We start from the raw sequence: 56,834 nt of genomic DNA, 5'->3' as shown, positions 1-56,834 counted from the left end.
GGACTTACGGTACCTCGGCTTCCTGCATGACACCCCAGCAGGATTTACGTCATCACTTAAGCTAATGGTGGTTGTGTATAATACTAGACAATATTAAAAAATACTCATCAATGAGTTGGCTTAAAAACACTGGTTGATGATAGTTACATCGATGATGATAGTATAACGTGTCACACAGGGGGACTAGATTTTTACGCTACGTTAACCTCCAGGACAGAGTCTTCAATAATGTAAGTTGCTAATAGCATCGCACGAAACTTATAAACAAGTATTTATTTATTTATTTTCATATTTAAAATTTATTATACAGACCAATTTCTTTCAAATAGATGATGATAAGATGCCCGCTGACACGGGAAAAGAGATCTTTCAGATTTACGCTTTGATAATGTGAATCCCTTGCGATTGCAAAGTCCACACAGTCAAGCAACATATGCTTGACGGTGAACCTTTCATCACAAGTGATACACTTAGGAGGTTCGTTCTCATCTGTCTTAAGCAGATATTCGTGTGTAAACCGACTGTGGCCAATACGACATCGTCGTAAAACGACCTCGTCATGTCTTGACTGACAACCCAAGTAGGTATGACCGATTGTTGGTTTTAATTCGTGAAGTTCATTGCTTCCTACTTGGGTGTCCCACCCCTTTTGCATGAGATCCCGAGTATAACTTTTAATTGTTTATTGATGTAATATGCAACTATCCTTATTGTAATAGAGGCAACTAATGGGATTGGATGGTCAGAATGACTCGGTTAATGCATTCCACTGAATCCAAATTGAGTGGATCAATGTTCATGATGTCAATCACTGATCCAGACTCGATTATTTACAGACCACCGTCATATAGCTGGGCTATTGCTGAGTGAAGTATTAAACAATCAATCAAGACAACATAATAGCAGTCACTGTTTTTCGTGTCTGGGGTGAATTATTTGCATGATGCGATCGCATAAGCATTTCCTTGATTTAAAAAAAAGACCCGTGAAGATCCGGGGTAGAATAAGTCTTCAGCAACCAATGCTTGCCGTAAAAGGCGACTATGCTTGTCATAAAAGGCGATTAACGGGATCGGGTGGTCAGGCTCGCTGACTTGGTAGTTTATAAGCGACCCGTGAAGATCCGGGGTAGAATAAGTCTTCAGCAACTCATGCTTGCCGTAAAAGGCAACTGTGCTTGTCGTGAGAGGCGACTGACGGGATCGGGTGGCCAGGCTCGCTGACTTGGTTGATGAATGTCATCGATCCCGATTGCGTGGATCGATGCTCATGATATCAATCACCTGATTGTCTGGTCCAGACTCGAATATTTACAGACCGCTGTCATAAAGCTGGAATATGGCTGGGTGCGGCGTAAAACAGCAACCAACCAATATCATATCTGGTGCCCTTTGCACTTGCTTGAAATATTGCTGACAGAATTTACGATCTTTTTTTGTCTTTCTCTAGTCATATTAAACAGAAAATGAAGATGTTCATAATTAACCATTGCGCTGTTATTTTCCAATAAAAAACCTTCGAATTTATACTGAGTTAAAATTAAGATATCACAGATATGATTATTGAAATCAATTTGCTCAAATTTAACGATTTTCAAAGGTTCCTAATATGAAACGTAAACCACCTTCAATAACGTAATTCAGGCATGTTCACAAATATTTACAAATTTTGTGTTCGCTTTGGTCCTAACCTTCATATGATTGAAAACATCAGACAGTTTTTACATAGAAATGTGTGGTTTTCTATCAGTAATACATGTGCAAAACATATTTCTTCAATTGGCCATTGTTTAATGAAGCACTGACTGTTTGGAATCGTCCACCCTCTTTACAGTGCCTTATGCTAAAACAATTCAGCTGGGTAAAGGTAAATGTTGCATTCGCGATTTTGCCAACCTGTCATTAGACACCAGATTTTAAAGCTGCAGGCCCTGACTTAGAAAACTGCTGCTCACTGTGACAAATAAATCAACACATATATTTATCTACTACAGGCATTAAGGACGCATACAAATTTGTTTCCTAAACATTATTTACTAAAACGTTTTGTAATGTCCAATGCACACAACGTTATCACAACGTTAATGTGCAAAGTTGTTGCTACGTTTGGAATAACGTTACAATGTAACGTATTACTAACATTGTCAAAGAGAGACGCAATTACGAGATTTTAGTATTAAGAGTATATATGTATATATCAAAGTAATGCATTACTGACTTGGTATTCTGATGAAGCAGTTCTATTCCTATATGACTATCAAGAAGCAAACTGTATAACGTTTCATCGACGTTTCAGAAACGTAGTTACAAAACGTGTTGTGATGCCTAATCGGGATAAACTGTGGCAATTTAACCTTTTTCCGGTACTATCACGGTAACATTTATCGTAAGTATTAAACATTATTCTTATTCTTATTATTGACAAAATAGTCTACGGTTATCTGGTCTCCTTACTGATATAAATTTAGCAAGTGAGTCTGACCGTTCTGTTGTGATTTCAATTTCAAATAGTCATGACCACCTGGTAACTCCCAGTGCAGTTTATGGTAGCTGATCAGACTTCATGCAAATCCTACTGGCAGGGATAATTCTAGGATGGGGCCTTGTGCTTTTAGCCCCTAAATTTGAAAAAAGGCCTACATTTTCAAATTCAATGGTCATTTTAACATTGTGATGTATGGGCGTACCTCTGGAATACTTGAAATGTTCACATAAAATCCTTGAGTGAACCCTACTACTTGGATCGTGTAAAGAATAATTCATTGTTTACACACTATCAACCCAAACTATTTATTTGTGTGTTTAGTCAAGGTGTGAGTTTGAATAACTTTGCAAGTGGTATTAGAAGTCGAGTAGAAAACATTGACCTTTAACCATATCTAGATAGATGTCCGAAACTAACTAAATTGATGTGTTGATTTTATTTATCTTATTGTAACCTATTGAGAAGTTATAATCATAAACAAATCAGAATTATGCATCAGTTGTGTATTTGATGTAAATTGTAATTGACTCCACTACATTCCAATAAAATATTAGACCTCAAGATCTACCAGTGCTGCTGTGATTGTGAACAGTAGTTATTTTAATTGACAATGTCGACAGATTAGATAGCATGAGGTGTAATATTTCAACTGAATTATTACATAAACGGTGTGTAAATATTTAAATGAGTGAGTTATAATTTTACATCGCATCGGCAATATTGCAGCCATATCCCGATGAGAACAAGTTGATTATAATAAAATTCCTGTCAACAAAGGTCAGTGAGTGAGTGAGTGAGGTAATGCTTTACGTCACATCGGCAATATTGCAGCCATATCCCGATGAGAACAAGTTGATTATAATAAAATTCCTGTCAACAAAGGTCAGTAAAACAGTAAGGTAAATATAACAGTTTAGATATAACACAAACCTGATCTATATTAAAACAAAGAATAATATTGTTCAGTCAATTATTTAATATAAATTAAAAACTGGCAATGAAAGCTCGACCACCCAACTGGGGATCATGGGGACTTACAGTGCTTTTGCTTCCTGCATGATTCCCAGCAGGATTTATGCCGTCACCAGTGATTGTATTTAAAGCTAACCAATATCAAAAGTCAAATCACAACCAAGGAATTAAAACACTAGTTGATATTTAATACTTCAATATAGATGGACTCACGTGCCACTGTCAGGGGGGCAATATTTTTACACTACTTTAACCCCCACTCAGTGGCACCGCCTTCATACATCTCAGTTGACAATATACCGTAAAAGCCGAGTAGCTTATCGTAAAAGGCGACTAACGGGATCGGGTGGTCAGGCTCGCTGACTTGATTGATACATGTCATCGATATCCCAATTGCGTGGATCGATGCTCATGATGTCAATCACTGGACTGTCTGGTCCAGACTCGATTATTTTACAGACCGCCGTCATATAGCCGGGATATTGCTGAGTGCGACGTTAAACAACAAACCAACCAACCAACCAGCAAGCAAATGCCATGTAATGGATCATTTATTATTAATCATAAAATTTCTGTATTTCTGAAGAATGTTGATTTCTGAATAAGCAATATTTTTAGAGAAGGTGAATATGCATTGTTTATAAAAAATCATGGAAGTAGAAATATTATTACATCATTATTGAATTATTTATTTCAGGTTTTGAGTCCAGAGAGTCAAACACAATGAAGTATCAGGTGATGGATGTCTGGAGGAGCTTTCCGCTGACAGTAACACACCGGTTACAACGTGCTTCCTGTCACATTTCACTTAAATAGGACGAGGAACTCAACAACATGGCCAATATTTATGACTCATGATTTTTTAATATAACTATTCTGAATAAAAACCACATTGTGCCATTTGTTTACAAGCAAGAAAATCATTTTCTCCTGGAATTTGATTAGGAGCTTTTCACTGACAAAGACACCTGGGTTATGTTAAGTTTTTTAATGTCTAAATAACTGAAGTGGACGATAAACAAGCTTATATTGTGAGAACTAAAGACATGCAAATCTTGGTTTGTTTTTCTTTGTTAAATATGAGAAATCCAGATTGTTAATATGAGGAATCCAGATGATTTTAGATAGCTATATTTCAGGCACTCACAAATATCCGACTAAAATATAAATAAGAATTATTTAATTGAACCAACACACATTTTATTTGCCTGTTCTAGATATAAGAATTGATTTTAATTATTTGGTTTCCAGGTTGTCCAAATTAGATTAATATAGATTCCTTAAACGTATTGTCGGGTTTTGGAATCATAGAAAAAATAACAATGTTAAGGGATGATATGTTTTTTCCCGACCCACTTTGACATTATATTGCTGACTGAATAGACTTTGGGAATATTAGTAATTCTCTAAGATGAAATTTATTCCATTTTGGGGTAAAATTTGAGGTTGGTATGTTCGTAGGTACCAAAAAAGACGATTTACGATAATATCATCAGATTTTGGTTATATGCATGCTGAACTTTGTGTGAGATATCTCAATGATTTAATAATTGACATCATATAACAATGACATAATTTCAATACTTCCTTCGAAATTCAGATTTTCTCATAAAAAAACTTGATAATGTACATATATGATATGGTATATATAATCAATTTGGGATAATTCATTAACAATGTTATATTTACATATATCCAGCTTTCAAGATAGAGTGTAAATAGACTATAAATATATATGTGTATATTTATTTTTGAAACTTTGATTACTTTGATATTTGTGTTTGGTCATAAGTATTATCAAATCATACATTTATCTGCATGAACTTCATTATTTAGACCAGACACACTTACTGGTACATTTGAAAACCTGTTCCACTAACTATTATCCTGGAGGTTGCCAAATTTATACCAGTGTAATTTTGTTTAGTAGATTTGGTGTATAAATAGTTTGGTAGCCAGTGGTCAGTATCAAAGAAGGAACATATACACAAGTTTGAAAGAAGACAACTTAAATCTAATCTTGTCACTCTGAACTGAATGTATTTACAGACACAGATTGCAACCTTAATTATTTCATTATTCTGACATGGTTTCTATTGTCATTCTGAAATCAAACAAAAAATTAATTATTGTCCTGCTGAAGGAACAGCAAACTTATATTTGGCTTTCAATTTGATGTAAAAAATGACACATCACATACCTTAACCTCTTTACAGTGAATGACATATGCTGCTTAGTTTATTTTTTATTTTGTCTCATTCCATCAACAAAATGTGTACAGGTACGTTTATCTTATCATATAGGATTAGGTCAGTGAGTTCAAGAAGTTGATGTTTGTATAAATTCTTCGAATTCTATTTCATGCAAAAATTAAATTTATTGATTTTAAGTTTCATTTTAAATTAAACATTTCACACATTATTACTTTTGTCGTGCACGGTGCAATGTTAATCGCCAATAATCGGTTATGGTTATCCTCGTGTGCATGTCACCTAGCTACAGCATCATATATGTAACACCCAGCTACAGCCTCGTGTGTATGACACCTACATGTACATGTAGCTGCAACCTCGTGTGTATGACACCTAGCTACAGCATCATATATGTAACACCCAACTACAGCCTCGTGTGTATGCCACCTAGCTACAGCATCATATATGTAACACCAAGCTACAGCCTCGTGTGTATGGCATCTACATGTACATGTAGCTGCAACCTCGTGTGTATGCCACCTAGCTACAGCATCATATATGTAACACCCAGCTACAGCCTCGTGTGTATGCCACCTAGCTACAACATCATATATGTAACCCCCAGCTACAGCCTCGTGTGTATGCCACCTAGCTACAACATCATATATGTAACACCCAGCTACAGCCTCGTGTGTATGCCTCCTAGCTACAGCCTCGTGTATGACACCTAGCTACAGCATCATATATGTAAAATCCAGCTACTGCCTCGTGTGTATGCCACCTAGCCACAGCATCATATATGTAACACCCAGCTACAACCTCGTGTGTATGCCACCTAGCTACAGCATCATATATGTAACACCCAGCTACAGCCTCGTGTGTATGACAGCTACATGTAGCTGCAACCTCGTGTGTATGCCACCTAGCTACAGCCTCGTGTGTATGCCACCTAGCTACAACATCAAAAATGTAACACCTAGCTACAGCCTCCTGTGTATGCCACCTAGCTGCAGCATCATATATGTAACACCTAGCTACAGCCTTGTGTGTATAACACCCAGTTACAGCCTCGTGTGTATGCATCCTAGCTGCAGCCTCGTGTGTTTGCCACCTAGCCACAGCCTCGCGTATATGCAACCCACCTACAGCCTTGTGTGTATGTCACCTAGCTACAGCATAAAAAAATGTAACACCTATGTAGCTACAGCCTCCTGTGTATGACACTAAGATACAGCCTCGTGTGTATGACACCTAGATACAGCATTGTGTGTATGCCACCTAGCTGCAGCATAAAAAATGTAACACCTAGCTACAGCCTCCTGTGTATGACACCTAGATACAGCCTCCTGTGTTTGACACCTAGCTGCAGCATCATATATGTAACACCTATCTTCAGCCTCGCGTGTATGCCACCTAGCTACAGTCTCGTGTGTATGAAACCCAGCTACAGCCTCCTGTGTATGCCACCTATCTGCACCATAAAAAATGTTACACCTAGCTACATCTTCGTGTGTATGCCTCCTAGCTGCAGCCTCTTGTGTATGCCACCTAGCTATAGCCTCGTGTGTATGCCACCTAGCTACAGCATAACAAATGTAACACCTAGCTACAGCCTCGTGTGTATGATACCTAGCTACAGCCTCGTGTGTATGACACCTAGCTACAGCCTTGTGTGTATGACACCTACATGTAGCTGCAACCTCGTGTGTATGACACCTAGCTACAGCCTCGTGTATTACACCTAGCTACAACATGATATATGTAACACCTAGCTACAGCCTCGTGTGTATGCCACCTAGCTACAACATCAAAAATGTAACACCTAGCTACAGCCTCGTGTGTACGCCACCTAGCCGCAGCATCATATATGTAACACCTAGCTACAGCCTCGTGTGTATGACACCCAGCTACAGCCTCGTGTGTTTGCCACCTAGCCACAGCCTCGCGTGTATGCCACCCACCTACAGCCTTGTGTGTATGACACCTAGCTACAGCCTCCTGTGTATGACACTTAGATACAGCCTCGTGTGTATGACACCAAGATACAGCCTTGTGTGTATGCCACCTAGCTACAGCATAACAAATGTAACACCTAGCTACAGCCTCGTGTGTATGACACCTAGCTACAGCCTCGTGTGTATGACACCTAACTAAAGCCTTGTGTGTATGACACCTAGCTACAGCCTCGTGTGTACGACACCTAGATACAGCCTTGTGTGTATGACACCTAGCTGCAGCATAAAAAATGTAACACCTAGCTACAGCCTCCTGTGTATGACACCTAGATACAGCCTCCTGTGTTTGACACCTAGCTGCAGCATCATATATGTAACACCTAGCTACAGCCTCGTGTGTATGCCACCTACCTACAGTCTCGTGTGTATGACACCCAGCTACAGCCTCCTGTGTATGCCACCTATCTGCACCATAAAAAATGTTACACCTAGCTACACCTTCGTGTGTATGCCTCGTAGCTGCAGCCTCGTGTGTATGCAACCTAGCTATAGCCTCGTGTGTATGCCACCTAGCTACAGCATAACAAATGTAACACCTAGCTACAGCCTCGTGTGTATGATACCTAGCTACAGCCTTGTGTGTATGACACCTACATGTAGCTGCAACCTCGTGTGTATGACACCCAGCTACAGCCTCGTGTATGACACCTAGCTACAACATCATATATGTAACACCCAGCTACAGCCTCGTATGTATGACAGCTACATGTAGATGCAACCTCGTGTGTATGCCACCTAGCTACAGCCTCGTGTGTATGCCACCTAGCTACAACATCAAAAATGTAACACCTAGCTACATCCTCGTGTGTATGCCTCCTAGCTGCAGCCTCGTGTGTATGCCACCTAGCTATAGCCTCGTGTGTATGCCACCTAGCTACAGCATAACAAATGTAACACCTAGCTACAGCCTCGTGTGTATGATACCTAGCTACAGCCTCGTGTGCATGACACCTAGCTACAGCCTTGTGTGTATGACACCTACATGTAGCTGCAACCTCGTGTGTATGACACCTAGCTACAGCCTCGTGTATGACACCTAGCTACAACATCATATATGTAACACCTAGCTACAGCCTCGTGTGTATGCCACCTAGCTACAGCCTCGTGTGTATGCCACCTAGCTACAACATCAAAAATGTAACACCTAGCTACATCCTCGTGTGTATGCCTCCTAGCTGCAGCCTCGTGTGTATGCCACCTAGCTATAGCCTCGTGTGTATGCCACCTAGCTACAGCATAACAAATGTAACACCTAGCTACAGCCTCGTGTGTATGATACCTAGCTACAGCCTCGTGTGCATGACACCTAGCTACAGCCTTGTGTGTATGACACCTACATGTAGCTGCAACCTCGTGTGTATGACACCTAGCTACAGCCTCGTGTATGACACCTAGCTACAACATCATATATGTAACACCTAGCTACAGCCTCGTGTGTATGCCACCTAGCTACAGCATAACAAATGTAACACCTAGCTACAGCCTCGTGTGTATGATACCTAGCTACAGCCTCGTGTGTATGACACCTAGCTACAGCATTGTGTGTATGACACCTACTTGTAGCTGCAACCTCGTGTGTATGACACCTAGATACAGCCTCCTGTGTTTGACACCTAGCTGCAGCATCATATATGTAACACCTAGCTACAGCCTCGTGTGTATGCCACCTAGCTACAGCCTCGTGTGTGTGACACCCAGCTACATACCCGTGTGTATGCCTCCTAGCTGCAGCCTCGTGTGTATGCCACCTAGCTATAGCCTCGTGTGTATGGCACCTAGCTATAGCATAACAAATGTAAAACCTAGCTACAGCCTCGTGTGTATGATACCTAGCTACAGCCTCGTGTGTATGACACCTAGCTACAGCCTTGTGTGTATGGCACCTACATGTAGCTGCAACCTCGTGTGTGTGACACCCAGCTACAGCCTCGTGTATGACACCTAGCTACAACATCATATATGTAACACCCAGCTACAGCCTTGTGTATATGACAGCTACATGTAGCTGCAACCTCGTGTGTATGCCACCTAGCTACAGCCTCGTGTGTATGCCACCTAGCTACAACATAAAAAATGTAACACCTAGCTACAGCCTCCTGTGTATGCCACCTAGCTGCAGCATCATATATGTAACACCTAGCTACAGCCTCGTGTGTATGACACCCAGCTACAGCCTCGTGTGTATGCCTCCTAGCTGCAGCCTCGTGTGTTTGCCACCTAGCCACAGCCTCGCGTGTATGCCACCCACCTACAGCATTGTGTGTATGCCATAAAGCTGCAGCATTAAAAATGTACCACCTAGCTACAGCCTCCTGTGTATGACACCTAGATACAGCCTCCTGTGTTTGACACCTAGTTGCAGCATCATATATGTAACACCTAGCTACAGCCTCGTGTGTATGCCACCTAGCTACAATCTCGTGTGTATGACACCAAGCTACAGCATAACAAATGTAACACCTAGCTACAGCCTCCTGTGTATGCCACCGAACTGCAGACTCATATATGTAAAACCTAGCTACAGCCTCGTGTGTATGACACCCAGCTACAGCCTCCTGTGTATGCCACCTACATGTACATGTAGCTGCAACCTCGTGTGTATGACACCCAGCTACAGCCTCGTGTGTATGACACCCAGCTACAACATCATATATGTAATACCTATTTACAGCCTCGTGTGTATGCCACCTAGCTACAGCATAGCAAATGTAACACCTAGCTACAGCTACATGCCACCTATCTGTACCATCAAAAAAATGTTACACATAGCTACAGCCTCGTGTGTATGCCTCCTAGCTGCAGCCTCGTGTGTATTCCTCCTAGCTACAGCCTCGCGTGTATGCCACCCACCTACAGCCTTGTGTGTATGCCACCTAGCTACAGGATAAAAAAATGTCACACCTAGCTACAGCCTTCTGTGTATGACACCTAGATAAAGCCTCGTGTGTATGACATATAGCTGCAGCATAACAAATGTAAGACCTAGCTGCAGCCTCGTGTGTATGACACACAGCTACAGCCTCATGTGTATGACACCTAGTTGCAGCATCATATATGTAACACCTAGCTACAGCCTCCTGTGTATGCCACCTAACTGCATCATCATACATGCAACACCTAGCTACAGTCTCGTGTGTATGACACCCATCTACAACCTCCTGTGTATGCCATCAAGCTACAGCCTCGTGTGTATGGTAATAGTTACAGCCTCGTGTGTATGATATCCTAGTTGGAGTTTCATGCATGTTTGATATCATAATAATATGTTCCCCCAAATGAAGGAATTTTACAATTTCTCTCTCCGCTTTTACAAAAAGAGATTAATCGTAAATATAATATTTGACCCTCTTTGCATTGAAATGCCCCGAGAGCGCTTGTAGTGGATTCGGAACCAATCTGAACTGATTAAGAACCGGGGGTGTCACTTCTGTCTGCTGTGAGCACAATTTACTCTTGTACATTATTTTATATCAGTAACGAAGTTTCTTTGAAATTTCAAAGATCAAAGCTGTCTTCATACCAGACTATTCTGCTACAGATGTATATATACTTAACGTTATTTTGTCCATAGAAAAGTAAAAGATTTAAGTGCATTAATTAATTATTCTATAAACTGTTCTTAATAATGGCAATGTTAAATGTATTCTGGATTAAGTGGAATTATGTTGAGAGGTATTTATGGCTACGTTATCTTTTCTTTAAAATAATTGACAGACAAACAACACATGCTTCTAGACGGTTCGGGGATAATGATACATTTTATGATAAATTCAGGAAAAAAATATGTAAAAAATAATTGAAACAATGCACAAAGGTATCATTCCCAGAAATATGTACGATGTATCTGTACCATGAAAATACGTCATAACCATCGTTTTTCTCGGCATATATTGTTCGGGGTGGCGTCCCCCAGGCTTGCTAGAAACCTGTGTTCGGGGGGTTCGGATTGCGGTTAGCAATGATTATGTTTTCAGGTTTGTCAGTACTCTTCTCGTCTTTGCTGAATTCGGCGGTCTGTTGATAATCGAGTCTGTTACTTGTTTGTTTGTTGTTTAACGCCGCACTCAGAAATATTCCAGCTTTATGACGGCGGTCTGTAAATAATCTATATCGAGTCTGGACCAGACAATCCAGTGATAGATATCATGAGCATCGATCCTCGCAATTGGGATACGCTTACATGCATCAAGCAAGTCAGCGAGCATGAACACCCGATCCCGTTAGTCGACTCTTACGGCAAGCATAGGCGCCTTAATCGAGTCCGAACCAGACAATCCAGTGATTGACATCATGAGCATCGATCTCCGCAATTGGGATACGATGACATGCAACAACCAAGTCAGCTAGCCTGACCACCCGATCCCGTCGGTCGCATCTTACAACTAGTATGGGTTGCTGAAGAACTATTCTAACCCGGATCCTCACGGGACTTTGCGGGATTCACCTTGTGGTAAACGTATATGAGACCTGCATTCCCTCGGGCTTTCCTTAAGCTGACACGCCTGGAATATAACTGAAATGCTGTTCAAAGCCAAACTCATTCGCTCACTCATATGTTGGTCAAGCACAGGTTTGTATTTGTGTGGATCACCAAAACGGTAAGAGAAAAACTGCCTTATTGAAGCATATGCTCAATTCTGGAAAAAAACCCTGAATGATGAGGATATTCATAACTGTTTCTATGATTCTGATGCATTTGATACAAGCACCATGACAGCTATTGCTAGGAATAATTACATGTTAATAGTGTTCAGGTGAAGAAGTAGAAGTTTATTTCTGTTTTGAAGGCCATCGGCCAATGTACACAATTGAGACAAGCTATCAAACATGTATGGCAATTAGGTGGTAGATGACACAATATACTTACTATCAAGTGCATATGTACATTTCAGAGCTTCTGTAACGAACTTAGCACATTTGTTAAGGATTGACACATCATTAGAGGTCAGAAATTTACAAATGTTTGATGAAATATGCCACTTCGGTATGTACTTATTCCTCAACAATACATATGCCTCACAATCAAATATGAAACGGAGTTCATCTTCAATACTGTTAGTATTACACATCCTATAAATTCGGTTAACAGTTATAGCTTCTTTACATCTGATATGACAAAGCAACGGCAGTTCATGCAAACTCAACAAACACATATCTTCTTAATTCCCGTACATTGATGTTTGTAACATAATATTCAACAGTCAGCAATGACTTAATATTCTTATTAATGTGCCAGTCGTTTTGAATCATTGATAATACTAAAATGTTTTGTTTTCCACAATCTTCTAATCTCTGTCTGAACATCGACAGAAGATATGGAATATCTCCAATATCTTGACTAACCCATGCATATACAAAACCATACGTGTATAACAACAATCTTACACAGGATGCCCATGTCTTCCTTCCTGCTGAATCTAACTTCTTAATAAGTATCTAACATTGTTTGGGGTAACGAACATCTGACATTCTTATCAATTTACACCAGTACTTTACACATGTTTGGTAGTAATCTATATAAAGTCCATGTCTACTGCAGTCGGCTAAAGCTGCACCACTCGGTACATGTTTACCAACACCCAATACATATTTACAAAAATTATTATGAAATCTTTCAATAACAGCTCTTTCATGGAAGCCCACACCTCCGCCCCATATAACAAAATAGGTTATATTTTACAATCAAACAACTTAACATATTTACAGGAATATTTGGGTATTTATGCTGTAATTGCTTAATAACAAATATAGCTTTAATGGCTTTTGAAACAAGAGTATTTGTACACACTGTCCATGACAACCTGGTAGAAAACATAATGCCTAAATAATTATAATAAGTTGCTGTCTTTAGTAGCTCGCCATCAAAATACCACTTCTCATAATGTCGTAAATAACCACCACTTCGAAAAACTAATATTTCTGTCTTATCCATATTTATCTGTAAGCCACATGATTTACAACATTTACATAATATGTCAATCTTTCTTTGCAAAACAATAACACTGTCATCAGAAATACATAAATCTTCAGCATACAATAATAACAGTAGTTCCAAATATTCTACACCTATGAATAAACCTCTTACTTATGCATCTTCCATCATGGATTGAAATTCTGAAATAAACATTGCAAATAAAAACGGACTGATAACACAACCTTGTCTGACCTTGTCAGTTAAACTATCAAAATAATCAGTAATAATAGTGTTGCATACTCTTACAGCTTCTTTTATATTCGAATACATATTTCTCAGTACAGAGAATAATTTACCATGAACGCCTTTTTTTCATTTTTGAATACGACAGTAATTTCCTATCAACAGAATCAAATGAATAGAGTCTACATGAATACAGTAAAAACCTCGGCCACCTTTAGATAAATACTTTTGTACAAGACATTGCAGAGTGAAAATATTATCTTTTGTGCAATAACCTTTTCTAAATCCTGCCTGGGCCTCAGGTATATATACTGTCAAAGTGATCAGAAAAACGTTTAACACGCGCATTTAGAATAGAGGAGAATAAATTCCCAAAAATATCCCTCAAAGATATGCCTCTATAATTATTAGCACAGTCAAAGCTTCCTTTTATATGGAGTGGTACAATAACACTCTTAGCCCATTCGGATGGAAAATTACCCGTTGACAAAATATTATTCTATGTAACTAACAAATATGGAATTAAAACAGTACTGCAGCATTTGATCATCTCAGCCTTAATACCATCTGGTCCTGCAGCTTTACCCTGCTTCAGATCTCTTATGGACGATCCGATCTCTTCCTGTGTAATATCACCATTAAGAATATTATTTACATCATCATCAGTACAGAAATCACACAATTGTTCATTATGATTATTTATAACATCATCTACTTGCTCAATAATATCCGAGTCCACAAGTATATCAGTATGGTTTAAAATATTCTTAAAATAATCAAACTAATCTTCTTGGCAAATCTTGTTGGAAACAGGACTACAACTTGTATTTTTTGTCAATGCACTTATCTTTTTCCAGAATGTTTAACTATCTCCACTAGTGTATATATACTAGTTCACGAACACAAGTCTCTTCGTATTCTAATCTTTTCTTCCTGCATAAAAGCCTGTAACTATTTCTTAATGTAGAATATTTAGAAAGAATCTCTTTATCACCAGTAGCTCTAAACTTATATAATACATTAAACTTTTTAACCTTCATATCCTCACAGTCTTTATCGTACCATTTTTCGCCAGATTTACGTTTCGATTTTCTAGCTCTAGAAAGTAGTCCGCAAGAAATAGAACCATTATGTACAGCATTGGTCAAAGCTTAAACAGCTAAATCAACATTCAAAGACAATAAATGCATAAACTCATCCATGTGAAAACAGACAATGACTCAGAAACATCATGTTTAAAGGCATCACATATTTCATTTCTCCATGTATATCTAGGAATATTATTTACACGCATCTCACATCCATGTAGGGTAAGTATGATAGAAAAGTGATCTGATTTACAGCGAGTATGGATGCTAAAGTCGGAAATGTTGTCAAATAAACAAGTTGAGCATAGTACATAATCAACCAAACTAGCGCCACCCTCCTTAAAACAAATAAATGATCCTTCCTTATCCTCAGCAAATCGTCCATGTACAATATGGACAGAAAACGTACAACAAAAGTCTGCCAGATCACTCCCTTATTCATTACACACATCTTCTTTGGTACTGCGGGGCACGTCAAATACGTCCGATACATACTCCATGTCTTCTAAACATGTAATAAATATGTTGTTGTCGTCGATAATAAAATCTTTCAAATTACCGTACCGTGCATTATAGTCACCAGGAAGGACAATTTCGCAACCTGGATGTTCATATATAACACATGTACAGCAGACAAGTTTTATTTAAGTACTCTATACCCTTATGGATGCTATTGTCTGTCATTACAGAAGTATTTACAGGATGGATATATACAAAACCAATAAGTAAATTACGTGTCAGATTAGATATACTCTTATCAAATAACAGAAGTATCATGTCTGTGTAGTCACATAACCCGGGAGTGAGTGAGTGAGTGAGTGAGTATGGTTTTACGCCGCTTTTAGCAATATTCCAACAATATCACGGCGGGGGACACCAGAAAAGAGCTTCACACATTGTACCCTTGTCGGGAATCGAAAACCCGGGTCTTCGGCGTGACGAGCGAACGCTTTAACCACTAGGCTACCCGACCGCCCCCGCATAACCCGGGAAGATTCCGGGGTAGAATAGGTCTTCAGCAACCCATGCTTGCCGTAAAAAGGTGACTATGCTTGTCGTAAAAGGCGACTAACCGGATCGGGTGGTGAGGCTTGCTAACTTGGTTGATTCATGTCATCGATCCAAATTGCGTGGATCGATGCTCATGATATTAATCACTGGATTGTCAGGTCCAGACTCAATTATTTACAGACCTCCGTCATATAGCTGGAATATTGCTGAGTGCGGCGTTAAACAACAAACCAACCAATAATCAGTAATAACACGGCACAGTCCATGTAATAGTGTTGGTTGGTTTATTGTTTAACGCCGCACTCAGCAATAATCCAGCTATATGACGGCGGTCTGTAAATATGGACCAGATAATCCAGTGATTGATCTTCACGGGTCCCATGTTATAGTGAAGTGTGGAGTGTTCACTACAATAAGTATTTAAGACAGCAAGAATGCGTACAGAAAGGGCGCCGATGCGAATTATCTAAAGATCGCTATTTGCAAGCTTTTAAGGAGTGCTTTGATAGTTCGAGAAACAGGTACCTGTGCGTGTAAAAAAATAAATGATAAATAATCCATTTCGGTCACTAAAGAAATTAAATCAATCTACAGTTAATTGTATTTATTAGCCAAGAAGGGACACGAATATATTCACATGAATATATCATTCTATTTCATGTCAGTTTGTACTCTAGGACACAAGTATTTGTCAAGTAGCCTAAAAATCTACGAATCCCACTGAGGATCTGAGATTGCATTTGGATGAGTGAGAGAATGAGTGAGTGAGTGAGTTTAACGCCGCTTTTAACAGTATTCCAGTTTTATCACGGCGTGTAAGCTTGATGTGGGAGGAAAGCCCGAAGTGCTGCAGGTCTCAGACGTTTTTCCACTTCGGTGAAACCCTCGAGCACGGGTATGGTGCTGACAAACCTGGAAACATAATCGGGGCGAACCGGTATTCGAACCCACAATCATAGGTTTCTGGCGTGCCCAAGGGACGCAACACTGCACAGCGAATCGCGGCGCCTTAGACGACTAGGTCACCCGTGCTCCCCATTTGGATGAAGTGCAATCAGTTTTCATGTTGCTACTTCATTTTCCATACAGTTCGACCTGAACTGTTGCATCACCGGTTAGTTTTCACTTTTACGTCGTGGGGGCGGTCGCGGTGGTAGAGGTGGTGGACTGTCGAGCGAAGGCGGTCCATTGACCCGTTGTGGCACAGTGCTTGGCTTCAGACCAGTTTGGTTTGTTGGTTGCTGTGATTCGGGTCTGTTTCTGGGAGGCAATTCGAGACTTGTATCTACAGGATGCCTACAGTTATCATATATATGATCATCACTTGAAGATGCATAACCACATGGTTGATCACTTGTGGGTACATCTGGTGTATGGCGAGACAGATGTTTTGGCTTTGGAGGGGGACGTGGTTTCTCATTCGTTTTCGTCTTCTGAACATTGTTCACATTAAACATGTCATACTGGTAATTCTCGCTACTAACGGATTTCAAGTCTTCGTGGAAAGATTCCAGGTTAGATTTGAAAAAATGAGCTGGCTTGCCAATATGGGGTAGTTGACCACACACTGTATTCTGATCTCTGCAGTAAATATTTTTTCTTGATCCGGAGCTTTCAGACGAACTCCCAGATTCCGCAAAGTACTTTTGTAATTGTAAGACTTTTCCATTTGTCTCATTTCTTGGCAAAGGTTTTGGTTTAAGGCTTGGTTTACTGGGACTCGGGTGAACTTTGAATGTTTCCTTGTCAACCGAAAAACCGGTGCCGCCACCGACAAGTGTAGATAACGTACAGGACGAGCGCGGCCCATCACATTGTAAGGAAGACCCTTCCACACTATCATAGTCATCTGGCAGTATGATGTCTGCATTATCAGGATAAGCATACGAGTCATATTCACTTGATTGCCCCTCAGTATCTACAGTATAATACATATCCGGATTTCTGTAGGGACGGACTTCATTGCTGAAAGAAGCATTATGTTTAATGGTAAAGGTTATGTTGACGTGATAGTAAACGGGCAAAACAATTTGTAATATTTTCAGCCTCTCAAGTAGGGCAATAAAAAACTCTTGCCGGGCATGGGATGAACAGTGGTTTAATATCAAGGTAATATATCTGATTTAGTTCGTCCTTTACGGTTGATCCCTATCCCAAAATTGCAGATAGGATCTGATCTTGACACTTGGTATCCATGGCTCATGGGTTTACTTAATTGGTAAGCGTCCATGACCTCCGCCGCAGAGCGGAGTAACTCACTCACACACTCCAAATTGGATATGAATTTACACAATCAAATTTCATAAAGAAAGTATGTATGGATGACAGCATACTAAATGTCTTAATCTACATGTATTTATAGACAGCACATGCTACTGTTAGACCAGACGGAATTACTAGTATATTGAAATATGTATTTTTCAGAATGATGATTGCACAGTCGTGATTTGGAAAATACCTTATATGTTCCAGTAATTTCTGTTGAACAACTGTCATCCGTGGCCTTTCATGTCGTTCTGGGCTCCAGCAGAGCAGCATGAGAGAATAGATTGTATCCGGGCACTTTTCCGGTTTGGGAAGAATCTGTTGTCCAGATGTTGTGGTCAGGTACTCATATAACTGTAAAAATAGGAACACTTTACCACATATCTGAAGGCTGGCAAAATACAGAATGGATGGTTGAGTGTTTTTTTTAACTCTGGGTATTTGATGCATGTTTAAGGAAAACAGTCCGTAAACGTTTACCACTTGAAACCCAATATGACAAAGGGTACAGAACAAGAGCCATCCTCCGTTACCAACCCAGGAACTAAGAAAGTTGCAGAGAATAAAATAGAAAATAACGATAAATACACTCAGCAATGACGTTACCTTATCCTTCGGAATACTCTCGAGTATGTTTTGATGGCTTTGATTGTGGTAAGTGCTATAGTTGGAGAACCCATTCCACAAGATCAGGCCAAAACTGAAGACGTCACTCGCCCATGAGTAGGTACCGTCTCGTATGGCCTCAGGGGGCGATCTGACAATAATAATAATAATAAATCATCAGGGACGAAGCTGCAGCAAACAATAATTTGTTGTGAGTGAATGGGGTTGCAAAAACTTTATGCTGCCTTGAACAATATTTCAGTGAAATCACGGTGTGTCAATTGAAACTGAGAGGAAAGGGATGCCATTTACCTCTTTGATGAAACCAACGACCATGGGTTTGAAGTTGACAAACCAAGGATAACAATCTGTATGAATCTTGTATTAGAAGCCGCCACCTGGCATAAGTGAGGGACACTACTCTGCATAGCAAATACCTGCGTTTCGTTGATTCCTTAGTGGATACACATCTGTTAGCAAACGGTTATGTATTGTACCACTTTGCTAATTTTTATCTTTGCTGTCAAGTACTTTTCAGATAGGCCACTGTGAAATAACAAACAGTACAAAGTATTAAGTTCCAGAACCTACCTTCTGTACACATGGTCATCCTGTGGCACAACAAAACTGTCATCGGCAATCATTCCATCCTCAGTGTCACTTGACATACGGATATATCCAAGGTCTGTGAAGTATACCTGTGGCAGGGAGAGAGGTAGGTTTGATGAGTACACACTTTGTGTCAAATAACATGTTTATCTCGTGGATTGACTTGGCATCTGTTATTGACAATTGGGCAAAGGAACGACACGTCATCCCGAGGATATCATTTTAGCATGCTTGAGGATACGTAGTGTTGTTATTTCTCTTAGGTTTCTGCAGAGACAGGTTTATCTGTCAATTAACATTGATTGTGGAATCAACTTACAATTGTTACTGAAAAACAGATTTACTAACGTGTCAGCTTCAGAAAAGTCCTACCCCTGCCACTTATGGTTCTGACAAACCTGGAAACATAATCCGGGAGAATCGGGATTCGAACCCAAGAAAATAGGTTTATGATCTTACCGTGTAATTGCCTTCATCTTCAGTATAAGCTATCCAAATATTATCTGCACATAGACAACCATGGACCCAGTTTTGCTGATGTAGAAGAGACAACGTCTTTGCCACTGCACTCAAACAGCGAATGTACTCCACAGACCATAGGCCGAGGCTCCTAACATCCATCACATTGCTCAGTGAGACACAATCTTCAGTTGGGAAGTCATACACCTGCGCATTAAACATTACCTTGGCTACCAACATAATTGTTATGATTCATTTGTTACGTTCATCTAATGCAAACGAGAGGTGGCTGAACAGTTCTAAGCCAAACTACGAAGGACGTATGGAAGTGTTAAGTACACTACTTTTCATACTTACAGGCTGCAATCGAACCAAATACTCAACCAAGCAGCATTTCTCTGGCATGAAAGTGATTAGGTAATCCCCCTTGATGACAAAGGACAAACTGGCTACTGCACTGTCATCAATTTTCTCCGACTGAGGCGGTTAACTCCAACATTTCTCAACATGGACTTGGTGTCTACTTAAGGGGATGATGCTCCTTCCTTTGCCACTGTACAAAGGAGAGCAGCGGAGTTGAAGAGGGGAAGAGAGAGACTCGAAAATGAACCAAGATCAGGAAGACCTTTAACTGCCGCCACGAAAGCAAATGTTAAAATACATATGATTATGGATTATTGATAGCTCACCACACGCCACATAGCCAGTTCACTAGGCATCTGAGGAATGAGGTGAGGTGAAATGGGGTTTAACGTCGCGTCCAAGATTATTGTACTTATATCACAACGTGCATTTCGAGTGCTTGCACACTGCGATACCATGCCACAGTTTAACATGAATACCCCACCCAGACACAGTACACTGACTCCGAGCTAACCAGTCCTTGGTCTAGCCCCTGAAAGCCGTGCGACAGACAGGGTAACAACAAGTACCATCTTTTATCGTCTTTTGGTATGACGCGGCCGGAGATCTCCGGGCGGACGCTCTACCTCTAGACCACAGAGGCGGTTTCAGAGGAATAAACAGAGCAGAACAAAGACGTCAGCATGCTGGGTCCCAAGGCTGTCGATCCTTGATCTGAAAGCTCAAGCTTTATCATCCGTCTTGAGACTTTACATCGTTTTGAAGCAGACTCAGCTGATTTTGTTGAGCGATTTGTAATCACGGATGAGTGCAGAGACTAAACAACAGTCACAGTTGTGGAGACACCGCATGTTCCCTCCGAAGAAGGAGGCAAAGTCTGTCCCATCCAGATGGCAAGGTGATGGCTTCGTTTTTCTGTGATTCGAAAGAAATCCTACAACCCGAAAACTTACTAAAGGTGTGTTGTTTACCAGGTCAGTACACTTGTTGTCGCCATGGCTGCACTGCATGACTGTGGCTTTGAAATCATTGAACACGCTCCATATTCGCCACATGTGGCACCGTCAGATTTCCACCTCTCCCAAACGTGATGAAAGTACTGTCTGGCAAGCATTATGCAAATTCTGCTGCGAAAGACATGTTACTGCACTAGGATAATAGCATTTTACACCAGTTTGACCCAGACACTCCAGCAGAAGTGTTTGCTTCGGGAGATGGATTATGTTGAAAAACAACAAGGAAGTAACTCCATCAACACAGTCCATCATGATTAGACTCAGCCACCGGTCGCACCTTGGAATATCACACACACATTGTCTGGTTAAACAACACTAAAAGCAACAAGAAAATTTCAGTTTGAAACATTGTTCCCAAACATTATAACAGACCTGTTTAACACGTTGATGAAACCCACGTGTATGGTGCAGACAAACCGACCCATGAAGATCCGGGGTAGAATAGATCTTGAGCAACTCACTTTGCTGTAAAAAGCAACACTGCTTGTCGTTTGGCGACTAACGGGTGGTCAGGTTCGCTGACTTGGCTGATGCATGTCATTGATCCCAACTGCGTGGATAGATTATGATTATGATGTCTGGATTGTCTGGTCCAGACTAGATCATTTACATATAGCTGGAATATTGCTGAGTGCGGCGTTAAACAAGAAACAAACAAACAGACAAACAGACAAAGCAGAGAAACGTTGAAACATAATAGCAGCGAAAAATTGGTGGAGGTCAAATTGAGTATGAGAATAGGTATTGTAGGCTGTCTTCATAATATTGTGCGCACTAAACATAGGTGGATGCTAATTGACTGCTAATGTGAAGTCGTGATAGTAAATAACAGACTCTGGTTTATATATCAATGTGTGCGAATGTAAATTTATAATCTTGGATTTTATCGTTGTGCAAGTAATCAGCGAATGTTTTAGTTATATTCCTGGCGCACCAAACATGGGAACTGATTCCCCACCTGAACTAGAAATAAAAGAGACCAGCGAAGAGTGACAAGAAACTCTCCACAAGACCGTATGACAAGAGAGATGTCTTCAGCTTTCCAATAGTCAACTTTCCCTTCATGTCGAGCAATATTCCTGCAGCTCCAGCCTTTGATGTCTACATTCCACAACTTTTGAGGTACAATCGAATATGCTCTTTGTACGGAGATTTCAAAGAGCATCATAACACTCTTGCTTGCCCAAAAGCTGTTACAACATTCATGACCTCAATAAAGCTTTCCAAACATTTAATGGTAGACATATTGAGGATATTTCTAAATTTGACCCATCAATGACAAAAATGATGTCCGATGCAATTCCCTACCTTTACGTGTACCGTATGTTCCCGTGTTTTTTCGGGTGAACTTGTCTTTGCATATGTTATATGGCAGGATACGCTCAGCCTTTCAGAAACATCTGGTATCATCACTTGATGGTGATTCATAAACACATAATTATGATTTAGTTGGAAATGTATATTGGACGCTTTCGGAAGATATTTCTTATGATTTCGGAAATGGTTTTGTCACTCCAATAAACACTTTGTGACAATATGGGGTATCAAACCCGAACTGAGGAGTGAACGATTTAACCACAGGGCTAACCACAGCATCTATGCTATACGTAGTAGCCACCATGTCGGTATGAAAAGCTTTTGTTACTAAAAATCTTACCATGTATTCTGTTTCATTCCTTTTCTCAACAGCCACATGGCCGTAAATTCCTGGGATGCTCTCTGTGTTCAATTGTGATTCTTCTGTCTGCGTCAGGCGACGATACAGTATGTCCATTCTCTGATTTGGTTTAAGCTAAGAAACGAACAAGGGATTAGATAGTAATCTTTAAATGTCTTTATTAAGTAAACGGCTCACCATAGATAAAATCATGGGAAGATAAGTATGTATTAAAGGGGTCTATAGTTAAAGTACATATTTTGAAATTACAAAATGGATTAGGTCCAAGTAATGGAAATCTACTATGAAAAAATTCTAAAAAATAGCAAACAGATGGAAAGCAATAAGGAATAGAAAGATGAGAAGACAAATACAAACAGGATATCTGTATATATTTGCATTCCTCTCTTTGTTAAAATTAAACTGTCTAATAAATGAATAATTGCATTGAAATGAGATCTGATTGGCATATAAAATTCGGATTATGTGAATCAGAAAATTTCAGCCATCTTGTGCTAGTCACTAGAATGACATGCATTTGACGTACAATGAATGAAGTTTCATCTTACTATTTATATATATACAATAGGGTTACTGCATTGAAACTAAGATCGTTATATGAAGGGAATCAGAACCGGTCGTTGTTTAATATACTAAGATCGAAGTCTTGTGTGTACATGTTATGGTTGAGTTTGATCTGTGGGATCCTTGGTGTGAAGACAAGGAACAATGTTACTCTGCTTGGAGGGCAATCACTTCAACGCGTTATGCATGGAAGGAAAAACGATGTGAAAGTACCTTACCAGAAAATCTACATCGTAGCTTGGGCCAAAATCCTCGTACAACGGTTCATCTTTTGTGGAGGTAGTTTGACTTTTTTCAAAGTTTTGGTACGCATACTCGTCTGCAAGATATGTTATAAAGATATATAAAATACGAGTAAGTTACAGATGACAGTTATGTGTAGACAATGAGTGTGACTCGCAAGGGGGAAATATTAAAATGACTGTAGGTGATTATTTTTCACAATGAGCAAACCCCATGAGCATGGATTTGCAGAAGACAAATTATCTACAGTCAGTCTTAAAGGTACCTACACGGCGAACATACCCTGGAGAGACGTTGGGTTAGTCTAGTGGTTAAAGCGTTCTCTCGTCACGCCAAGGACCCCGGGTTTGATTCACAACATGGGTGTGAAGTATGTAGTTAATATCTGGTGTCCCCCGCCGTAACATTGCTGGAATGTTGCTATGAACGGCGTAAAACCACACTCACTCACTTACTCACTTACGTACCCGTTAGGTATGTGTAATTGTCAGCAAACTAATTTATATTAATACACACATGAACTTGCTGGATCAACCGAGACAAACATGTTTTATTAACTGTTGAGAGAGCAGAAATAATCACTGTATTGAACAAACTAGCGGAGATGCATTTTCTATATCTTGTATAGTGATATTAACAATAGTGCACTCAACATGACTAAATTAATTTTATGACTTGAAGTTGGAGAGGGATGAGAAAGGAATGGACATCCTAATATGATGTTAATGCGCGGTGTAAGCCTAAAACATTGTTTGTCATAGAATTTTTTTATACCTGTTGCCTCACACTCAATACAGGGTGTATATCTGAATATGGTTTTATGACAGTAAGAACGTACCATATGGATTATCGCCTTCGGAATCCTGAAAAACAAAACATTAATTCCGTGAATTTCCTAATATTCCTAATGGATCGACTTTGATTATGTCCTGTACTAGATCCAATTATGATAGGAATTATAATTAAATCTACAATAAAACGTTTTGTTCTGATTCGCACCATTAAGTAATTTGAAAGTAAATATATATATACTAGTATAAATAGCAGGTAGCAAAGGTACTGTTAGTCCCCATGGTCCCCAGTGTGGTGATCTACCTTCAGTGGCTGGCGATTTAAAGCCCTTTTTTCTCATGTTATTGTAATGAATAGTTCTCTTTTTTATGATTCCATACTAGTTTTATATCTTTTCTGTGATAAATCTAGTGTTTTTACTGTCCTTCGTTGGCAGGTTTTGATTATAAGTTTAATAGTATTTATTATATTAAACCCTTGATAGTCACGATATGGCTGAAATATTGCAGATGTGACTTAAAATTTTAACTCACTCACTCACTCACACCCTGTTGTTTAACGCCGCACTCAGCAATATTCCAGCTATATGACGGCGGTCTGTAAATAATCGAGTGAGGACCAGACAATCCACATGCATTATTTAGTCTATTGTTAATGAGATCGCCAAAAGCAGCTTGGTCACCTACTTCTTTTGGGAGAGCCTGATAGGATGATCTGTCAAGTCCAGGAAACAAAATGTCTGGTGTCACTGAAGTTATCTTTTCAGGTAGTTCTACAAGAAGATATCACACAATGCATATACAGAAGACAGACAACCACGTACCACAACATGATTAATATGAAGGCAGCTATATGAAATAAAGACAGTCAGATCAATGACTAGAAACTGATAAATGACTAGCATGAGAAATATAATTATGTTTGTTTTATTTTGTTTGTTTGTTATTCAACGCCGCACTCACAACGATACCCAGGTTAATTTAAGCTAACATCAGCGTATGAGTGTCATATCAAAATCAAGCTTATGTTTGTTTCTTTGTTGCTTAACGCCGCACTATTCCGGCAATATTATGGTGGTCTGTAAATAATCGAGTATGGACCAGACAGTCCAGTCATTGACAACATAAGCATCGATCTATGTATTTGGGATACGATGACATGCATCAACCAAGTCAGCGAGCCTGATCACCCGATCCCGTTAGGCGCCTTTTACGACAAGCATTGGTTTCTGAAGACCTATTCTCTAACGGAGAAATATATGTCCAACTATTAATGCAATCCATGTTAGAAGCAGGAAACCGAAATCTTACAGCATACCGATTTAATAAAATCAAAGAAAATAATATTGGTATTCATATTATGATTACATTCAGGAGCAGAAAATAAGAGGACAGTCAAACGGCCCGACGCCCAAGGTATGTAATCGCAACAATGATTGTTAACCCATTAGGACATTCTTAAACATTGACCTCCTTGGCAACTGCGTCCTTAGCAACAAGGATGAACAATGGGTCAAACAGTGAAAGCATAATTATTACGCTGTAGGAACAAATGTTATATGGGTTTACCCCTGCGGCCGTTGTAACGCTCGAAGGTCTCCTCCAACCTGCTCTTTGCCTCACACACGGACAGGCGATGGGTATCATCATAGCGGGTGCAGCATTGAATGGCGTCAAACACGGATGTAGGGATGCACCTTTCTTGGCACAACTTCTTTCTGTCTTCCTTTATCTGGAGCATGAGAAGCAAATTGACTGTACACTCTAAACAAGCAGGGGACAATACATACATACAGACATACAGACACACACACACACACACACACACACACACACACACACACACACACACACACACACACACACATACATACATACACACACACACAAAATTCTACCACAATTCATCCAGACATACATTTGTTATTAAAAAATGTCCAATGGTGCCTTGTATGTTGGTTGGTTGGTTTGTTGTTTTATGCCGCACTCAGCAATATTCCAGCTATATGACGGCAGTCTGTAAATAATCGAGTCTGGATCAGACAATCCAGTGATTGATATCTTGAGCATCGATCCACGCAATTGGGATTGATGACATGCATCAACCAAGTCAGCGAGGCTGACTACCTCTTACGGCAAGCATGGGTTGGTGTAGACCTATTCTAACCCGGATCTTCACAGGTACCAATCCACTGTCTCGGTGAGATGAATAGCCCCTATGTCCTTTGACGAATACTAGTCAGTGTTGCTTATAGTGTAAAACAAATATACAGTTATTGTCACATTTACGGTGTTCCAAAACATTCACCAGATTGCCAATGGAGGTCTCATTTTGTCCTTTGAGATCTGAGTGGGGGAGGCAACCGGGTTGTATGTGGTTAAATTACTAATACCATATAGCACCAAAGAAGATCCGGGAATGAATAGGTCTTCAGCAACCCATGCTTGTCGAAAGAGGCGACTAACAGATCGGGTGGTCAGACTCGATTACTTGGTGGAAGCATGTCATCGATCCCAATTGAGTGGATTGTCTGGTCCAGACTCGATTACTTACAGACCGCCGTCACAAGCTGGAATATTGCTGAGTGCGGCGTTAAACAATAAGCAAACAAACAAACAAAAACAAACACCACGCTGATCAGACTTTCAATCAAAGCCTATGTTTGTTTCTTTGTTGTTTGACGCTGCACCATTCCACCTACATGACGGCGGTCTGTAAATAATCGAGTATGGACCAGACAATCCAGTTTTGACACCATGAACATCGATCTCCCCAAATGGGATACGATGACATGCATCAACTATCTCGGTGAGATGAATAGCCCCTATGTCCTTTGACGAATACTGGTCAGTGTTGCTTATAGTGTAAAACAAATATACAGTTATTGTCACATTTACGGTGTTCCAAAACATTCACCAGATTGCCAATGGAGGTCTCATTTTGTCCTTTGAGATCAGAGTAGGGGAGGCAACCGTGTGTAATGACTTCATAGATGAGATGCCCAACCATCCAATAATCAGACCGCATAGAGAAATGGCGTTTCTTGAGAGACTCTGGAGAAGACCATCTCGTGGGAATGGTTGAACATTCTCTGTCTAACAATAAAGTCAGTCAATATACGTAGCAAGCATAAATACAATACATATTTGTCTACATTACAGATGAGTGTATTTATTAATGCATTACCAAAAGTAGAACATGTATGGACATACCAACAAGAGTTTCGTCTCGTCCACATGTTCGAGTCAATATGAAGCGACACAGCTTGACAGATTTGCTCTGTTTGTTATATGCGAAACTGGCAGCAGTAAGATCTCTGAGTATTGTGCCATGTTCATGAAGGGCGATAACTGCTTCCAGGGCTTGTATCAGGAACTGCACGAGCTCAAGAGGATTAAACCAGTCCTTGTTCTTGGCACTGTAATAAAGCACCTTCTGGAAGTTCTGTTGGCTGTAATCCTCAGTGATGTAGAAAACAGGGAACTGGTCGATTCTGTACGCCCACATAGACAGGATACCCTTATGTGTAGAAAGAGCTCTCAGAATTTCGACTGTAGTGAGGTGACCACAATCCGACGATTTGGGTGGACTTCTGCTATGTTCCACAAGGACGTCCTCTGGAAAGTGTGAAAATACTTAAACCACAGTTTGTATGCAACAAGACCATAACGTGGAGTGTTGATGTCCGATCGCACAAACTAACGAACTAAGTAATAGAATTACAGTATCTTATCGAGATATATAGGTACAGTTGCGAGAACAAATGGTGAAGCTAAGCCCAGTAAAACGTTTGTCAGAACTGTACCCTTTTTATTCAGGAAAAGTGCTGTCACTAATACTCTGTTTTAAAACGGTCAAATACTTGAGCTAAACGAGTAATACATTGATGTACAAAGTGTACAGTATGCGTAAGCATCACTTTTACACTTCCCATTTGAACCAATAACAAAACATAGAATAGGTCTTCAGCAACCCATGCATGCCGTAAAAGGCGACTATGCTTGTCGTAAAAGGCGACTAACGGGATCGGGTGGTCATGCTCGGTGACTTGGTTGATGCACGTCATTAATCAAAAATTCCTCGGATTGATGCTCATGATGTCAATCACTGGGATTGTCTGGCCCAGATTCGATTATTTACAGACCGCCGTCATATAGCTGCAATATTGCTGAGTGCGGCGTTAAACGGCAAACCAACCAACCAACAATAACAAAACACCCATTGGACCATAGCCTTTAGCTGTGTTCTAATGAAACTGGGCACCTCCTAGTTTTATACCTGTTGGTAAATTGACGTGTATCATGATTATTTCTGATCCAATTTGAGTAGAAGCTACTTTCCAGCTTGTGCTGCTTGTAGAATGGTTGGTTGGTTGCTTGTGCAGGCGGTTGATGCTGATTGGATGTAGATGTGTCAGAACCTCTGTCACCATCAAACTGTGTGTTGATTCAGCGTTGGCATCTTTCCACAGAGAAACGGCACCCTGTCTGATCACAGGGCTTTGCGAAAACAATAAACATCTTGTCATGACATAAATGCTTCTGTCCAAGTCCTTCAGTGACAATCCAAGAGCTGTGAAAGCAGCCTTTGCACGATCTTCTATATCCTCACCTACTGCATCTCCTGTTAACGAAGTGACAGTGATTTACTGAAATACACCTTTCATAACTCGCAAAGTCGTTCCATTGTAACGTTCTTCATACTGAATAGAAACCTCAAACCAACGTCCTTAGGTTCGTTGATAGGGGATATGCGAACAACTGGTTATTGAGGGTGATATTAGTGGGCACGGGTGGCACAGTCGTCTAAGTCGCCGCGATTCGCTCTGCAGAGTTGCATTTCTTGGGCACGCCAGAAACCTATGGTTGTGGTTTTGAATCCCGGTTCGCTCCGATTATGTTTCTAGGTTTGTCAGCACCATACCCGTGCTCGTGGGTTTCACCGAAGTGGTTAACGTCTGAGACCTGCATCACTTCGGGCTTTCCTCCCACATCAAGCTGACACGCCGCGAAATAACTTGAATACTGGTAAAAGCAGCGTTAAACCCAACTCACTCACTTGGATGATATAAGAATGTTAATGCATTTCTGTTAAATTACATAATGATTAATTGAATGGGCATTCCACGCAATCCTTGGACAGCCACGCATGCACTTACCTAAGACATTCAGGTAAGCAACCATCCCAGTAGTGACCAACTGTACAACTCTCTTTTGTGGCTTTGGTTTCTTTAACACGTTTCGAACTCTGAGTTTCCCTAGCTTCAGTAGTGCTGGAAGTGTGTCTAAGGCCACGAGGGCAGTCTGTGGGTCGCCATGAAACACCTGTTTCAAGAAACAAAACAGTTTAGTTTAAAGCTTAATTGTGCCACTGAGCTGTGGGCATAAAATTCTTAAAACAACTAAAAGTCGGAAGTGTTATTTCATATCATTGCAGCGTTACTTGCCTTACGCCGATTGGTCGATTGCAACAAACATTACTTTGAGGTTTACATTTCCATTATGACTTTATCAAAACACAAAACTTTCCAATTTCGAGCTTTGTGGGTTGCTTTGGGAAATGTAACAAAGTGCAACATCAAACTTTTCTATCTAAAAGAAAAGTAAAGCATATAAATGTCACTTCACTATTCAAATATGGCATGATAATAGGTCGGTATCAAAGAGGTGTTTGTCAATGTACCGGCAATGTATCGGCAAACATATTGACCTTGTGCCATACATGTACTTTGTTATATGTATGATAACAGTGCTCCAGTGTATAGTGGCACTCGTGAAGAGCAACCTCCTCGTGGTGAGTGCTGGGTAACGCTAATCGCTCTTCCCCCGTGTGGAACCGGGGCAGAATATTTCCACAGCCTCCCATTGCTGGTCGTATGAGGCGACTAAAATGGGCAACCTGTTTGCCGTGGGTTGCGTCCCTGTGTCGGCGGAGGACGGGAGTCTGGTAGTTGAGGGCACTGGTTCCTGGAACTGTGTTCCTTTGCCCAACACACTACTTCGACCCTTACTTCGCCTAGACGGGTGGTAAGATGGGCCCGGTCTTATCAATCGGCTGGTCATGCCAGGCCCTGTGCGTAATATTGTTTATGCACACCTGTGTTGTATTTTAGTTTCTATTTTGGTCTTGGCCATTCATAATTTGTATGAATTAACAATTTTGGATGGACTAAACTGCCTAGAGTCTTACGCCAGAAGGCGGTGGCTCATGGGCCAATCTGGTGATGTTGACCTCTGTATTCTGTATGTCTCCAGTTTATTGTCATGGACTGAACCTGCCTGGCACTACATCTGGTAGATAAATATAGCTATTCACGTCATACTTGCTGGAGTATAACATCCCTGTATCCCTGGTGTTTGCATGCTGGTAATCCGATGCCCTATAACACTGTCCTTGTTGACACTCGATGGCGGGTGGGGAGCAGGGATGCCGAATCATATTAATCCAACCATGTCTCACATCCCTTCTTCTGGTTCTTCAAAGAATAAACGTCGTCATGTTGATGCTTTATCATCTGATGAAGAAGTATTTCCAAATGTCACTGATTCTTGGCCAAGATTCCTTGTCATGGCATCCGCTGATGACAATCCTCTCAAACTCAATCCTTTCGTTATTTCTAAGGGTATTCAAAGCATCTGTGGGGAAGTAAAGAACGTGACCCGTCTTCGTTCTGGTTCAATCCTTGTTGAGTGTGATCGGAAGCAACAATCTGTTAATCTGTTGAGTATCCAGCAATTTGTTAACACAAAGGTTGTTGTTTCTGCACACAAATCACTTAATTCCAGCAAAGGTATTGTGCGCGATCGTGCTCGCTGTCTCGCAGACATGACAGAGGCTGAAATAGCTCATGAATTGTCCAACCAAGGTGTTACCTCAGTAAAACGCTTTACCAGAAAAACACAGGATGGAAGTATTGTCAACACTCAAACTTACCTTTTTACTTTTTCCCTCTCTGCTATCCCAAAAAACATTAAAGCTGGTTATTTTAACATCGGGGTGGAGGTGTATGTCCCCAATCCACTCCGGTGTTACAAATGTCAAAAGTTCGGCCACGGAGCCAAATTTTGCACTGCCAGGACAAGATGCTTTCGTTGCAGTGGAACTCACGAAAGTTCAGATGATTGCACAAATGACATCAAATGTGCTAACTGCGACGGACAGCACTTGTCCTCATCAAAATCCTGTCCTGTCTTTGATCGTGAATCACAGATATTAAAAATCAAATGTACAAACAATATTTCGTACACAGAAGCCAAAAAATTATTTCTGCCACCCCAAACACCTTTCACCAAAACATTTTCAGCTGCTGTGTCTGCCCCATCTCCAGTTGTAAATGTATCAACATCCTGCACTCAAACTATTATCTCTTGGGTCAAGGATACTCAGATTACTCTAGACAATTCCACCCAGATGTCTCAAAACAGCCCCTTACTAGCTACGTCTGCTTCACAAACAGAGAATCCTTCATCTGATCCCACAGCTGCAAACCAATTAGAATCAGAATCTATCAATGACATTGAAGATTTTCATGGTAAAGGTCACTTGTCTAACAAACAAAAAAAGCAAATGAGGAGAAGGGCCAGGGCTCTCCAGCACTTGGAGGTGCCTTCTCCTACTACCACCCCTGTAGAGGTACAAAATACTTTTGGACCTCTGGAAATGGAGGTAAGTCCCTCACTCCCAGTCCAAGGGAACGGACCTCCTCCTCGCACTCGATCTCCAGTTGAGCCACCATGAGTTGCTCTTCTACTATTATCCAGTGGAATTGCAGAGGACTCGGGAACAATTTCAATGATTTGCAATTATTAATCCAGGATTATAAACCATCGGCTATTTGTTTACAGGAAACGTATTATAAAGATACTGACCAAATCCAGATAAAACAATATAATGCATATAACTACTTCTCTCCTCCAGGACCTAGGGCCACTGGAGGATCTTCAGTATTGGTGAGGCAGGGTGTTATACATAGCCCTGTTGTACTAAATACGCCACTTCAGGCTGTTGCTGTCCGAATAACTCTAAACATTGTCTTGACCTTATGTTCACTTTATGTCCCGCCCTCTTCTACTCTTCAACAGACAGATCTTCAGGCACTCTATGACCAGCTCCCTCAGCCCTGTATCATAATGGGCGATTTAAATGGACATAATCCACTTTGGGGTAGTGCTGATTCAAACCGCAAAGGGAAGACATTAGAAGATTTCATATCTGACAACGCTCTATGCATTTTTAATGATAACTCTAAAACCTATTTACATCCAGGTACAGGCACCTATTCATCTCTGGATCTGTCAATTACCAACTCTGAGCTTCTAAGTGAATTCGAATGGTCAGTCCACGACGACTTGTGTGGAAGTGATCATTTTCCAACTATTCTTCAAACAATAACTCCATCTGATGTTCCTCCATCATCAAGATGGAATTTCACTAAAGCTAACTGGTCATTGTTCGAGTCACTTTGTACGAGCAAATTAACTCCTATTCGTTTTATTGATGTTCTTGATTCAATAAAACTGTTTTCTGAAGAACTTACCAAAATAGCTGATGAATGCATTCCCAAGTCCTCTGCTATTCCTCACATCCGTAAACCATGGTTTAATGATACTTGCAAACAAGCTAGGAAGGCACGGAAGAAAGCCGAACGTTTTTTCCGTCGCCATCCTATGGTCCATAATTTAAATAAATTCAAAATTGCAAATGCTAAAGCACGGCGTACGTTTAAACAAAATAAACGCAAGTCTTGGCAAGCTTACGTTTCAAAAATTAATTCACGAACGCCGATGTCCAAGGTCTGGAACATGATCCAGAAAATCAAAGGTAAGGGATCTAAATCTGGCATTCACCATCTTAAGAATGGGAATGAGTTATTAACTGATGAATCTGATATTGCAAATAAACTGGGTGAAACTTTGGCCAAACATTCTTCCTCTTCCAATTATGTGCCTCAATTTCAAAATTACAAAAAACAACAGGAAAAGAAACCAATTAATTTTAAATCAGATAATGGGGAAGATTACAATGAAATCTTTTCTATTCATGAACTGCATACTGCCCTTGAACAATCCCACAATACTGCTACTGGAGCTGATAACATACATTATCAACTCTTGAAGCACTTACCAGCATCATGTTTAGTAACACTGTTGAATATGTTTGATGAAATTTGGACGTCAGGAAGTTTTCCACCTTCTTGGCGTGATGCCATAGTTATTCCAATACCTAAACCCGGGCGAGATCATACCGACCCTTCAAATTACCGACCAATTTCATTGACAAGCTGCGTTTGCAAGACCATGGAACGCATGATAAATAATCGTCTAGTTTGGTTCTTAGAAACCAATAATCTCATATCAAATATTCAATGTGGTTTCCGTAAAAATAGAAGTACCATCGATCACTTAGTCCGTTTAGAATCATTTGTAAAAAACGCCATACTAAACAAACAACATGCAGTGTCTATCTTTTTCGATCTCGAAAAAGCATATGACACAACATGGAAACACGGGATTTTAAAAGATTTACATGATTTTGGATTGCGAGGCCGTTTGCCTCAATTTATATCCAACTTTTTAACAGACAGACAATTTCAAGTTCGTGTGGGATCTACCCTGTCTGATCATTATAATCAGGATCAGGGTGTCCCACAGGGCAGTATTTTGTCTGTCACATTGTTCAGTATTAAAATCAATAGCCTCTCTAGGGTTTTAAACGATTCAATTGATGGATCGCTTTTTGTGGATGATTTTAACCTCTCTTGTCGTGGTAAAAATATGAATACTATAGAAAGACAATTGCAGTTATGTCTAAATAGAATTCAAAAATGGTGTCTCGAAAATGGCTTTAAATTTTCTAAATCAAAGACCAATTGTATTCACTTTTGTCAAAATTATAAGCCACATCGAGATCCAGAACTTTATTTGGATGGCACACCTATTAAAATTGTAAAAGAAGCCAAGTTTTTAGGACTTATTTTTGATAGCCACTTGACTTTTAAACCCCATATAAAGTACCTTAAAGCTAAATGCCTGAAGGCACTCGATTTGTTAAAAGTCGTTTCCAATTCAAAGTGGGGAGGTGATCAGAAGACCCTCCTCCAACTATATAGATCTCTCATACGTTCTAAACTGGATTATGGCTCCATTGTTTACGGGGGTGCATGCAAAACCAATCTAAAAATTCTTGATTCTATACATCACCAAGGACTACGGCTCTGCCTTGGATCCTTCAGAACTTCTCCAATTACCAGTTTATATGTAGAGGCTGATGAACCATCACTAAAACTCAGACGTCTAAAATTATCTTTACAGTATATTTCCAAATTATCTTCAAATCAGTCAAACCCTGCATATGATTGCATTTTTCACCCCCTCTATGACGACCTCTACCAAAAGAAATCTTCTCTAATTCCCCCTCTTGGATTAAGGTTGAAAACTGATCTTTCTGATGCGAATTTACACCTTGAAAATATTTCTCCTTACCGCCTTCTGTCTTCACCTCCTTGGCAATTGATAAAGCCAGAGGTAGACCTGACTCTAACAAACTTAAAGAAATCCCAAACTAATCCACTAATTTATCAACAAGAATACCATCAACTGAGAACTAAATATGATACACACAAATCTATTTTTACAGATGGATCCAAGGATGGTGATGCAGTTGCTAGCGCTACTATCATTGGATCCAGAACAATATCGTTCAGATTGCCACATGACAGTTCAATTTTCACGGCAGAATCGTACGCCATCTTAACAGCTCTTAAATACATTCAAAATCAATCTAAGCATAAGCAGTTCATAATATTTTCAGACTCTCTTTCATGTCTTCAGGCTATTCTAAACATGTCCAGTACACATCCACTTTTACTCGAAATTGTCGAATTATATACTGATTTAGCTACTGGCCAATACGACATCGCTTTTTGCTGGTTACCTAGCCATGTTGGAATCATTGGTAACACAATGGCTGATGCTGCTGCAAAAGCAGCACTCAACAAATCTGTGACACCACTTCTAATCCCCTACAGTGATATTAAACCCTTGATTAGATCGTACATCAGAGATCTAATGCAAAAGAAGTGGGACACCCAAGTAGGTATTAATAAATTACATGAAATTAAACCAAACATTGGTTACACCTACTTGGGCTGTCAGTCCAGATTTGAAGAGGTCATTTTGCGACGATGTCGTATTGGCCATTCGAGATATACCCACGAGTATTTGTTAAAAGGTGAGGATCCTCCGTTTTGTATCCCTTGTGATGAAAGAATCACGGTCAAGCATGTCCTGCTTGACTGTATTGATTTTTCCATCACAAGGGATCAATATTTCAAAGCATCATCTATTAAGGATCTTTTTACTAGTATCAACTCTCGTTTAATTATAGATTTTTTAAAACATATTGAATTGTTTGCAAAATTTTGATTCATAATATTGTATAAAAACTATGTTTTAAACTTGGTAGAATGAATTCACAACTGTGATTGTAAGTGGCTGTATCCTCGAAGGGGGTTAAAGCACAGTAAAATTATTGTCCCCCGGAGAGGATACATAAGTTCCATTTCTTTCATAGTAAATTTATAGCTATCACATTTTAATCGTAGCATATTTGTTCGTTTTAATTGGTGGTTAATATCGACTACAATCGCCAGCGACTGAAGGGATGGTGTAAACCCGGCTGGGGTGCCGTGCAGGAAGCAAAAGCATAGTAAGTCCCCTCGGTCCCTAGTGTGGTGGCCGAACTTTGGTTGCTGGCGATCTATAACCCGTTTTTATATTATGTTGTTGACTTGTACCATTGTTCTTTTATATACTCTCAAACTAGTTTTAACTAAAATCTGTGATACTCTAGTTATTGTACTGTCCTTTGTCGACAGGTTTTTAGTTCAGTTTTGTGTTTCATGACTATATAACTTGATTTAGTCACGATATGGCTGAAATATTGCCGATGTGACTGTAAACCATAACTCACTCACTCACTCCAGTGTATAGTCTACAAAACGGAAATCCCTGAAAGGGTAATACAATTCTAGGCAAGTTGATACACCAAACAAAAATTATCTCTATGCTTTCAAGAAACAAATTCCACAATTTAGAAGACTTGAAGAGGAAATGAAGAGTTTTGAAATTAGGTATTGTGTTTTAGAATGTTTACTATCAACATAAGTTGCTGTTTTACCTCCATAAGTGTCCCCAAGATCATAGAGAAATGAACAGGCCAGGATTTCTTCTTCACGGACCAAAGTTGCTTCCAATTCGTTCCACATGCTGTGACTGCTTTGGTGACGTCATCAATACGTTTTTGTATGTCATCGACAAACACACTGATGTCACTCAGAGGAACCTCGTTTCCTGAGCTTGGCTGTGAAATGTATTGCTTTACCCGTGTGATCGTGTAATCCAAGGATGAATGACGAGATTCTTGGGACACTGCCAAATAGGTGAGAGTCAGAAGGTACGTGCAAATCAAATTATGCAGGAATACGGGGTCTATAACATCAGTCTCTGTCAGACAGCGTTCAAACAAAGCCTTTTCAGCTGACTTCAGATCATCCCGATCAATAGTGTCGTGTTTAGTTGAAAGTAGGATGTCCCCGAGTTTAGTTAAAACTTTATTCTGTATCACAGGAACTGGAACCGCCAGAAGTTCCACTATTGCAGATATATCCTTCTTTGCAAAGATTTCTGGAAGGACTTTGGTCAGAAGACAGCGAACTGTGTTTGATCTGTTGCTACTGTCATAAAGTCTAGACTGGCGGCACATCTCTCGAAGTTCACCTTTGGATGACCCTGATAATTTGGAAAATAGATGTGGAATTAAGAACAGTGACCAATAAGACCAGATAAAGAGAAAAAGGTGCCCTAAATATATCCCTAAGACTAACTGAGTCTACAAAGAATCATTTGATGTTCATATACTCACCGACAAAAGAAACGCGAATACAGTATATGTTGGTTAATAAATGATTGTTTGTTTGTTTCTTGTTTAACGTCGCATTCAGCATATTCCAGCTATATAACGGCGGTCTGAACCGTAATCGAGTCTGGACCAGACAATCCAGTGATTGACATCATGAGCATCGATCCACGCAATTGGAATCGATGACATGTATCAACCGAGTCAGCGAGCCTGACCACCCGACCCCGTTACTCGCCTTTTACGACAAGTATATTCGCCATTTACGGCAAGCATGGGTTGCTGAAGACTGACCCGTGAAGATTCCGGGGTAGAATAGGTCTTCAACAATATATCCACTTTATTAGGTAAATACATTTACTAAAAATATATCTGTGCGTTTCTTTTTTTGAAGAGTGTATATCTAATGCCCGAAGAGTCTATATCTAATGCCCGACATATCTCACTTCCACTGCTATGACTATAATTAATCAACCATCTGTCTGCAAGCCTCCGTAAAAGGCGACGCTGCTTGTTGTAAGAGGCGACTAAGGGGATCGGGTGGTCAGACTCGCTGACTTGGTTGAAGCATGTCATCGATCCAAATTGCGTGGATCGATGCTCATGATGTCAATCACTGGAGTGTCTGGTCAAGACTCGATTATTTACAGACCTCCGTCATGTAGCTGGAATATTGCTGAGTGCGGCGTTAAACAACAAACAAACAAAGAAAAGAAGTGCAAGCATCCAGTTTACAACGTACATGTACACTGCGTTTAAGTGCAGAGTGTATTTGTATTGCCACTTATACTTTTATTTGGTGACATTATAAAGTTGGGAAGGTCACACACATGTAGGCCTAGATATGCACCAAACAATACACAGATATCTCACTGCCAGAGCAATAAATGACAGGTCAACACTCTATCTGAAGATATCCCTCTTACGACGTACAGTGTATTCATGGGAAGGGTTGTTGATTTTACCTCTTAAACTTTTCTTTAGTGTCACTATATAGTCAGTCAGTACACACGGGTCACATTAAATGACTGACGCCAAAAAGGGAAGTAAATGCAGCGTTTTGATTTGTCCGCTTTGCGACAATATAGACAGATGATGAACGCTCGACTGGTGTTTAGAAACTGGATCTTCTTGCACACCTGCACACAATCGACACGTGATATTAGAATACCACGTCTTCATGTAACTTAGCTCTACATTGTAAACATCGGTTGCTGTTTTGGCAATTCGAGTAGAAGGTATGCCAAATTAATCAAATGGCCAACGTAAAGGAATAATACAAATTCTGTAGACTCACATTCATTCAGTTTATAAAGTTAACGATAGCAAAGAGATAAAAAGCGGTGACGCATGCTGCTACGTATTTATAACAATGACCTGTTTTCTAAGAACCTGCTTGTCACCTCTCCAAAATAAGCTTCTTATTGCGAAAGGCGGATTTTGTTCCCGTCCTAGGCCTGTTATTATAACGCACGCTACAGCAGTCAGTCATACACTCTCGGTTGTTATCTTTGCGCGCAGTTATCAGTGTTGCATTCTTAACGAACAGTGCGACATAACGTGACATGGTTTTCGATATCATTGTGAAGTTGCATATATGACTGTTTTTTATGCCCATTCACTACATTTTTGTTGATGCAACATTCAAACTGATTTATATCTATGATCTTGTGTGAACGTTGATGCTCTGCGCTATGTATACTCGTTATCAAATGTATTAATATATACTAGTATCCTTTCAGTTATGATAAATACCCTGAACCCATTCGCTGTCCTAGTTTAATTATTGATATGACGTTGCATCTCCATCTCCGACATCAGTACTTTGCCAATCATTTATCTCGCACGTGAGAGTACTATTTGCTTCCATGGCTGTCTGTAGCGTCCTGCCATTCGCATGAAAATATCCGGTACCAAATGGTTCCGGGGTATTTATAATTTGACAGTGATACATAATACACTGGATCGATCATCGAGCATGGCCGCTATGCTGTTCACTTATATTGTAATATAAATACCTCATTTAAACAGCAACTGAAGACACTTCTCTACCTGTACAGTTTATTGTCGACAAAACTAACATCAATTGTTGTATCAATAATCCATTTTATAAAAATATTTGCTGATACAAATGAAGTAAGTATCGACACATCCCTACCCGGACAGTTTATTATCGGAAAAAAAACTAACGTCAATTGTTTCAGTAAAACACATTTAAAGAGCTTTTCTGTACAAAAGTAGCAAATATAGACACTTCTCTACCTGGACAGTTTAGTGTCGGACAAACTAACGCCAATGAGTGTATGCCATTTATAATTCTCAGTAATAGATTTCGGTGACATTAATCCACTTACTTTCCAGATAGACCCGTGAAGATTCCGGGCTAGAATAGGTCTTCAGCAACCCATGCTTGCCGTAAAAGGCGACTATGCTTGTCGTAAAAGGCGACAAACGGGATCGGATGGTCAGGCTCGCTGATTTGGTTGATACATGTCATCGATCCCAATTGCGTGGATCGATACTCATGATATCAATCACTGGATTGACTGGCTCAGACTCGATTCTTACAGACCGCCGTCATATAGCTGGAATATTGCTGAGCGCGGCGTTAAACAACAAACCAACATCAACAAGTACTTTCCAAATAGACGTGGTATTGTTAAGGTGTAATCATCACATGATGGATTATAAGTTTCTTTAGTAAACAATCAGCAACCTTTTTAAACGAGTGTTTAGTCAACATAATATTATTCTGTTTGCTTGGCATTCTATCAAAGTTGGTTCATTGCAAATAGCGACGTTTCTAGGTATAAACATACTTACTTCCATAAAGTAGAGGGATTGGCAAACAAGCAAATTCTCCCAAACATGATAAACATACAAATTACAATGAATTGAAAGTGACATGAGACATAGCATACATTATAAAATTGACATTAAAGATAAGTATTGCTTTGTGGATTATCTTTCGTAACTACAGCTACGTTATTATTTACATCCAGCACAACATCGCAGTATCACATAGCAAAACTAACACCAGAGACAATATCTCTAAATCGGCAAGAAGATGAAATAAAATTGTGCACTGATTTCAAATTTTCAAAATTTGTTTCAGTCGTTAAATCTACGTTTCTAGGTACAGTCTTACAAGCTGAAACCATACTTCAGATAGTCCTATAAACACATATTTATGCTCCATAAACTATCTGATATACTACATAATTGTGCCTCCATACATTTCAGCCAGTCGTGTGACGCGCCGCGATTCGCTGTGCAGAGTTGCGTCCCTTGGGCGCGCCAGAAACCTATGATTGTGTGTTCGAATCCCGGTTCGCACCGATTATGTTTCTAGGTTTGTCAGCACCATACCCGTGCTCGTGGGTTTCACCGAAGTGGTAAACGTCTGAGACCTGCATCACTTCGGGCTTTCCTCCCACATTAAGCTGACACTGCCGCGATATAACTGGAATACTGTTAAAAGCGGCGTTAAACTCAACTCACACACTCATACATTTTAGTAAGGCTTTCGATAATGGTTGGAGAACTTGTCACTGGCGAAAACATTTGAGATATAATATAAACAGTAACAGATTTAAACTAATCAAATCTATGAACGATACCCTGTGTGGAACATAATGACAAATATTCTGTAAAAGTGGTGTAAGACAATGCAAGGTGAACATTTATCACTACTTATGACTACTACATAAATGACATAGAAAATTAACTTGTATCCAATAATATGGAAAGTATAACACTTAGCTATAGCCTTGGTGGTGATGAACTGTCTATAATTATCTGCCGTCATATAGCTGGAATATTGATGAGTGCGGCGTTGAACAACAAACAAACAAACATATAATTATCTGTCTGCTAGTATTGTTATATGCGAGCAACTGTGCTGCTAGCTGACAGCCCTCTAGAATTACAGAATTCACTGAATTCTATAAATGATTTTTTTTGTAAAATGAATCTGAAGAAAACACACGCAAATAGTTTTATTTGGCAGTAGGATGTAAACACAGCTTGAAAGTTAGTAATGAACTTATTGAGATTGTAAATCAGTATAAATATATTGGTGTGATCTTCAGCAGCAACCGCCAGAAAATGTATTGGCAACCAAGCAAACAAACGTTGCATCTGTGATACAGACGTTTGAGATATACTGATATATCTTTTGAAATGTAAATTTTATTTTTTTATTGTACAATGTGTCCTTAAGGGAAGTGTGTTTCGAAAATGTTATTGCTGAAGCTACGTAGCGACTTTCTCTCTCTCTCTCTCACACACACACACACACACACACACACACACACACACACACACACACACATATATATATATATATATATATATATATATATATATATATATATTTGTATATATAATCATATCTCGTGTGTTCTGCTACCTTTGATTGCTTGATTGATTAGGTCATAGAATATCAGTGAAATATATCACATTTACGTGATATTTACATGTTAGTTTGTTTGATTGTTTGTTGTTTTACGCCCTTCTCAGAAATATTCTAGCTATATGACGGCGGTCTGTAAATAATCGAGTCTGGACCAGACAATCAAGTGATTGATATCATGAGCATCGATCCACGCAATTGGGATAGATGACCTGCATCAACCAAGTCAGCGAGCCTGACCACCCGATCCCGTTAGTCGCCTTTTACGACAAGCATTGTCGACCTTTACGGCAAGTATGGGTTGCTGAAGACCTATTCCCACCCCGGATCTGATATTTACATGTACTCACATTTCAGGAGATGGTGAGGCTTGTACTGTATCTTGCTGGACAGAAAGTAAACCCCGGTGTCTCTACACTGCTGATTTTCTACATGACTGACAAAGACGTCAGAACAAGTACCAGAGTCAGAATCATAACCATCCTCCTCCCTTGTAGCAGACGACAAATCTGAAGCAGACGTGTGGGCCAGTTCAGTAGCAAACGAGACACAGCTAGGACGCTGTTGGGCAATCTCCACAACCTTGTCAATGATCTTGTTATAGTATGAATCATTCACTAAGAGCATCTTTGTAACTTTTTTGTAAACCTCCGGAACTTCTTTCGGCGTAGATTTGACGTGTATGAATAAATATTTCTGAGTTTGGTGATCTCGGAGAACGTCAGTTAAACTCGATAGGCGGTTGATCATGTCAGGGCACAGGTGTATTATTGTCACAAGGGTGCTTTCCACAATTTCCTTGAACCTCTTCACAAAAGTAGACCCGATGCCATAATCCCCCCTCCCTTCCATGACACAGACGACCCCCCGGGTCTCCAGATCTTCACACATTCGAGCATACTGTATTTCACAGTCAACATTCAAGCATGTGACTATATGTACGCGAGCATCCGACATCTTGGTAGTAGAATCATCTGTATTCACACTGTTGTCGTCACGAGACACAAGGCTCCTTCAATAAACAGATATGTCTGTCCACAACGGTGTATCAGATTCATACATACATTTACCAGGCCTGACAGAAATGCGAAGCCACGGCCCTTGAAGATTCGCCTTTCAACTTGTACCGCTTCAATGTGTCAGTAAGTATTCATGTAATTCAACTGTCCCATTCTCCAAATAGCCCGCACATGAACAGTATTTGTAACATCTGATGTAGGAATAAATATCTGCACTACATGTACATATACGTCACCTGACGTGACGATAGAGAGACATACGAGACTGAGCCAATCGCAATTATTCAGCTGAACAATTACCCGAGACTGGGAATACCCGAGAGAGGCGTATGGAGTGTTAAGGGTAGACCCGGATATATTATGACCCTGCGTCTTCGGGAGATAACACGCCTTTCTCAGGTTACCTAGTTTATGCTGTGAGGAGCTGTTTATTTCAGGTTTTGTCAAGGTCAGGTGTCGGATACCCCCTATAAATGTGACTTACACAGTTACCTCCCTTCTGTAGACGACCCGTGCCTTGCCCACCCGAGTGGTACTCATAATACAAAATATATTACAGATTTATGAAGCATATTGACACAGCAACCACAATGTCCTTCTTGCTGTAGCTTTGAAGATCTTAACATTAGGAGACGTCGGACAGGCGAGTATTTGTTTGTTTGTTGTTTAACGCCGCACAGCTTAATGACAGCAGTCTGTAAATTATCGAATCTGGACTAGACAATCGAGTGATTAACATCATGAACATCCATCTACGTAATTGTAATACGATGACATGCATCAACCAAGTCAGCGAGCCTGACCACCCGATCACGTTAGTCGCCTCTTTCGACATGGGTTGCTGAAGAAATATTCTAACCCGGATCTTCATAGGTGACAGGCGAGTGAATATTTGAGCTGACTGCACATGGGTTGAGTCATAACAGGTTGGGTGTGGATAAAAGGTTCAAGAAACTATTGAGAAGATGAGATTTTGAATAATTACAGACACAAATGAACACCGGAGTGACACCAGGTCTGAAAAGCTACTGAGCAACATTCATGTGTGTTTATCGTCAGAGGTGAATATCGTTGCTATATCGCTGAAATAATGCCGATGCGACGTTAAATTTTAACTCACTCAGAGGCGACTATATGGGTCGGTGTTTAGGTGTTGCGATTTAGTTGATAGCATCTCATCATACGCTGGCGGCAATGCTTCAGTGAATAGATTATTCACAGACAGGCTGGTGGTATCGCTGTGTGTGTCTCAACAAACATCTATCGATAAACATTTGTTTTGTCTTACCAAATGGTTCAATGAATAATTCTATCACCAGAGAAATATAAGAGTCATATCTTTGACCTCAACAATGTTATAATGGGTAGGTTCAATAAATATTTGATATTTTGTACATTTATATGTGTCAATTGCTCTTTCATGAATGTTATATTTTCTGCCTTAATAATCCCAGCCGTAATATTAATTGCTGTGATATTTGCCGGATTGAGAAAAGGGTCACCTTACCCTGACACATCTTCAAAAATTGTCACATTTCGGGAGGACAAACGGTTACATAAATCTATTGTAAGTTAAGTTATATTATAACAATTACGCAACAGGACAGCTGACAAAGACATCTGTATCTCTTGTACTCAAACATGTGCTGAGATAAAGTTTTTTAGGATGGCAGTTCGGTAATGCGAAACGGATGCAAGCTAGGCTGTTATCGGTTCCTCATCAGTTTCATCAAACATGGGGTATGCCCTGATTGCAACCCACTGATGTAATCCTACACCTCATTGCGTGTTATTTACACAGTAAGTGTTTGTTGCGTGACGTCACACAACAGTACTCCCGCCACACGACGGCAACCTGTGAACAATCGCGACTTGACTAGACTGAAGTGATCGACCAGTAAATCCAGTGACACAATAGCGCAAAAAACTTAAACCCAGTACCGTAGCCATGCAGTGTTGTTGGTTTACATGTTTAACCCATTGTAAATATAAAACGTAAAATGCAGAAAATACCCTGCCTCTAATATACCCCGATACAGATTCTATTGGGTGTAAATTGTCGAAAGAGTTGTGAAAATTTAAATGGGGTGAAAACTATTAATGTTCTGTCAAGTGTGTAACGCTATACAATGACTTAGTCCATCTTTTGACGCTTTTGAAACAAGTCCTTTTTATTTATGAAACTATTGACTAGCACACATTGACATGAGAGATTTGGGGCCCATTGAGGTTTTAAGGGCTCGGTATTATCACATTATTTCCACTTACAATGGGGGAAAATGAATCACAGCGAGTATGTTCTGGTCAGTGTGACATTCATGTCTTTTGCCTTAAGGTTATAATCAGATTCCGTCTAAATTCAGTCATACGCAGGAAGTCTCATCCTATTGCTGTCTTTGACTCGTGCTGTGTTGTGAATGAAACTGGTCATGCACACAACTGCTGCACGGACACGAATAGGGACAAGGCAGGTAACTCTTATAGCAACAATGCACGACACACACATGAACATAGACAGACCAACTTGTGTCCCACGTTCACCTTCTATTCTGATACTTCTACCCTTATCCGTTAATATTCCGGGGTAGAATAGGTCTTCATCAACACATACATGCCGTAAAAGGCGACTATGCTTGTCGTAAATAGGCGACTAACGGGATCGGGTGGTCAGGCTCGCTGACTTGGTTGATACATGTCATCGATCCCCATTGCGTGGATCGATGCTCATGATGTCAATCACTGGATTGTCTGGTCCTCACTCGATTATTTTACAGACCGCCGTCATATAACTGGAATATTGCTGAGTGCGGCGTTAAACAACAAACAAACAAAACAAACAAAAACCCTTCTCCATACTACATATAATATCTTAGTGCTGGTGTAGTTGGCTCAAACGATTCCTCCTAAATTTGACTCTAGAGTCATATGGGCCTAGGCTCACATGACTCCCCTAGCCAGGCTCAAACCACTCCCTCTAGGCTAAGCTAACTCCCCTACTGGGTCCAAATGACTCCCCTTGTTTTGAACTAAAATAATTACAGAAAAGATCAAACATATCTTGTATTATAAAGGTGTTCAACCCCTCTTCCTCATTTATTCTGAAATGTCAGGTTAAGAACAATCCCACATATTGTTTGTCAGGTGTTTTAGTACCAGTTATTTTATTACAGTTTTATATTTAACATTATTTGGAAAAACTCCAGGTGCCTCTCTTAAATGACCATACAAAAAACCTATGATTTATTATCAGAATACTCTCTGTGTCCTACATCCGATTCTTTGATATCAGACTCAAACTACTACCCCTGACCTATATTCGTTTTTTGAGTATCAGGCTCAAACTACTCCCCCTGTTCTTTATCCGATTCTTTGATATCAGGCTAAAACTACTCCCCCTGTTCTTTAGCTAATTAGGACCGCCTCCGTGGTCTAGTGGTAGAGCGTCCGCCCGAAGAACGGAAGGTCCGGGGTTCGATCCCCGACCGCGTCATACCAAAAGACATTAAAAGATGGTACTTGTTGTTACCCTGTGGGGCTCGGCATCGGCTAAAACAAGAACTGGTCGGCTCGGAGTTAGTATACTGTGGGATATGAGTGGGGTATTCATGTTAAACTGCGGCATGGTATCTCAGTGAGCTAGCACTATAAATCAGCATCAGTCCGGACTAGTACAAGCAGCCAAACACACACACACACACACACACACACACACACACGTGCACGTCGCTATATAAGTGCAATAATCTTGGACGCGACGTTAAACCTAATTTCACCTCACCTATATCCATTTATTTGATATCAGGCTCAAACTACTCCCCCTGTTCTGTATCCGATTCTTGTAACTGACATGTCTATCACACAACTATTTCCTTAATCAGTCCTCGTTGTGATGATAGGTAGAATAGGCCTCCAGCAACCTGTGTGTATCCTTGGATACGAGGCAATTATGGGGATCGGATGGTCAGGCTCGGTGAATTGGTTGATTGTCTGTCGTCATATCCCAACATTGTGGACCCTTGTTCATAATAGCAGTTACCATTTGACTGGACCACGATTATTGACAAGTCGATGTCGTATATGTTAAATACATATTAAATACAGCGGCGTTAAACTAACAAACAGGAATCTGAAGACAAAAGAACGCTTTTAACGGTGTACGTTTTTGGGGAGGGAGCGGACTGTGATCGCTATTATATAATATTTAGTGCATTGCTAATGTCATGACATGGATTAAAATAACAATAACCGTCAGCGTGTGAGTTTGCATCAAAATGTAAATATGAAATGTATATTATGCAATGAATTTGATGAGACTGTTCAACACATTGTAAGTGGATGCCCAGCTTTGGCACAAACACATTATCTTAAGCGACATGATGGAGTGGCTCGATCCTTTCATTACCGTCTTCGCCATGCTTGTGGTTTTGACACAGGAGCACATCCATGGCATGGCCAAGAATAAGCAGAGGGCGACATGGAAAATGATAAATACAAAAAACTTTGGCCCGTATACAGACCCGACTAACAAACCAGATCTTGTCCTTTTTTGATAAATCTAATAAAATCATTTGCATCATAGAACTTGCTGTCCCTTTTGACACTGATGTGACTGACAAGATTCATTAAAAACATGGCAACATACGGACCTCGCTTTTGATATGTCATGGTTTCATACCAAGTACCATGTTGTCCGACTTCCCATTGTTCTCGGTGCCTTAGGTTTGGTACTTCCCGATCTGTTGAATGACATTGGGAGAGTACCCGAGTTTGCTGCCAGGATCACAGCCCTTCTGACAATCTGGGTAATATAGAAGCTGTAGTGTTAGGGAGTCTTCACATTTTCCGAAAAATTCTGAGTATGTTCGACGAGGCAGCGCTTCCTGGGATATGTCCCATTCGTTTTCTGGGCTGTGTGTAGAGGGGAAAAGGGCTGAGCTGACGATGAGCCTAACTAGCCTGACTGTGCCAGGATCACCCAAACCCTCTTTGCCGAATTCTTCTTTTAATATGTTCATAACTGATGGAATTATTGATGTTATATATTCATTTAGTAATATCACTAATTCAATATTTAATATTACAGAAATCATTTAGTAATGTTCTTAATTCATTTATATTATACATAGTTATTAGTTCTATGACTTTCTCCCTCCCCACTTCCAACTACATTTGTGTAAGTATACTTGTCCTGTGATGTGAGTAGGCTTTGCTTCCGCTTAAGGGTATTATTAAAGTCGCATAAAGCTGTTTGCGCCAAGACCCTGGGTCGATTCCCAAAATGGAAGAATTTGTGAAGCTAGTTTTGTGTGCCCCCTAGACGCATGAGACAATACTCATTCCCTCCACGTTGATATTATACGCCTGCCATGCTTCTATGCATACAGCATACCTGACGGATCTCGAGGCAACTTTAAGCAGGTGGTCGTGCAGCAGGAACTGGGATCCCAGCCGAGCGACATAGTTGCTGTCTTAGCGTTGTGGCCAAATGGTACAATATCTAAACGTTCGTCCAACCGGGTGACCAAGTCTACTTAAGCATCACAATTCGTCGTGCGGAGTTTCGACCCATAGCCTTGCTCACTGGTTTCTCAGAAGCAGTAAACATCTATGGGCTGCTTCATTTTGGACCCTCAAAATGAAACGCAATGCAAAAACTGAGAAACTGCACAGCGTTCTGTAGGACGCGACCCTTAACAATTCAATATTGAAGCAGACACATACATTGCAGTTTATATATATCAAACTATACTGGATTTGCAGATAATAGGACTAATTATACAGTTAAACTGTCATTGTACAAACTAACTAGACGCATCGCCACTTCCGAAAGAATACAATTCCCATCACAACACACTCAGTGATAATAGCATATATTCGCGAAAGGGTAAAAGTATCCTGACCCATGGTGGCACATGTCACAAACGCTATCAAAGACATGTGAATTGAAAATGGCTCGTTTCATATTCATGTGAATAGGTCTTCAGCAACCCATGTTTGTCGTAAAAGGCGACTAACGGGATCGGGTGGTCAGGCTCGCTGACTTGGTTGATTCATGGCATCGATCCAAATTGCGTGGATCGATGCTCATGATAACACTCACTAGATTGTCTACAGACGCATTTATTTACAGACCGCCGTCATATAGCTGGAATATTGCTGAGGTGCGGCGTTAAACAACAAACAAACACACTAAAAACATATGCACTGTACGGGAATATCAACAATATCACAATAATGTTACTGAGCAGTTTGTGAGAGTTCATATCTATTTACGCTTAATCACCAATATTGAGGTATTCACGTATAGTCCGTATATTATTGAAAAAAGCGTAAATTTCCTTTCTAGAAATATCATGGATTGGTGATATTGACTCATTTATTTTCCAAAGGGTGTGTGATTAACCAAAATCTGATTTCAAATGAAACATTTCACCTGGCATGTGTTTTTTTTTAAAAAAAATCTCCCTTCAATTTTGTTTCTTTTCATGAATACGAATACTAACATGACTAGGAATTGGGGTTCACCGATTCACTGACATTTTTCTCCGTCTTTGCGATTGTTACTACATGTATATATGCGTTCATGTAATATTTAATTCAAATTTAAGCCAACTCTATTACACTTTTCATTGAGATGAGGGAACTGGGTTTAACGCCACTTTGAACAGCATGTTTTAGCGTCACAGCATGTCAGTTTAATGTTAGAGGAGTGTTGTGACTGGTGACACTTTGTTGAAACGTAGGAGCAAGAGTAAAAATTATTTTCAACGATGATCAGATCGACGTGGAATTAGTTCCACCTGGAACAAATATTGCCTTTGTAAATGTTGCGTGGAAAACAGTAAAAAGTGTTCCGTAAATATAAATTCCATGAAGGAAAATAGTAAACAGGAACAATTTCACCACAGATACTCCTTGACAAAATGTGCTGATATACATGTATATCAGATCATTATCAGAGCGATTAGCGGATCCTGACACGACTAAGGGAAGCAACTCTGTGACTTTATGTCCCGACATACTTTATGATACCTTTAACGTTGCCAGTAAAGTGTATGAAGGTAGCTGACATTCACCTAAATATAATCCCTTTATTGACAGCCGCGTATATTCATGATAGTTCTTCGGATCACGTTGTTGGTTGGTTGGCTTGTTTGTTGTTTAACGCCGCACTCAGCAATATTCCACCTATATGACGGCGGTCTGTAAAATAATCGAGTCTGGACCAGACAATCCAGTGATTAATATCATGAGCATCGATGCACGCAATTGGGATCGATGGCATGCATCAACCAAGTCAGCGAGCCTGACCACCCGATCCCGTAAGTCGCCTTTAACGACAAGCATAGTCACCTTTTACGGCAAGCATGGGTTGCTGAAGACCTATTCTACCCCGGATCTTCACGGGTCGGATCACATTGTAACAGGCTACGTGGGAATATGTTTTACATGCAGTATGTAGTTCTGAACGTGTTATGAAGAAACCACCTTTACACACTGGGGAAGAGGTTTTGACGAAATATAATATGTGACCATGTTACAATAAATATAATACATCTAAACAGTCGAAACTTGTTATATCGAACCCCCTTATCTCGAATGTATCGATATCGCGACCTTATTCTTCAGTCCCGAACGGCTCACTCCATGAACACATATAAATTTGCCAGCTTATCTTAAGATCGAGATAAAAGTACGTAGCGCTATCCCGAACTTTGACTTTACTGTTGAATTTTGTACCTTTATCCCGAAGTTGGGGTTGGCCACATGAACAGTTTTCAGAAGTGCAAGTATATCTAGTACCTTTCCTCACAAGCTAATTACATCGCTGTCATAGAACTGTGCAATTTAAACTAACCTTTCAATCAATTATGTACTTATCTTTTAATCCAACTGTAATGGTAATCTTGGTCTCCTCCTCCAAATCCTAAATTCCATAAAACCCTTCTCTGTTGAGTGCAACTTATCCCTGCCTGTAACCTGACTTGGTTGATGCATGTCATCGATCCCAATTGCGTGGATCGATGCTTATGATATTAATCAACGGATTGTCTGGTCAAGACTCGATTATTTACAAACTGCCGTCATATAGCTGGAATATTGCTGAGTGCGGCGTTAAACAACAAACAAACAAACAAAACAACACTCTCGCTACCAAATACACCTAAACGGAGAAATTATGTCAAACTTGGATCGCCTATTCTCAAATTTCTTAACAGCTCTGGCTTCAGCTCGGAACAACCTTCTTTCATCGTCGGAATTGTCAGCCAACTCCTTGTCTTCATATTGACCCACTGTTTCCCACCCAGCCTCTGACGTATCTGCTAGTTTGGTGTGCGTATTTCTTCGTTCAATGCGTGAAATCTCAGTGGCGATCAGCTCGTGAAGATACTCCCCTTTGCCATTGTTCGCGCGAATTCTTTCTCAGATTTAATTTTTTGCAGTTCCAAAGAAGCTCTATTCAAACTTGCATGCAAATCTGCGAGTTAAGCATCCACTGCATTGTCAATGTCTTCTTTGGAAGTGTTTTGTTGATCTCAAGCGGAATGGCAATAGTTCAATTAACAGATGCACTTGTGCTCTATATAAAGCTGATTGCTTTATAGCTAGACCGCAGGCGAGAATGAACTCCCCGAGCTATGACGTCACGTATATACTCCATACAAGCGCCCTCCATACATGAGTTATATGTATCAACCAAGTCAGCGAGTCTGACCACCCGATCCCGTTGGTCGCCTTTTACGACAAGCATAGTCGCCTTTTACGGCAGAGTGTTGATGCGCTTTGATAGTGCCTAGATGGTCTTCAGCTAATTTTTGGCCTTTGCTGTGTCCAAATGCAAGTTATATTTCGCAAGTCAACGATTTGGTCTGGTTACCTATATGCAAAGAATGTCCAAGGACGTTGTGGAGGTGTCATATTTGGTGTTAAAGATTTGCAGTTCCTAACGTTAGCATTGTACATAGATTATTCAGGATGATTTGATTCAGAGCATGTTGTTTTTGTTTCAGGTTAATGTATATTACAATGTGTGTAAGATGGTGTCATATCCACTCTACCAGAGAGCTTGAAAATGAGATAAGTCCACTGAATGAGCTCTTGAATGAAGCAAGATCTGCTTCAACATCTTAATCTGATGGTTATGGTTTCAGGCGATTCAAGCTTCTGATCCTAATCTCACGGTTTCTCAGGTTCTATTCCAGTAGTACCCTTGCATTGTGCTCTTTATCTGTTATCAATGATACAGAACTGAGGTAGTATATCTTTAGGTATGAATGCATTTTACAGCGTAAGATATGCCCATGTTATTGTTGGAATCACTAGCCCAACTGAGAATACTCATGAACCATTGTGAAATCAAAGATACACATTACTTTTTATGAAAAGGTAATTTATTATCATCTTCCTGTCAAAACACTACAATTAATTTACAGTTCACCAATTTACTAGCCTCTTCTTCAGAAGCAGGAATTTATTATTTTCCTATCACAATCAATCAATTTGAGTTGTGCCAATGTGGACTGACTTTAATCAAATACCACGTACATTAAGGTTAGTCATATTATGAACTTAATGAAATGTTTTATCATAATGTTCAGCTCATTGTTTGCAATAAACATGACAAAATCAATATAATCAAACAGATTTAGTTTAGTTTTCTTGGGTATAAAATCACCCGGTACTTTAGGTACAATTTTGTTTTGGGTACAAAATCACATATGCCCTACATTCATCCCATCGACGTGTATACTTACTTTCATCCGTTCTGAAGTTTGGGGAGGGATGGTAAACGTTTAAAAAACAATCTTTAATATTTTAAATTGTTCTTCTGGCAATGACAGACCAATAACAATATTATGTTGATATTATGTCATATCAATATGTTATATCGCTCTCCGCTGCCGTCGTTTTTTTGAAAATAATTGTCGAATCATCGAGCGTGGAATCATCAATCAATCCAGGAGTATCAAATGAAACCTTTGAATGGCAGTCTAAAGAGTAATCAATTGCAACTGACATCGGTTCGATTCCGGTCAAAGGTAAATGCATCGAAAATCAACACTCACTGCATGTTTTTTATTTTTTTATTTTGTGACAAAATGTCATATTCATATTATAAATGTTTTAATGTTTAAAAAGGTATTGTACTGGATTCCAACGCTCCATAAAGAATTGTACGAGTGTTATTTCATAATTATTCATGAACTCATCATACCCTTTTCTTCAAACTAATTGCAGTTACTTATAAGGATAGACTTGAATAAGGGAAGTAACTCTTAATTAACTTTGTTTTCCTTCAGTGACTGGTATAAGTTTACAAGATATACATTGATATAACTGAAATTTTATCGAAGATTCTCACGGGAGATATAGCCAGCTCTATGGGTAGATGCGTATCACAGTCTCTTGAAGGTAAGGTCTGTCATATTTGTGGTTCCTGGGTACCAGGGAATCTTATAGAGAAGTTGCAGACAAGTTTGGTATTGACGAGGGACATCAACATCGGATTGTAAGTCTGTAGGCAATCTCAGTGCTCGTCATTTAGCATGGCCATCTGAAGCACAGGCTGAAAGCATCATGACAGCTGTTGAGAACAAGACAGGATTACCTCAAGGTCAAGGCTGCGTTGATGGGACTCTCATTGACAGCAAGGGCCTGGAGGACGGAGGCAGCCATATCAATAGGAAAGGTATTGCTGTAAAATAATCTTGAGAGTTTCTCAAATTTATTTTAGCTGACTGTTTTTCCGACATAAATATCTTCTCCGAAGAAAACACTGCATCGACCGAAGCTGAAACTGTCAAATTTATTCCCATCAAAGATGATGCCCTGATTTGTTAAAGAGGTTCGAATCTGATTTTCAGTATGGCGGTCACGGCCATTAATGGTAATAACTTTATCAAGCTCCTCCATTGGTTGTTTGAGTTTCTGTGTATATCTTTTGCATCATATCAAGATGGCATGAATTGTTGCTCATAGTATCATTCTCCGTGTTAGAATAGGTCTTCAGCAACCCATGCTTGATGTAATATGAAAGTGAGTGAATTAAAATTTAACGTCGCATCGGCATTATTTCAGCCATATAGCGAGGAGACCAAATTTAATATTTTAATAATTGAGTCGTTTATGCAAAGCAATATTTAAAATCAATTCATGAAACATACTTGAGCATGCATACTATATTTAAAAACAATTTATGAAACATATTTGAGCATAACAATAAAACACGGGCTAAAAACGTTTTATATAGGCCACCAGTAACCACCAGTAACCAAAGCTAGGCCACCTCGAGCTCAGTGGGGATCATGGGGACTTACGGTACCTCGGCTTCCTGCATGACACCCCAGAAGGATTTACGTCATCACTTAAGCTAATGGTGGTTGTGTATAATACTAGACAATATTAAAAAATACTCATCAATGAGTTGGCTTAAAAACACTGGTTGATGATAGTTACATCGATGATGATAGTATAACGTGTCACACAGGGGGACTAGATTTTTACGCTACGTTAACCTCCAGGACAGAGTCTTCAATAATGTAAGTTGCTAATAGCATCGCACGAAACTTATAAACAAGTATTTATTTATTTATTTTCATATTTAAAATTTATTATACAGACCAATTTCTTTCAAATAGATGATGATAAGATGCCCGCTGACACGGGAAAAGAGATCTTTCAGATTTACGCTTTGATAATGTGAATCCCTTGCGATTGCAAAGTCCACACAGTCAAGCAACATATGCTTGACGGTGAACCTTTCATCACAAGTGATACACTTAGGAGGTTCGTTCTCATCTGTCTTAAGCAGATATTCGTGTGTAAACCGACTGTGGCCAATACGACATCGTCGTAAAACGACCTCGTCATGTCTTGACTGACAACCCAAGTAGGTATGAGCGATTGTTGGTTTTAATTCGTGAAGTTCATTGCTTCCTACTTGGGTGTCCCACCCCTTTTGCATGAGATCCCGAGTATAACTTTTAATTGTTTATTGATGTAATATGCAACTATCCTTATTGTAATAGAGGAAACTAATGGGATTGGGTGGTCAGAATGACTCGGTTAATGCATTCCACTGAATCCAAATTGAGTGGATCAATGTTCATGATGTCAATCACTGATCCAGACTCGATTATTTACAGACCACCGTCATATAGCTGGGCTATTGCTGAGTGAAGTATTAAACAATCAATCAAGACAACATAATAGCAGTCACTGTTTTTCGTGTCTGGGGTGAATTATTTGCATGATGCGATCGCATAAGCATTTCCTTGATTTAAAAAAAAGACCCGTGAAGATCCGGGGTAGAATAAGTCTTCAGCAACCAATGCTTGCCGTAAAAGGCGACTATGCTTGTCATAAAAGGCGATTAACGGGATCGGGTGGTCAGGCTCGCTGACTTGGTAGTTTATAAGCAACCCGTGAAGATCCGGGGTAGAATAAGTCTTCAGCAACTCATGCTTGCCGTAAAAGGCAACTGTGCTTGTCGTGAGAGGCGACTGACGGGATCGGGTGGCCAGGCTCGCTGACTTGGTTGATGAATGTCATCGATCCCGATTGCGTGGATCGATGCTCATGATATCAATCACCTGATTGTCTGGTCCAGACTCGAATATTTACAGACCGCTGTCATAAAGCTGGAATATGGCTGGGTGCGGCGTAAAACAGCAACCAACCAATATCATATCTGGTGCCCTTTGCACTTGCTTGAAATATTGCTGACAGAATTTACGATCTTTTTTTGTCTTTCTCTAGTCATATTAAACAGAAAATGAAGATGTTCATAATTAACCATTGCGCTGTTATTTTCCAATAAAAAACCTTCGAATTTATACTGAGTTAAAATTAAGATATCACAGATATGATTATTGAAATCAATTTGCTCAAATTAAACGATTTTCAAAGGTTCCTAATATGAAACGTAAACCACCTTCAATAACGTAATTCAGGCATGTTCACAAATATTTACAAATTTTGTGTTCGCTTTGGTCCTAACCTTCATATGATTGAAAACATCAGACAGTTTTTACATAGAAATGTGTGGTTTTCTATCAGTAATACATGTGCAAAACATATTTCTTCAATTGGCCATTGTTTAATGAAGCACTGACTGTTTGGAATCGTCCACCCTCTTTACAGTGCCTTATGCTAAAACAATTCAGCTGGGTAAAGGTAAATGTTGCATTCGCGATTTTGCCAACCTGTCATTAGAGACCAGATTTTAAAGCTGCAGGCCCTGACTTAGAAAACTGCTGCTCACTGTGACAAATAAATCAACACATATATTTATCTACTACAGGCATTAAGGACGCATACAAATTTGTTTCCTAAACATTATTTACTAAAACGTTTTGTAATGTCCAATGCACACAACGTTATCACAACGTTAATGTGCAAAGTTGTTGCTACGTTTGGAATAACGTTACAATGTAACGTATTACTAACATTGTCAAAGAGAGACGCAATTACGAGATTTTAGTATTAAGAGTATATATGTATATATCAAAGTAATGCATTACTGACTTGGTATTCTGATGAAGCAGTTCTATTCCTATATGACTATCAAGAAGCAAACTGTATAACGTTTCATCGACGTTTCAGAAACGTAGTTACAAAACGTGTTGTGATGCCTAATCGGGATAAACTGTGGCAATTTAACCTTTTTCCGGTACTATCACGGTAACATTTATCGTAAGTATTAAACATTATTCTTATTCTTATTATTGACAAAATAGTCTACGGTTATCTGGTCTCCTTACTGATATAAATTTAGCAAGTGAGTCTGACCGTTCTGTTGTGATTTCAATTTCAAATAGTCATGACCACCTGGTAACTCCCAGTGCAGTTTATGGTAGCTGATCAGACTTCATGCAAATCCTACTGGCAGGGATAATTCTAGGATGGGGCCTTGTGCTTTTAGCCCCTAAATTTGAAAAAAGGCCTACATTTTCAAATTCAATGGTCATTT

The 56,834-nt window shown here is 39.9% G+C and overlaps 1 protein-coding gene across 1 annotated transcript; it reads right to left on the bottom strand.

Moving 5' to 3' along the window:
* Positions 1-16,817: 16,817 nt before the first annotated feature.
* On the bottom strand, positions 16,818-53,539 carry LOC124125439. The gene is made up of 17 exons (XM_048392073.1): positions 53,472-53,539; positions 42,194-42,855; positions 36,692-37,302; positions 29,673-29,838; positions 28,793-29,137; positions 27,727-28,131; positions 27,431-27,609; positions 26,083-26,245; positions 25,201-25,286; positions 24,561-24,585; positions 23,698-23,798; positions 22,895-23,029; positions 19,859-20,065; positions 19,382-19,488; positions 18,791-18,941; positions 18,378-18,538; positions 16,818-17,884 (listed from the first exon to the last, which is right to left on the bottom strand). Exons 1-17 carry the CDS (start codon positions 53,537-53,539, stop codon positions 17,035-17,037), a joined length of 4,422 nt encoding a protein of 1,473 aa, XP_048248030.1. The 3' UTR covers positions 16,818-17,034.
* Positions 53,540-56,834: the final 3,295 nt, after the last annotated feature.

Source organism: Haliotis rufescens, unplaced genomic scaffold (genome assembly GCF_023055435.1).
Source record: "Haliotis rufescens isolate VD_foot unplaced genomic scaffold, xgHalRufe1.0.p SCAF_108, whole genome shotgun sequence".
Lineage (NCBI taxonomy): Eukaryota > Metazoa > Mollusca > Gastropoda > Lepetellida > Haliotidae > Haliotis > Haliotis rufescens.
This window is presented reverse-complemented; position numbering and strand designations above follow the sequence as displayed.

Coding starts and splice junctions, on each gene's coding strand:
- LOC124125439 (XM_048392073.1), bottom strand. CDS start 53,539: ATGGCTGCCTCCGTCCTCCAGGCCCTTGCTGTCAATGAGAGTCCCATC. Junction 26,246..27,430: donor AGACCTCCATTGGCAATCTG/GTGAATGTTTTG, acceptor CTCATGCTCCAG/ATAAAGGAAGACAGAAAGAA. Junction 23,799..24,560: donor CGAAGGCGATAATCCATATG/GTACGTTCTTAC, acceptor CATATCTTGCAG/ACGAGTATGCGTACCAAAAC.